At 30.6% G+C, this 69912-nt stretch overlaps 10 protein-coding genes and 1 long non-coding RNA gene across 17 annotated transcripts in view; 3 read left to right on the forward strand and 8 right to left on the reverse strand.

Annotated features, from left to right (window-relative positions):
* Window positions 1–1870: 1870 nt before the first annotated feature.
* Window positions 1871–3729, reverse strand: LOC110612792 (trihelix transcription factor ASIL2). The gene has a single exon (XM_021753594.2). The coding sequence runs from the start codon at window positions 3305–3307 to the stop codon at window positions 2222–2224; it is 1086 nt and encodes a 361-aa protein (XP_021609286.1). The 5' UTR covers window positions 3308–3729; the 3' UTR covers window positions 1871–2221.
* Window positions 3730–5596: 1867 nt separating this feature from the next.
* On the reverse strand, window positions 5597–7129 carry LOC110614033 (dormancy-associated protein homolog 4). The gene is made up of 3 exons (XM_021755483.2): window positions 6627–7129; window positions 6287–6367; window positions 5597–6170 (listed from the first exon to the last, which is right to left on the reverse strand). Exons 1-3 carry the CDS (start codon window positions 6886–6888, stop codon window positions 6163–6165), a joined length of 351 nt encoding a protein of 116 aa, XP_021611175.1. The 5' UTR covers window positions 6889–7129; the 3' UTR covers window positions 5597–6162.
* Window positions 7130–11894: 4765 nt separating this feature from the next.
* Window positions 11895–15702, reverse strand: LOC110613943 (dnaJ homolog subfamily B member 6). Of its 3 annotated transcripts, none has more exons than XM_021755369.2 (6): window positions 14955–15698; window positions 14535–14628; window positions 14211–14278; window positions 13745–13801; window positions 12605–12865; window positions 11895–12456 (listed from the first exon to the last, which is right to left on the reverse strand). In XM_021755369.2, exons 1-6 carry the CDS (start codon window positions 15063–15065, stop codon window positions 12379–12381), a joined length of 669 nt encoding a protein of 222 aa, XP_021611061.1. In that variant the 5' UTR covers window positions 15066–15698; the 3' UTR covers window positions 11895–12378. The 3 variants fall into 3 exon arrangements, with proteins under 3 accessions (XP_021611061.1, XP_021611060.1, XP_043812166.1); XM_021755368.2 differs by having other exon boundaries at window positions 11895–12452; window positions 14955–15693; XM_043956231.1 differs by lacking the exon at window positions 13745–13801 and having other exon boundaries at window positions 11895–12452; window positions 14955–15702.
* A 607-nt stretch (window positions 15703–16309) lies between these two features.
* LOC110612913 lies at window positions 16310–24687 on the reverse strand. 3 transcript variants are annotated; one of them, XR_002487535.2, is made up of 4 exons: window positions 24397–24687; window positions 24006–24074; window positions 23773–23874; window positions 16310–17888 (listed from the first exon to the last, which is right to left on the reverse strand). It is a non-coding gene; the product is annotated as an uncharacterized LOC110612913 (long non-coding RNA). The 3 variants fall into 3 exon arrangements; XR_002487534.2 differs by having other exon boundaries at window positions 16310–18370; XR_002487533.2 differs by lacking the exon at window positions 16310–17888 and having other exon boundaries at window positions 23566–23874; window positions 24397–24683.
* Window positions 24688–25160: 473 nt separating this feature from the next.
* LOC110613168 (auxin-responsive protein SAUR71) lies at window positions 25161–25819 on the forward strand. The gene has a single exon (XM_021754171.2). It carries the CDS (start codon window positions 25281–25283, stop codon window positions 25587–25589), a length of 309 nt encoding a protein of 102 aa, XP_021609863.1. The 5' UTR covers window positions 25161–25280; the 3' UTR covers window positions 25590–25819.
* A 3102-nt stretch (window positions 25820–28921) lies between these two features.
* Window positions 28922–29767, reverse strand: LOC110613984 (auxin-responsive protein SAUR78). The gene has a single exon (XM_021755427.2). It carries the CDS (start codon window positions 29687–29689, stop codon window positions 29312–29314), a length of 378 nt encoding a protein of 125 aa, XP_021611119.1. The 5' UTR covers window positions 29690–29767; the 3' UTR covers window positions 28922–29311.
* Window positions 29768–33812: 4045 nt separating this feature from the next.
* On the forward strand, window positions 33813–36433 carry LOC122721193 (40S ribosomal protein SA-like). Its single transcript, XM_021754671.2, has 5 exons — window positions 33813–34081; window positions 34839–35101; window positions 35218–35415; window positions 35615–35828; window positions 36055–36433. Exons 1-5 carry the CDS (start codon window positions 33934–33936, stop codon window positions 36177–36179), a joined length of 948 nt encoding a protein of 315 aa, XP_021610363.1. The 5' UTR covers window positions 33813–33933; the 3' UTR covers window positions 36180–36433.
* Window positions 36434–41344: 4911 nt separating this feature from the next.
* On the forward strand, window positions 41345–43956 carry LOC110613508 (40S ribosomal protein SA). The gene is made up of 5 exons (XM_021754672.2): window positions 41345–41625; window positions 42385–42647; window positions 42764–42961; window positions 43161–43374; window positions 43600–43956. The coding sequence occupies exons 1-5, from the start codon at window positions 41478–41480 to the stop codon at window positions 43713–43715; spliced, it is 939 nt and encodes a 312-aa protein (XP_021610364.1). The 5' UTR covers window positions 41345–41477; the 3' UTR covers window positions 43716–43956.
* Window positions 43957–46568: 2612 nt separating this feature from the next.
* Window positions 46569–54835, reverse strand: LOC110613527 (phosphoinositide phosphatase SAC2). Of its 2 annotated transcripts, none has more exons than XM_021754702.2 (16): window positions 54366–54835; window positions 53232–53436; window positions 52982–53147; window positions 52037–52256; window positions 51433–51509; window positions 51036–51223; window positions 50861–50958; window positions 50518–50651; window positions 50289–50411; window positions 49495–49852; window positions 48712–48833; window positions 48454–48567; window positions 47944–48120; window positions 47549–47725; window positions 47374–47458; window positions 46569–47024 (listed from the first exon to the last, which is right to left on the reverse strand). In XM_021754702.2, the coding sequence occupies exons 1-16, from the start codon at window positions 54450–54452 to the stop codon at window positions 46920–46922; spliced, it is 2436 nt and encodes an 811-aa protein (XP_021610394.1). In that variant the 5' UTR covers window positions 54453–54835; the 3' UTR covers window positions 46569–46919. The 2 variants fall into 2 exon arrangements, with proteins under 2 accessions (XP_021610394.1, XP_043811914.1); XM_043955979.1 differs by having other exon boundaries at window positions 52466–53147.
* Window positions 54836–64210: 9375 nt separating this feature from the next.
* Window positions 64211–65838, reverse strand: LOC110613947 (GDSL esterase/lipase 4). The gene is made up of 5 exons (XM_021755377.2): window positions 65579–65838; window positions 65343–65464; window positions 65013–65243; window positions 64673–64922; window positions 64211–64602 (listed from the first exon to the last, which is right to left on the reverse strand). Exons 1-5 carry the CDS (start codon window positions 65835–65837, stop codon window positions 64376–64378), a joined length of 1089 nt encoding a protein of 362 aa, XP_021611069.2. The 5' UTR covers window position 65838; the 3' UTR covers window positions 64211–64375.
* Window positions 65839–69739: 3901 nt separating this feature from the next.
* The window catches only part of LOC110613512 (putative pentatricopeptide repeat-containing protein At1g02420), a 3285-nt gene continuing 3112 nt past the window's right edge, over window positions 69740–69912 (reverse strand). For both annotated transcript variants that reach the window (XM_043956001.1, XM_043956000.1), the window contains one exon: window positions 69740–69893. The gene's annotated coding sequence lies outside the window, so the exon portion shown is untranslated. The remainder of the gene's footprint in view (window positions 69894–69912) is intronic.

The following is a 69912-nucleotide window of genomic DNA, read 5'->3' on the forward strand; positions in this document are numbered from 1 at the left end:
AGTAGTCTATATTAGTAATTCTACGAAACAAATAATTAAAGAATTAATACATCTCAAATATAAAATACAAAACATTGCAAATTGGCCTATGTACTATAACCTTACAACTAAAATATTCTAACATTTAGACTTAATTATTAATGATGTGAAGATAAAATCGATCGTATATAAGATATCCGACACATTAAAAACTCGTTACGTAATATTAGTTAAATTTTTGAAAATATCTTGTTATTATTATAGAATTTTTATAAAATAATATGAAGTATAAAAAAAATAAGTGATTTTTTAGGGAGAAGAAAAATAAAAGTGAAAAAAGAAAAAAATGTATTTATTTTTGAAAATTGAAGGGTGGAAAAAATTATTATATTTTTATAAACTAATCATTACGTTGTTTATTATTTTTTTTCTTATTTTGTTTATAAAAACATAAGTGTGATTTCAAAATAAAATAACATTTATTTATTTTTTTATAAATTAATGGGAAAATATCTAATAAAAAATAAAAATTATTTTTCTCGCTTTTTTTAATGAAAATAAAAAATAAAGTTAAAATCATATTAAGAAAAACTCATATTTTCCTTTTCTCACCGACATTCCGTATTCTTGTATTTTCTGACTACTGCAAGAAAATCTTGCATGATTTGATACTTTGGTCGCAAGACAAAATTTTGTGCAATATTAATTTTTATATATAATATTCGCAAGCAATTAAGTGAAGATAAAATAATTTACAATTTTCATTTTTTGTACAAACAATAACAAATAAAATATTTTTAAGTATTTAATTTAATATGTTCGGAGACAAAGCTTATATAAATTTGAATTAATCAATTACAAAGTTTATACATTAATTTCAAAAAAAAAATAAATTCGATATAAATTAATCAATTACATATAAAATAAAATTTTTATGATAACAGTTGTGAATTTCAAAGTTTTACATTTTAACTAAATAAAATTTAAATATTTTTTAAAACTATTAAATATATAAAACTGAGTTTAAAAACAATACAAAATAAGTTTAACTATTGAAATAATTAATCAAATTCAAATGAGACAGTTTCAGTAACGTCGTTCATCAAAAAAATAAGAAATATTATTTTATAAAAAGTTATTATTTAAATTTTATATTATAAAAAATTTATTAATTAATTTTTTTTTTTAAAAATATATTAAAACTTTTTAACATTTTAAAAATCTATTAATTAGTTTATTATTTAATTTTAATCATTAAATTTTAAAAAAATTTAAAATACTTTTAAAATGAAAGATAATTAATAGATTTCTTATAATTAATTAATAATTTTTTTTAAATCATGGAGCAAAATAGTAGAATATTTAACTTTTTAAATTAATAGAAAGATTAACTTAATACACTTTTAATATCATAACATTTTAATTTATTTTTTAAAATCTAAAAATTAATTAATAAATTTTTTATAATATATATAGACTAAATAGTAATTTTTTTCTAAAAGATATTATCCCAATTGTGAAATGAATTTTCTTCTAATCAAAGTGGAGAAGAACTAGTGATACACTTGATAATGATTAAATTTCGATTTCAAATTGAATTTTCAAATTCAATTATTAAACCAGTAATACTATGCAATTAACCAATTAATGATTTCTATCAGAAAATAGTTATTTCATAATTTGAACTTATTGAAAACCCAGCCTAAGTTTCCTGCGGCCATTGGAGACAATTAAGGAGATTTCTGCAAGATTTGACCAATCTCTTAGCTGCATACATCACTGGGCAAATCCCCAGTTTCAAAAGCATTGTACGAAGAATTCCATTGGCAATGACAGGACGTAGAACATAAAGGACAATATCCCTATTCACTACTCTACCAATAGCAAGCAATTCTGGAAACTCATTATAAGCAACTAATTAATATGCAGAGAACGCCATTCACTGTACAAAATAATCCACAATTGCCAATAATCACCAGCAGCAATATTTGGAAAGGAAGCAATTCTCTTGCAGATGCATGCTACACGTAAAAATATGCTCACTACTTACTGCATGACAGAACCAAATTTGACACTCGTCCTGAATAAGCTTCATGAGCACTACGCAGTAAGCAGTATGCAATCAACATTACTAATGTTCCCTATTCTCAATTTCCAAGTACAAGTTTTCCACAATCAAAGGGATAACACAGAGAAACCTACAAATCTACTGCTAAATTAATATAAAATCTAAATTCAACTCTTAATTATCACTATCACTATTGTTATTAGTATGAATGATATTGTTACCACTGATGTGATGGTTTTGATGACTAACATTTCCTCCCCTTCTACTGCACTTCAATTGCGAGATTTCCATCTGGGTCTTCATGAAAAATTGCATCCTCTGCAATTCCAGCTCTTTGGCAAATTTCATCCTTGTTTTCTCCATCTCCATCACCTGCTGCAACTTCATACTCTCTGCCTGCTCATAAACTTCCCCGAACTTTAATATTGCTTGTGTCAGCATTCTAATTGAATTTCCCCACCCCTTTCTTTCCTTCACTTCCTTTGTATTCACTCCTCTCTGCACCACCACCCTTGATTTCTTCTCCGGTGGCAAACTATCCTCCGAGTCTGGAAAATTCTCCTCCTCCTCCTCCGAAGATGACTCAGTTTCCACTTGTGAACGTTTTCGAAACTGTGGTTTCACATTATGATTCTTCGTTATCTGATTGCTCTTCATTTGAGCCTTCCCTTCATGAAACTGATATTGGTTCGACCCACTAGCTCCACCACTGTGGATCCCAACTGGGATTCCCATTGGAACTTTGCTAGACAAAGAAGCGGCAGTAACAGGGATCTTGGCGGTTGGACCAATTAACTGATCCAACCGTTCGAAAAACGGCCACTTGCTGGGTCCACCACCCGCAGCAATCTTCGCTTTCTCCAATTTATACTTCTTCTTCACTGTATCAATTCGGTTCTTGCACTGAATATCAGTCTTTGCAGCCTTCTTATAGTCCTCTCTGCTACTCACAATATCCGCAACTTCCTTCCAGTGCTTCTGCTTCAGATTCCCTCTGCTTAGCTCCAAATACCTCTCTCCCCAAGCGTCAATTAGCACCGCCGTCGCTCCTTCGCTCCAGCAATCCTCCCTTCCGCCGCCGTTGGTCTTCGGCTGATGGATCGGGACAGTTAATGCCAAGTTATTGATGTTCTGTTGTTGAGGAAGAGAAGACGGAGGCCCTGCGGCCACCGTCACCGTAATTCTCCCGTTGGGTGGAGAAAGCGACGGAGAGCCGATAGCCTCCGATGTGTGTGACTGGATCTCCTCATCATCGTCCATAGCTACAGAAATCAATGGCTTAGATCTGATGATTCCGATTACAAGTTAACAAGGAAGCGTGTGTATGTTTATATATTAGAAACCGTTGACGGGAAAAAATGGAGGCTGACGGAGAAGGAGAAGGTGGGTATGAAAAGGAGAGTGGAAGGGGACACGTGGAGAAAAGAGAAGTAGGGGAAGGGGCGAGATGGAGGAATATGATTGGGAATGCGTAGGAATTTCCGTCACCGGCGTGATGGGGAGAGTTGCCGGCTAGGTAGTTGAAGAGTGTTAACTTCATCCAAGGAAATGAATTGACGGAAAACACCATGGTGTTAATGGGAATTAACGGAAATGCCTTTGCAGCTGCCTGCCGGTTTCCGGTGTTGATTATTTGCCTAAACTACCCTCTTGTCGAACGAGAATGTGATGAGCCCTGGAGCTGTCATATTATTTGGGGGTTTTCTTAAAATATTAAAAAATAAAGGGTCTGGAATTTTTGAATCATTCATATCACTTGTTTTATGAAATAAACACTTCTGACTCATTTAATATTTACCATTTGATTATAATTACTTTAAATTAGTTTTAATATATTTCAATTATAAAAATTCTTTTATGAATTTAATTATATACACTCATTTAATATAATTTTGATAATAATTTAAAATTAAAATAAAACTTATTTTCAGTTTTTTTTTGAAATTCATATATTAATTTAAAAAATTTCTATTAATTGGATATATAAAGTATTGACATACTTTATTTTATTAAAATATTTTTTTTAGACGTGTGAGAGTATAATGATTGCACTTTTTTCCTCTTAAATATGAAGTAAACTATTTTTTAAAAATTTTTTGCTTCTTCATTTCCCTTAGTTTATTTTTCCTACACAATTAAATAAAAGAAAAAAAAAATATTTTTCTCAATTTTTTTATTTAAATATTAACTAAAGAAAAAAAATATGAAAAATGAGGAGATTACATTTGTTAATTACTTATATTTATTTGAAATATTTTTTTTTTAAAATTGGTAAATAAGCATACAAAATAATATTAGTTATATTAAAATATTTTTAAAAAACACGTTTTTGTTAAAAAGTTTTTTCAAAAGTAATAATTTTAATAATCTATTGAAACAATATAAAATAAGTCAAATATATTTTGTTTTCTTTATTTTCATTTTTTAATTTCTATCCACCTCTATAATTTTTATTCATTTTACTTTTTTCACACAAAATTTAAAATTATAATTTTTTATTAACTTTTAAATATATTCTTTTAAAAATATTAATTTTTATTAAATACTAAAAAATATTTTTACATGGTTATTTTTAAAATAAAATTAAATTAAATAAATAAAAAATAACAAAAATTATAAGATAAAAAGAATATTTAATTTCATAAACGATAAAGCATTCAAACTAACCCTAAAATCTTTGTACAAAAATTAGATTATCCCTTACTTCCTAAATCCTAATCCTCCATTATTTTCCACTTCTTTTATTAGCCTCAATAAACAAAAAGAGAATTTTTATTGGGTTAATGTTGGATTCAAGACTGGTTCTTCTTTGCACTTTGTTGTTTTCTATTTGAGCTTGTAGCTTTCATCCCCTTCGTTGGTTTGCGGGCTTCCCAACCAATACTTTTAGTTTTATTTTTATTAAGAATTTGAGTTACGAGCCACAGAGGAATTTTCATAAAAGAATGGAGACTATTTATGCTGTGTATTCTTCCTGTTTATCATCTTGTTCTTGGTCTTAGCCATTTGGGTTTTGGTTGGTGCAGTTACTGTCAATAAAAATTTGTAATTGATCAAATAGCAAATGAATGTATTTTGGGTGTGAGTAGCTTGGGCTTTCGGCGGTATGGTTATTAATTAATATTTTGCTGTTTGTGGTCGCAATTGCTTGTGGTGAGGAGTGAGGAAATAGATGTTTTGGAGTGAGTCTGAGAATTAGGAAGGGAAGTAGATTTAGAGGGATTTAGAAATTGATATCACCAACCCATCAAAAAGCTTCAGAACCCAAAAGAACGTAAGAAACCAAACCTCAATCATAAGCAGCTCAGGTCCTCCTTCCACCTTTCCCCTACGTTAGCCCATGCTCCCCTTTTAACCAATCCCTCCTATTTCACGCTCGCAAACGTTTTTCTGGTGTTTGATTATTTGCTTAAACTAATGGAATGATTAAATAATTATATTTTGAGAATATAAATAATATTTTAATTAACTCTAAAAATTAATTAATTAATTAATTTCATTAAAATTTAAGAATCTCATAATAATTTTCTCTGGACAGTGTTACAATATAAAATAAAAATTATATATAGAGCTCCAATAGGTTTCACTAAAAGAGGATTACACAAATACAAAGTACTGGATATATATAAATATATACATGTACAAGATCACAAACAAAACCAAATTACAAAGCCAAGAAGAAAAGATCCCATAGTTACAAGGACCAAAATTACAAAAAAGGAAAGAAAAAATAAATAAAAACAAACACCCCACAATATATGTATACGTATGCTGAAAACAGCTCTCAAAACCAAACAAAAGAGTTGGTTTTAATTTCCTAGTTGATTTTCCTCTCTCGTAAACTCCTACAAGCAGATAGCTAGCAGGCATTGGTTCCTTCTTTGCGATTGTTGAATCCATTAGAACCATGCACTCTTGTTTTAGCTATTAATATTTATTTATTTATTTATATATACATAATGGGTCCTCATATCTCTTCATTCATATGAAGAAGCACCCAACATATGATCAGAATTTTATCTACATACAACAGTAGTAGTGTTATATTTATATGTAGTTGCCGATTCTTCAACCAAAATCGTCACTTTCCTCTCTCAACGATCCAAAGCACTCAATCAAAATCCTGCAATCAACGCTCTATATAATTAATCATTTTCGTATTTATTTCTCTGCGACATTATTGTTTCTATGAAGAAAAAGTTAAAAGGAGAAATTAAAACCAATCGCAAGGAATCGTACTTCTGGGCTCAGCACGATATAGTGCATCAGCAGACGATTTTCTCCTCGTCAATCTCTTGAATTCCTCGCTTGGTGTCCCAGCTGCATGCAATAATTACAATTTCAAATGATAATAAATGTTTTTGGTTGGTGAGAAACCATAGGAAAATATATAGTTCCATTTTTTCGTTCAATTTGTGATGTTTGAAATATCATCATAATTCATCATTTTTCATAGACAAACAGATGAAAAGGCAGTTAAATCTTTCAAGATGGATTAAAATGAAAAGAACCCTAGTATTTTTGAACGGAAAATTAATCAAGAATAGAATAGAAAAGAAAAGAAGAATATAACACATACGTGACAATGGAGTCCCAGGAGTGGTAGGGGTAGCAGGAGAATCAGGAGCCGAACCAGGATCCACAGAAAGGTTCTTGAAATTGGAATGAGTTCTAAGAATAGTAATGCTTCGAGTGATAGCCATTTCCTGATGAGGAACAACAGCAGGAGCAGATCTTGTTGTGGAAGCAGAGAAAGAATCATACTTACGCAGTTTGCCGAGCCCTGAATCGGGGGCAGGCCCTGCAAGCGTTTCGTCCCAAAGCTTATGGAGAAATCCCATGGTTTTATCTCAAAGTAACAGCCGAAAACAAGCCTTGCCTTCGATCAAACAGTTTTCGTTCAGAGCGATCTCTGTTGTTGTCCCTTAAACGACTGTTACTAAGAGAGAACAAGGGGCGAAACGCAAAGAGAAGATAAGAGGGGAGGTTGAAAGAGGTGTTTATTTATTTTTAATTTAATTATTAATATTATTCTGGTGAAGAACGGAAGATTAGGGTTTTTTATAGAGGGAAAGTTCAGAGGGAGAAGATGATGGAAAAGTTGGTGGATGTTAATGGCTACAATGATACAACGGCTCCGGCTATTTTGGCTTTCTTTGCAGCCGTTGAATTTTGTTTTTGTAATTTTTTTAGGAAAAATATTTATTATGGTTTAAAAACTAAATATATAGATGTTTTATTTTAATTTCAGAATAAATTGAATTGAATTTAAATAATAAAATTTATGTGAAGAGGAAAGCCATTTTAGATTTTCAAATTTGAAGGCTATTTATTTGGAACAATTTAGGTATTTAAGTAAAATATGTAAAGAAAAATTTATTAAAAATGCAAATATATAATTTAAGGAAAATTTTTAAGTAAACTCCATTTATTATGGATTCATAAGATAATTTATTTATTTTTTATAATAGAATTTACTTATTTATATTTTAAAAATATTTTTATTATAATCCATGATAAATTGTGTTCAAATAAATATTTTTTATAATTTAATGCTAAATATATTTTTTGATATGGTATTTTTACTCTTGTTTTTGCTAAAAAGTGATCAAGAATATATCATATTGCCCTTGTTTGATATGTTTTCTTTTAAAAAAAATTAAATTTTATAATACAATATAATTTATTTCTATTCATAAAAAAATTTATTTATTTAGAATCAATTTAAATATAATAAAATTTAATTAAAAATTTTTTATATTAAACAAATTAATAATAAATTCAAATTGAATTAATTTACTCATCAGTCTTATTATTTTTAAATTAAACATATAAATATTCATTCTTATAAATGATAAATATTTTTATCACATTTATTAAAAAATTATTATTAATATTTTTATAACATTTAAAATTGAAAATTTACATAATTTTTTATCATTGAAAATATGAAAATTATTTTTTTAATTAACAAAATAACAGAATAAATTTATTAATATTAATTACAAATATATTAAATAGTAATAGTCAATATTAAATTAAAACAATTTTTATAAAGAACAATTATTAATTAAAAATTAAAAATAAATTTCAAATTTAAATAAAAAAAGAATAAAATAAAAAAAAAACTTCAAAGACTAATTACATAATTTTTGATGTAAAAATAATTTTTACAAAATTCTAATAATTTTGATAAAATTTAGTTTTAATTCAAAATCAACTCTCACAAAAATTCAAAAAATTAAATTATTACATCATTAGTTTTATCAGCAATTTATTATTGATTCATAATTTCATCTAATAATTTAAAAGGATTTTTTTCCCCTTTAAGCCTTAATAATTTGTGACAATTATTTTATAATTTTTTCCCGTAAATAGTGTTTATCTGTAATTGAAACTGCCTCAGCCTGAGGGGGGGAAAACTTGCAAGTAAGCCGAGTGGGATTTGGGAGGGATTGATGACTTGGTCAACGTCATTATTTTGTTTTTATTTTTATTATTATTTTAATTTCCAGTTTTTACGCGTCAACCGGATAAGACTGAACAACCACTAATATTTTTATTTTTTGACAACCAATGAAACTTCTTGTATATTAAAAGAACGATCTTTAATATAAAGATGGAGCAGGTTTCTAGGAATATTAGACAACCAATTACGTGGAAGAAAATTAGAAACAACTAACTTTGTTAAACAATTTGCTGTTTCGTTTTCAAATCTTCTAACATGGTTGAAAGCATAGTTTGAAAATCTGTGAATATTGTGCTTGATTGCCCATATAACAGTTTTAATATTTCAAGGGATCTCCCAGGATAAACCTGCTTTAATAACTTGAATAAGGATGGCATTCTGATATTGTCTTTCTACTGTTAAGAGTTACTGCTAACAAAATCGCACAACCTTCTCCTATCAGAGTATTATTGCAATGTCTGGTTTTAATCATCCCATCAACTATTTGGCCCTTGTCATCACGCACCAGTACAGCAACTGAGCAAAGGTTTTGAGGCTCTTTCCAAGCTGCATCACAATTAATTTTAACCCATCTTAGAGGAGGAGTCATCCATCTATCACTTGATGCTTGTCGACCATTGCTAAGGGTTGATTGATCTGAAATCTTTGAGTCTCTAATCCAGGTCGCCTCACTTTATTTTCTCCAGTGTTTGAACAGGATCTGGCATGATCTTGTAAAAAATGAATCTGTTCCTTGATTTTCAAATGTACTAAGCTGTATAAGCTATCACAGTCAGCCCTTTTCATGTATTCTTTGTTGCCTATACTCCTCAATAATATCTGTCCACCAACTAGATATAGATGGTATAACTCCAACTTGGGGTTTCTAGGCACAAGGGCTTGCAAACCGAGATGCTCTAGCATGGTCACACCAAAAGAGTGCATGCTCCACCGTTTCGGGCTCCTGTTGACAGATGGGGCACGTAATATGAACTTGCATTTACCTGCGATGTAAATTAGTTTGAACAGCAATAGCGCTTGCCATAAGAAAACTTTAAGATTAGGTTGAATCTTCCAAGCAAAGTTTGAAATAAGATTAGAAGTGGATAGAGAGTTATTCAGATTTTGCCAATCTGGTTTAGTGGATAACAAATAGCTTGATCTTCCAAGCTAAAATTCACATGTTTCAAAATCTATTTTGTTGATGGATTTATCGCAGCAGTGATTATTGTGAGAGTGATGGGGTAACCTACCTTTAATTAGATATTAATTCATTTCCTCTCATTTTCTGCAGCGTTGGATGTTTCTTTCATTTATTCCAAAGGAAAAGCCCTCCATCCATTTATTTTTATTTTTAAATTTCATCTTTTATAAGAATATGGATAATTTATGTGTTTTCTAAAGCAAAATATTCAAGCACGATTTAATCATATTTATAAATATATTATGTTATTTATAAAAATTTCCAAAAAATAAAAAGAAAAATCAATCAAGTTCAATAATTCTCATAAATATCCGTCATATTTGGTAAACGGCCCACAAGTATTTGATTATCTTTTCCTTTTTCCTTTTTAGTTCTTCAGCAAGACTTAATTTCCAACATATTTACAAGGAAAGGGCTATGGCCTTTACTTGATCCTGGTTGAATTCAATAATTATTATATTAAACAATGAAAGGAATTGGCTTTATATGACAACAAATTGGTCTTCATTCCTTAGAGGCTCAAAGCCCACACGGGATTTTCAAACTAATAGTTTCAGGTCGTCTCGTCTCGTGGGTTCTTATCTTAGTTTGCTATGCATTAAATATTAATGGTTTAATTTGGTTTAAAACAATTCAGCAGTGAAAATTTTATTTTAATTTATTAAAAAATTATCCAATTAAATCAGCGTTTGTGAAAGGAGATAATGTGCCGTAAACCATACACTAATTACTTTTTAAAACAGTGTTAGAGCTGAACTCTTTCACTAATTAATTATTATATATATAATAAAATAATAAGCAAAGAAAATTAATTATTAAGTCGATATATAACTTTTCGAGACTAAAAACATATTCTTTTCATGTAATGGGAAACCCAAAGTTAAATTGCTAGCATATGGCTCAACTTGGCCACTTGCTCCCAATTTTTGTTATTTCATTTGCCAAAAATAGATACACTACGCCCTTTCTTGGACTCTTAACGATCCCCTATTTCCATTCTTTTGATGAAGATTTAGGTTGGCAAATTTTGTTTTTAAATAATGCCAACACAAAACAACAATTCCATCAACTTGCCACCTTTTCTACGTATGCCTGCCCTTGTCTTTCAACTTTGCTTGCATAATCATCCCAGAGTATTTATGAATTGCTTTTGCTGTTTCATATCAGATCCTTACAATATTTTATAATAATTATTAATTCGTCAAATCACAGTTGTGTTTTCTTTACAACAATATTGATTGATCATTTTGAGATGTATGTATGTATACAAATTCAAACAGATTCAGCAAAAATATTAATTATTCCAAAGCTTTGAATTTCTTCTTCTTCTTATGTGGGGATCTATGGCCATCAATATTGATTTTTCTTTTGTCTCAACAACCTTCATTTTTCTCTTTACTTAGAATTATGAAGGGAGTGTGGAAAATGCCACAAGCTTGCAAGTGGACCATATAAAATGATCTTTTAGGAAATCATTAAGTATATAATTTTTGTATACATAATTTATTTATTTATTTATTTTGGTAATAAATTATCAAGAAATAAGTCTGAAATTTAAATTCATAATTGAATTGGGCCTTTAGCTCTTGAAAGCCGAAAGCGGGTGAGAAATGTTTCTCCGCCTCTCAATGTCAGACCCTAATGAAAAGCAAAAGGAGTGGACTTGTCTTATTACTTCTTTTTTCTTCTTCTCAAATCTCATGGGCAAACTCAACGCTACCTCTCACTGTCACTTTTGGAGTTGTGGGCCCCTCCTATCCACGTGGTGTGGGTCCTCCATGCATGTCCTAAATTTGAAATGTTGACCCCACCTCCATCTACCACATTTCCACAATCTCATATTAATTTATTTTTCTCCGATAATGAAATATTTTTCATGCTCATTTCTGAAGATTATTGCCACTCAAGACTACCATAGCTTAGCGGCAATGCCCAAACTTGCTCATTTTGAGAATTTTAAGGAGAAATTATTATATATTTCTTTTTTGTTTGAAACTGAATTGAGGTTTTGAGTAAGACTTGACTTGTTCCATAATTAACTCTTCAGAATTCCACATCAAGAACTATACATGAATATGCATATGGAATTATGATAAATTAAATTTAAAACTTCCATTTTTATAATTTTCTATATATTGAAATTTCTCCGCATATAAATTCAAACATTTCATGGAGTACTAAATTCCATAAATTCATGAATAAACAAGAAATTTTGCATAGTATTTAATTGACAAGAAACTAGAATCTCACTAAGACTATATATGAAACTTGTTCAAAGATGAAGAAACTAGGGGTACAAGTAAGAAAATTTTTATGACAATCAAACGTACAGTGAGGACCACTAAAAGAGCCAAGGGGCAAATACTGCCACCAAGCAAAGCTCAAACAGGACAGCCAGGAATTAATGGCAAAATTTTCACCATGACCCTTGTCCACCATGCTTGGTTTCCAGTGTTAATTCGTTGGTAGTGCCAATGGATTTGTATTTGCCAGGCAATGCCCCTTCTTAATTAATCTTCTCCTTCGCAGCCGTTTTGTTTCTGTATCAGCCGTGGGAATGAGTGGGTTGGTGGTGGTGGTGCAACCTGGTTTCATAAAGTAGAAATTCCATGGTCTTCAGAGGACACATCAAGCCCAGATGAAGGAATATTTTGTTTCCTGCCATGTTTCTTTCTGCTTCTACCTCCTGCTCCTCCTTGAATTCCTCTTCCTCTTGCTCCCTTCCCCTTCTTGAAATTTTGTTGGTGTTCCACCTGTCTACAATGAACCATCAAACATCTACATCACCCATCAACCAGCTTAAGCTAAGTAATATTGCAGTCCCCTTTAAAACCGTAAGCTTTTTTTAAGTTTTGAGTTCCAGCCAAAACCATGAACTCCATAGAAGGAATGTACATTTACTTACCCCTAAACAGAATTTCTGAAAATGAGACCCAAAGCCAAGAGAATCCTCCACATCATTGAACTCCCCGAAGTTCATAACTGAGGAAGTACTTGTGTAATTGAAACTGGAACTTTCACTGTAAGATGCATAGGAAGAAGAGGTAGAAGAAGACATAGTAGTAGTGCTAGCAGCAGCTTGACAGCTTCCTCCAAATGACCCAATATCCTCTTGAAAAATTTCTTCAAATAAGTCTTGTAAATCCTCAAGAGTTTTCCCATTTTCCTGTCAAATTTAGATATAATATACGCTATTAATCAATACTCCATATGGAGTGTAAGCTCAAACTCATATGAGAAAAAAAAAAAACTTAACAAGCCTTAGAACAAATATATACATATATATATACACATGAATCTATTATATACATATTCGACCATTAAAATTAATTTTATTTAGCTTGATTTTTGACTTTCAAGTTATCAGATAATCATTTAATGACATAGTTAAATGCACAATGAATATACTCTCATTGATCATATTTCAATGGTTGATCAAATGAGGACCACCATATGAAAATAGGCCAACTTTTGGAGTCCTTTTCAAGTATAGACAAGGTTATAAACAAGGGCCCATGCCCTAGAACTTAAAGCATACTCACAGAATTGAGTGGACACTAATCAATATTTAAGTTGGGCCCATTAAGATGTCATAGGATTCCAACATGTAGGACAATATCACTAATCTATAAAGGGTTTTGGCCCATATACTTGTATATGAATTATTATATAAGAGCACAGTACTTATTTTTAATATTCCTTAAAAACAGAAAGAGAGAGAAGAATCTCTAAAAGATGATCATATGAGTCTCCCATATGGCCATTCCTGTCTATAGCAATGTCTCAATTTTATTCAATAAGTCTTAAAGTACAAGGACTGATTGCCTAAAATTATTTTCATGATGGTTTAAGGATTTTAAATTAAAAATTAAAAGGCATATGAGAAAAGAATTTTCTGTTGTGCTTGTGAGTTTCCAATTGGCCTCTTTTATTTGTCAACTAAGCAAAAGGTTAGGTCCATTAGCAACTATAAATTACATAGGATTTCACAAAAAGCTAATCTCTAATTCCACTTCAAATATTCCAATTAAAGGGGAAGACTTACATTAGGCTTTGTTTGGCTTATCATGCTTGCCATTTCACTAAAAAAATCACCCATCCCCTGCACAAAATAGTATGAAAAATTATAGCTTATTAGTTTTTATACATTAATTGTTTTAAATTACACTCAATCGGACCTAAGAGTAATTTAAAAGATAATAACACTACAAATTTCATTGCTAAACTAAGTGTACGAGCAGTATTTAAAAAAAATTGCCTAAAAATAATGCATAAATAAAACCCACCTTTTAATCATTGGAATTTTTGAAAGTGTAAGGAGAACCAGTCCATTAAAAAAAAAAAATGCAAAAATGGATGACATGGCAGCCAATATAGCTTGAATAAATCCCACTAGCTGCAAGGAACTTGTTACAGGGAAAATAGACTTTTTTTTTTTAAAAAAAAATTATATATATAATTGGGAAAAAGAATATATATAAAATCCAAGAAAATAGAAAAAAGGGGCGTACATTATCGTCTTCATCATTGTCATAAGCACCTACATCGTACAGAAACCTCTTGTTGGAGTCAGAGAGAACTGTATACAAAACCAGGACACAATGGAGATCAAAAATTTTTCTGTTGTTCAATCATATTAAATTATATAACATAATAAATTTGTTTTTCCTTTCATAGTTTCTGGCTAATAATGCAACTTGGCAAGTTTTTTATTTTTATTTTTATTTTTTTTATGGAAGACTTGAAGGAAAGCCATCCAAACCAAATGGGAGAATATTATAGAGTAAAAGAAAAAAGGGAAAAAAAGATAAGAAAAAGGTTTTGAGAGAAATTACCAGAGTATGCTTGTTGTATTGCCTGAAAATTCTGTTTGGCTTCTTCCACAAACTTTGAATTCCCTGAAGCTGAACAGCGATCTGGGTGCCATCTCTATCCCAGAAAAACAAAAATCTCTTTCACTATAATGTTCAATTTTCCAGGAATATTTTACTTCTTTCCCAGAAAAGTCTATTTTTATTGACACACCAACTAAACCAACTTCAAAACAAAAACTTTCTGAGGATATCTTTTCAAGTCAAAGAAAAACATCATTTGAATGATTGAATCACCTTATTTTCCATGAAATCAATACAGGAACAATGACTCTATTTTTCGCAAAAATTCATTTCACAGTTGGGAGCTTTTTAATTTGGTTAAGACCCATATAATTTAAGGCGTGATATGAAGAAATAACGCAGGGAAAATTAAGGTCTAACCAGTGCCAGATTCTTATAAGCATTCTTGAGCTCTGATGTAGTGCATCCTTTATTCAACCCCAAAACTTCATAGAAGTCTTTGCTTTTGCTTTTATCTTCCCCATTTGCCATTATTCCTATCAGAAAACAATCCAAAAAAACCGGCACACCCAAGAACAAACTTCTTTCTTGTCGACAAATTACACTGACCCAAGCTAAAACACAGTACAGACACAAACCCACGTACAGAAATCACCAAAAATAAAAGAAACACAAAGATGCTGCATGGAAACTTGGCAGCAGTTTCTATTGGGGGGCAACTTTAAGGGGAGGAGAATAAAAAGAAATAAAAGAAAGAGCTCAGCTTATTTCCCTCTGCTTCATAAAATGTTGTGACTCAAGAAGTCTGCAGAAACGGGCATTTATATAGTTTCTTAATAATTTAAATGTTTATAAAAAAATAAAATAATAATGTGTTTTGGAAAAAATAAAAATATCTCAGAGATAAGGTCTTGGGGTTCATGTGGACGGTAGAGACTGAGGGGAGGAAGATATTTTGGTAGATTTAGTCGTCGAGAAGGTTCTGCGTTCTGCTATTGGTCCTTTTAGCCGGCACATGAAAAAACTATGGTCCCATTCTTCTCATCTTTTAAAACTAGGAGTTGGACTAGACGCGAATTTTATTTTATTTTTAATTACAATTTACTGTGATTAATTTCATTTTTATCAATACAAAATAAGTTACATTTAAAATTTCAATAACACTCCATCTTAATTAAGGATGACATCGAGTTAAGTGTTTTTGATATTTGATTTGATTTAATTTTAATAAAATTAATTTAAATGGTTATAATTAATTTTAAGATAAATTTGATTTAATTTTAATAAAATTAATTTAAATAATTATAATTAATTTTGTGATGAATTTAAATTTAAAAAATAATATTCATGAAAAATTTAAGTCGAATTTAAATTTTATTTATAGGTAACTATCACCTAAATATGTTTATATAAATAATTAATTTAATATAAAAATATATATTTTATAATAATATTTATAAAAGATTTTATATATTTTTATTTAAAATTTAAATATATTTTAGAAATATTAAAATTTTTTAAATAAAAATTATTATTAAAAATATTTTTTATATAAATTATTAATTAAAATATATAAAATTAAACATATTCAAAATTTATTTTAACAATAGTAATTAAATTTAGAATAAATTCAAATAATTTATATTAATTTTTAATTAAATTTAAAATATATTTAAATATTATTAATATGAATCAAGTTTAAATATTTTAATTTTTATGGATATCCATTTAATTTTTAATTTTAATCAAGACAACAAAATCTAAATCCCAACATAAATAAACATGGAAATCAATCCATAAAATTCAATCTAGTTTGAGAAAATCCAAACCCAGCTCAAATGCAGCCGAAGAACTAAACAGAATACTTTGGGATGTCCATCGGCCAAAATCACTGCGTTAACCAGACTAATCCTACCACCGATCAACAACAGCGAAGTGCATCAACTAAGCCAAAGCAAAACATGCCATTCGCCACATTGTCCACATGCGGAGCAATCAAGTTAAAAACAACAGAAAGCCAAACCACCAGCGAACGACAATCCAAAAGAAATAGCCATGCAAACACTAGAACAGCTCCCTTTAGGTGGCTATGTTTATTACTAATGATCGCCCAAAAGGAGATCAACCATAACATTTTTAGTCTAATATAAGGAGAAGTCACCTAAATGTTAGACATAGAGCTCCTATGCCAATTATGGCTGGCTCAAGTGATTAAAATTTAAATTTGAGATTTTACCATTTTAAAAACAACTTTAATACTATTAATTGAAGTCCATCATTTTTTGTAAGTTAAACATCCTCAACAGTCTAATGCCATTCATAATTTATTAATTAATCTTTCTTTATTAATAATATTTTTAAAAATCTAAAATATCGTCAATACTTAAAAGGATAATAAATTAGATATTTTTGCGGATAATAAATTAGATATTTTTAATTACCCGATCTTAATAAAATAAATTTTAATAGTTATAATCGAATTTAAAATATATTCAAAATTAAAAAATAATATTCATTAATAATTTAATTTATCCGTTAGTAATTTAATTTTTACAGTTACTCTATCCATTTATATTTTTAACTAGCAAACATATTTACTAAAGTGATAATTATTTTTTTATATTATAAAATTAAATAATAATTTTTTTGAATTTATACAAGTAACATCATATCGGTCTATATTGGTTGAGGAGATCAAAATTAATCACAATAGACTTGGGCTTTATTTAATATATATATAGTTTCGTTCCACAACTTTTTGATTTTGTTTTATATTCGTTAAATTTAATATTTCTTTCAATTTTTTAAATAAAAAATAATTTAACCAAAACAATTAATTCAAGTGCTTAGTAAATTCTAATTCCATTTAAATTCATCCCATTATAATCTCAATCCAACTCCTAACTTTCACTAACATGTCTTATTTGAATTTAATCCAACTCTATTTTTTTAATCAAATTAATAATTAAAATTCTTTTATTTTTTTAAATTTTATAAAAGAAAAAACCACCGATTTCTCATTAAAAATAAAAATGAAAATTTTTCAAAATTTTAAAAATCTTTAATTCTCTTTTGCATAATCACATATATATATATTTGAAAATGGGGAAATCAATGAAGAGTAGATAGAGAAATGATAAAGCAATCCCTGACAACGGAAGGGAAGGGAAGCAGTGCATGGTTCATAGAAACAGGTAGAAAATCCAAAGGCCAAGTGAATTAGAGCCACACTTTGTGTGTAGAATGAGCTCGAAAGCACGTGCCTCTTCTGCACTCCACTCTCTGTAGAACATGTCCGAAACTTCACTTCACGTTTTCCAATTTATTGCCTACCTCAATCAATCAATCACAACTCTACAGCGAGTAAGTACATTTTTATTATTTCAGCCAGTTCTATAAATTTTATCAAATTTATTGATTAAATATTTTTTTAAGAATAAATAAAATTATTATTAGGATGGAGAGTATTGGATACAGTGAGTATTGGATACAGTGAACAAGACGTGGTTTCAAAGCAAGAAAGATAAGGGCGGTGGCATTACAAAACAAGGCTGCAAAAATTGCTAGCTGAGATTCTCTAGAAACGGTGATGTTGGGGTTATCTGGTCAGCAATTGCAGGCAAGTCGCTTAACTTAGACATGAGACAGAGATGATGGGGATATATAAAGTGTGTGCTCGGAAACGTCAGCCATCAATTTCCCAGAAGTCAATTTCCCAGAAGTGCAAATTTCCCAGAAGTGAATTTCCCAGAAGTGCATTTCCCAGAAGTGCGTGGGTCCTCCTATTTATTCTAGTGAGCCCAACTCTCTCACCTTGTGGCAATCCATGGATTTAACTAAACAACAACAAAAGCAATAACGTCAGCTGTCAGATACCACCCAGTACTTGCTCCTGCATTCATTTTCACTTTTTGTGGTTTTTGACCTTCCTTGTATGCACTCTGTACATCGTACTTACTAGTTACTTCTCTTTTGACAGACTCAATCTGAAATAAACTGTTCAAGCTATGACTTGGCTGAATTGAAAAAGTCTCTTATCTACAGAGTACAACAACTGTTTCAAACAGTTCTTTCTTCAACTTCAACTTCCAACAGGCTCACTAACATCATTTTATGCAAGAATTATATTAACAGTAGAATCTAACATTGCAACTAGCAACAAACTGATCGGGAGAAGAGCACAAAAGGAGAACTTGGTGCAAGTGGTTCAAGATTAATAGCTTTTACAGTGTAAAGCTACAAAAGTTTAAAGCATAAAAGTTTTAAAAGCTATGACAGGAAAACAACGGATGTTGATTGTTGAGAATTGGCATCTCCAACCTTGCATGGTTGGATACTGAAATGTGCTATTCGGCGCAGCCATTTAGCAGCCTAGTGCAAAACACTTGGACGTGACAATCATCAATTGATTTGGTGTAATACACTGGATGTAAGGGGGAAAGAAAAGCAAGAAGGGGGATGGCACTTGCAAGCTAGTGACTTGTGATGGATATTAATTGTCATATGGTTGTAAACTAAAAGACAGATGATAAGGAAAGGATTTAATTGATTAACCGCACAACATGAAAGGTCCTTTTCATGTCACCCAAAATTATACTTCCAAAATTTTCTGAATTATAAAAAAACAGTCTTTGTTGGTCCAACCAGAAGCTGGTTGTTGCATGATAAACCCCACTTGGCGAAATCTTTTCAACCATGGCAATAATTGGGATTTTTTACTTGCTCACATTTTGTTCGTACAAGGGGAAGAAGCACATAATCAGAGTGGGTTGGGCCATTAACCCAAATCATTTACAGCAGAAAGAGTGAGTCATGGATATAAATCACTGTCCCAGTCGCGGTCACACGTAACAAAAGCAATGTAAGGGCTGTATTGTAACGGTAACGGCTTACCGGAACATAATTTATTTAAAAAATTTGCATAGTTTAGGAAATGAAAAAAATATTTAAAATTATGAATATAATTAAGATATCTAATTAAATAATAAACATTAATGCATTAAACAAAGATATTCAATCCATCATTATTAAATATCTTTAACAATAATTAATTTATAGCTAAATAACAATGTAGATAACATGAATAGTAAAAAATAATTCTTCATGCTCCAAATTTAACAAAAAGAATTTGGCATCCAATATTATTTTCTTTAATAAATAAGCAAAACAAAAATAAATAACTTACATTTTATAAGGTATGAACATATAGAATTAGAAGATAGTTGATGTCCTTAGTTTAAGAAAAAAGAAGTGAGACATTATAGAAAATAGTTAATTTTTTATAAAAATTTAAGAAAAGTGAGATACAACAATACAAAAACTTTTCAATCTAAGAAAAGGAAATTGAACGTTGCCCTATATGGCTTGAAAGAGAAAAGATATGGGTTGTTACCATTACTTAACGGTAATATAACGATATAATGGCCGTAATCATTATATAATGGCCGTAATTGACGTTATAGGAACAAATTTTTCTTGTACTTTAAATAACGGATGCAATAGTAACGAAATGGTCAAAAACCTATAAATAATGGCTTTTAGGTAATATAAAGGCCTTTATTTAAAACCACGGTGTGAGTAGGTTCAACATTATATCGCTGCCAATTGATAAAACTTCCCAAGCTCAAAAGTTTTAGGCTAGTTGAATATAATTTTTGAACTAAAATTTAAACCAAAGGGGCAACTGCCTGAGATTGGAAGTCCATGGAAGTTCTGATCAAGGCAAAAAAAATAGAACTATCTGAAAGGCAGAGGCATCTAAATGACACAATAGCATAGAAAATGACGTTTTTGCTAAAGCATGCAATACTAATGCATCATAATTCCCTGATGCAAGGACAAGGAATTTCACCTGATTAGTGTACTCTAATCTTTGTCGTTGGAGGGATATTTAAGAAACTCGTTTGTGAAGAATGAGGACGCTGCATGTTAATGCATCTGGGGTTCCAAACACAATTACAAACATTTTCCGAGGCATTTCATGATAACAGTGGCAAGGCCCCAAAAACAAACCTTACAGTTGCTTTAGGCAAACTGGCAAAGTAGTCTAAGGATTACTTCTCTACACTTTAGCCCTTTTTCATAAGAAAGAAGAGGGAGGAACTACAAAACGAAACAAGAACTACTACAAATCTTAAGGATCAGATGCATTACGAGGTTGAATGCTACTAACAACTAAGCATCTTTAGATAAATGAAAAGATCCTACATGTTTGAGCCTGCCCAATTATAATACCCTAATTATGGTGAGATTCGGAGAGGCGTCCAAATGAGGACACCTAAACAGAGGTCTGATTCGCCGGGTTGATCATTGTTCTGTGATCGGTCCGTTAAATGCCTCTATACTTGGTTTTAAGAAATGTGGCCTGTAAGATAAAGAATACGGTCAGGGGACCACCGCGGAAGTTTCCGGTGGAGACCCTTCAACGTTCAAGTCAGATTTAGAAACTTTATGGAGTTAAAGGAAGTAAAACAGAGAAGAGAAGAGAATAGAATAGTGGTTTTGGATTTTCCCTGTGTGACTCGAGAGAGAGATAGGTCCATTTTTAGAGAAAGAGAGCTCCCCTTTTTGGGTTAGTCAGGTATATACCTTTGGATAAAGTTGATGTCCCTGGTGCAATATCCCCTTCTGATGGAGGGGAGATACTTTTGTGCAAGTGTGTCAAGCAGTACATTAATGATATACTATAGGACAATAAATGCAGAGCTAACCGGTTTGTACCCTCTACATACGCACTTATGATCCCTGTGTTGAACTAAGGAGGCGACCAACTCATAGAAGGTCCGCCCGGTTTGTGACCCCTGTGCTGAACTAAGGACGCAATCAGCTTATAGGAGGTCGATATTTTTACCCTGACTTCATCAAGTCGTGCCGGGCTCATCCGACCTACATAGAAGTGAGCTCCTTCCGATTACTGAAGTCGGCTACATCGACTTTCAAAGCCTTGTTGTATAATAGGCTTTTGAGGAGGTCGGTCTGTCCGTTTCGGGCTTGGGTAAACTCAAAAGTGTTGCTCGTCTGGTTCTTTGTACTCAATAAGTTGGGCTTCTTATTGCCTGGTCCGACCAGATAGAAAGACTTTCGATTCACGTGTACATGCGTCACGATATTAGAGGGTCCTATTTTTTATACGTTATCAGTTGCCCTCACTTCTCTGACTGTTATTTATGACAGTCGGAGAAGAGAAGCCATCTTGCTAATTCGACACTACCTGCTCGTTTGGTTAACACTTATGAATTTCGAAAGGAAGTGCGATCAATGGAATTGGTCAACTTAACATAGACCAAACCGAGAGAGGAAATTTTAAATCTAGATAATCATCTCTTCGGGAGATCTGATCTTGGTGGTATTTTTCATGAAAAGTATGATCTTGGTAGTTTTTTCTTTTGGAAGGTCCGACTTGGGTGCTCTGCCCCTCTAGCCTTGCCTTTCCGACTTTACCTTAATGGTCTGCCTTTTAAGTCTTCTTCTAAGCATTTTACTCTGAGACGTCTTCCAAGTTTTAAGCCCCGGGTCTTTTAATAAGCATTTCATGCAGCCTTTTAAGAGAACTCTTTGGTTTTCCTTATCATTCTAGACTCTTTAGCCCTGACTATTTTTACGAGCATTTTATCTCTTTTCCGAACTCTTTAACCTTGATTTTTTGCCCGACTCCGACTTTTTAGCGCTAGTTCTTTCTTTGACCTCTTTGGCTCTTCGTAACTTTTGGACATTTTTGCCTTCAAGCGTTTTCTGGGCTATTTGCCTCAAGTTTATTCCGAGCATTTTTGCTCCTCCGAGCTATCTGCTCTTAAGCATTTTGGAGCTCAAAGCCTTGATTCTTCATTTCGAGTTCCTAGCTCTTTCTGTTCTTTATCTGAACCCTTTTTGCTCTTTCGAGTTCTTAACCTTGACTTCTTTCTTTGAGCCTTTCGCTCTTTTGCATTTTCTGGGTACTCAACCCTGAGTATGCTTCTGGACTTTTTTGCCCTTAGTCCACTTGTGAGCATTTCTGCCTTTTTGCATATTTCGTGCTTCTATCTTTGAATTTTCTGTTCAAACTCTTCTTGCTTTTGTCGCGTTTCAGGCTTTTCTAGTCCTGGACCATAGTAGTCTGAGCACTTTTGCTCTATGTTCACTTGTGAGCTTTCAGCCCGAGTCTTCATCCAAGCTATTTAGCTTTTTGTCCTTCCGAACTCTTTAGCCTCGACTTGTTATCTGAGCGCTTTTACTTTGTCATCTCTTGGGCTCTCTACCTTTAAACACTTTTTCGGCCAATTGCCCTCAAGCGTCTCCCGAGCATTTTGACTCTTTGCCAGACTCTTTTAACCCTGATTATTCATTCGAGCTCTAAGGAGGCAACCAACTCATAGAAGGTCAGCATCTTTACTTGACTTCATGTGCATAGAAATGAGCTCCTTCCGGCGTTTAAAGCCTTGTTGTAGTATGGGTTTTTGAGGAGGTCGGTCTGTCCTTCCCCTCCAGTCTTTGAGTAAGTCGGTGTGTCAGTTCCGGACTTGGATAAACTCAGGAACGTTGCTAGTTTGATTTTTTATACTCAATAGATCGGGTTTCTTACTACCCGGTCTGACCAGATGAAAAAATTTTCGATTCACATGTACACGTGTCACGATATCGGGTCCTATTTTTTTATACATTATCACACCCGAAACCTTTGTAATAAATTGCTACTACGTCACTATACCTCAAAAGTGGAAGAAAAGAAATACATAGAGATGCAACACAAACATTTTCAAAATTCTCAGAAAAGGTTTCCTTCACTCACTATGTCCTTATGGCTTGGATCCAATCAATTTAAACTCTGAAATCACCTGGTCCTGACCTAGCATCTTGGATACCACCTTCTCTATTAACAGATAGTGACATGCCAAGAACACGGGATTGATTCATTTCTAGCTCCGTATCTATTATAACCTTTCCTCTCCATGTTGGCAAACATCGAGGGAGAGGAATCTGAAAAAGTTATTTGAAATAAGGTGCCAAATAAAATGTTATTCTATTTTCGAAGAACCTACATAAATGCACAAGAAAATGGTGTCTTACCGCCATGTGGTTATAGCACTCTATTCTTAATCCACAGAATAAGAAAAACAAAGCAAAGGCAACTTGAGCAGAGTATTCTTTAGTTTAAACACATCCATTAAACAATCCAACTAATTAACTAATTTATTTGAAAAATAAAAATAAAAATTCAACCAACTAGCTTTAGCATATGATGTAACATCATGCTTAAACTGACCTTTCCAATATACCAGTTGTATTTGGGTACAAAAATAAGTTCTGTAAGGAGTTTTCCCATAGCAACTTGAGTTTTCGTCTCAGCAAAAGAATATTGCCATTGCTGTTATCTCGCATGAAAAAGAAAATAAAAACACAGGCACATCCATCAAAACTCAATATATTGCAATTACTATAATTCTTACATGCACAAGATACACCAGCTTAAAGCTTTCAAAACTAATCATATAGTACCTTTGTTGCATTTAAAGAAGCTTGCCAAACTGCTCTAAACCTGGACATTAGAATTCCACCTCAAACTTCCTACACAAAAACAAATAAACAAAAGCTATCAAACAGGATAACGGAGATCCTTCACATATCATCATCTGGAAGCGAAGCAAATGAGCATCCAGCACATCAACTTAAAGGCAAAATTTCCGAGAATAAATCTGAAATTTTGATGCTAAGCTTTTAAAATGCTAATTAAAGCAAAGGAATGATTCGATTTCAATTAACCGAAATGCTGAAGGATCCCGTGAGAATAACAATTCTATCTTATATATTTTATACATTACTAATTGATACAGCTTTCGGCTTGAAAAATTAAAAGCATCAACAGGAAACAGAGAAAGAGAGAGCTTACGCCAATGTTGATTAGCAGTAGTAGCGTCAGTCACCGATCACCGTAAACCATCACATCCGAGTAATAATAGAGGCGAATAAAATATGAGAATCGAGTCAAATAACCGAATAGCTAAAATACGAGGATCGAACAGAACAGAAGTTTTGAACAGAACCGAACTAGATCAAACCAATCCCTCTCCCTCTGAGATCGAGCTACACAACGCAAAAGACGAAAATGACCAAATCCGATGTTTTTATTTTGAAATGGATATTAGGGATTGGAAAATAGAAAACAACAGACACTGTAATAATTATTTTAAACAATATATATATATAATATTTAAACAATTATTTTTTAAAATATTTTTTATTTAAGTTTAACCCTAAAACCATTTCTCATACGGAGTGGTACAAAATGAGTACGTCGGTACAATATATTACGTTTAATTCGTACATCAAATATTGAGCATCTCAGGCCTTTAAACCAAACAAAAGCAAAATCACAAACCATCCATTTTCAATATAACTTTGAGGACGAAAACATCAACAATCTTAATAAATAAACAAACGTTTTGAATTCTAGAAGAGAGTTGGTGGCTTACGACGTGCACTTAACCCAATAACATTGTGCAGATCCTTCGTGGAAAAATTCATGATAAGTACATTATATCATAAACTAAATTATATTTTTGGAATTAATCAGCCTTCTCGACACGGCGAGTAGTCCATATTCAAGACAAATTTAGCTATATAATTATATAGTTGAAATTTCTGTTAATATACGTCACTATCACCTAAATTGGAAAAACATCTCTAATCAAACAAGAATTCGTGATATATATACAATACCCATTTGATGGTTATGCAATTAAAGCAGAACCCAAAAGAGTTTTTAGGTAGATAATGGGAGTGAAAGCCAGTAAGCTAGGGAAATTGATTGGAGCTAGAGGGGTTAAGAGACTAGGAGCTCCTCCATTGGCTCCTAGAGGCTATGTCCCAATTTGTGTAGGAGTTAATGATGATACTAGGAGATTTATTGTTCATAGAAAAGCTCTTGGTGATGCAGAATTCTTGGAGCTTCTCTGTAAATCAGCTGAAGAATATGGTTTCTGCAATGAAGGTGTTCTGAGAATTCAATATGAGGCAAAGGATTTTGAAGAATGGATCATCAGAAAGGCCAAGCTAAGGATTATTCGCGTTAACCCATTGTAAATAATCTTTGAAATATAACATGATGTTCTGCTTTTTCCCATTGTAAATAATCATTGAATGTATATGATTAATTTCTCCTTTGTTTGATTGATGTAGATAAATGTTAATGATCTATGGTTTGTGAATACCATCATTGGCAATTCAAAATACAGGAAACATGTGTTGAAGGTAATTTGCAAGAGGAGCTATCAGCTGGTTGAAATTAATAAAAAAACTTGCTTATAAAAAAAATATATTAGGAGCTATCAGCTGGTTGATCACTAGCTATCAGCTAACTTTCTTTATTTCTTTTTTGTATTTTTGTTTTATCATCAAAGCAATTTTCATTAAAATGAAGTCCTAAAATAAGGCCCAAATGAATAAACTCTGCTATAAAACCAAGTCAATCCAAGCCCAGTAGAAAATAAAACTCCAAAAGGAATCGGTAAAACTGAAATCTAGCTTTGCTACAACCGATAGCCTCACTCTTTCAAAATCGCCTCATACAAGTCACCATGAAGAGCTCCACTCGTACAAGCAAGGTAAAAGACTGAACCTTTCATGCCGAAAGCCATCCACACCAAGGAAAATATAATATTGCACACGTCGCCGAAGAGATTCAGACCAGTGCCGGTTGAAACAGGAATTTGGAGTTAGCACTCACTAAATAGATGCAAAAACTCAAGTCTACAACAATTAAAAAGCCCAAGACCTAAAGCTAAAATTATGAGCTTTAGAACCCAAAAAAAGAATAAATCAACCACCTAAACTCGATACACATTGAAGTGTAGCGATTAAGTTCAAGAGTATTAGTAAAACATGGGTACAGTAATATATGGTTAAAACTGAAATAATCAATTCAATTAAATTAATTTAAAATTTTGATTTTATTTTATGTTAATTTTAATTTGATTTGAAATTCAATTATTTCGATTTAGTTTAATTTTAAAAAATTTAAAATAAAATAAAATAAATTAATTAATAATATTATATATTTTAATAATATATAAATATTAAACTCTAACTAAAATTAAAATATTTTAAATAAATTTTAAACACATATAAAATCCATTAAAAATTTCAATCAGAATTTTAATTCAAATCAATTTCTTCTCTAATTTTAATTTAATTCAATTTTTATAAATATTTAAATTTCAATTTTCAAAGTGAATGCGCACCTTGTGTAAAGACCATAGTTAGAATAAATTGCTGCCCAAATTCTCAAAGCCTTGACAAATTTGTATTGTTTTGGTTGTCAACTAGAGGAGGCAGACAAGTGAACCTGTGGGCAAAGGCCCATAGTTACAATAGGATAACGACTTAGAGAGCCCTTGATTTCTATTACTGATACCCTCTTCACCAACTGAGACATAACATACCCCATCTCTATTGAGCTTTGTATTCATCTTAATCATTTCACAACTAGGAAATATATATATATTGGATCCACTATTTATTAATATATTAATAAATTTTGATTAAAAAAAAAATAAAATGGTTTATATATAGCTCGTGTGGATGACGTGCAAATTGACATAAAATTATTGTAGTATTAATAATTGAAAATCATGATATAAGAGTATGGAAGAACCACAATTGGGCATGCAAAATGAAGGCAGCCACTGCCTGGCATCAGAAAGCTGGAGACAAGCATCTCCCAGTTGTTAGCAATTGATTTCCACCAATTTGGCTTTTTATGGTTTTAACCCAAAAAAAGAAAAAAAAAAAAATCTCACCTTGTCCATCCGCTTAGGAGGCAATTCATTTTATATTATTCACTTGCTATTTTTTTTTTCCTTTTTCCATTTTTCTTTCCCCACCCCTTTTCTTTTTGTGTCTTTAACAAGTCTTTTTGGTTAGTCTTTGTCTGCAAGCCAAATAATATGATTTTTTTAAAAAATATATATATATAAAAATCACCAACCACATATGAAAGCATCTTCAAAGCTTATAATAATGTGTGTCAATGCTTGTATGCTAAAGAAGCATCTCTAACTACCCAATCATTTGGAATTTAATTATGTATTTCCCTAACTCTTTTTGTGAGGTATTTAGTAATATAATTAAGTCTAAGCTTTACTCAACAAATTAATTAATTACTCACCCAGTTAGTAGTTAACCCTTACCATTTATTTTATTTTTTTTTAATGAGCTTGTCCACTTTGCCTGGTGCATATAATTACAAATCTTATAGATACCAAACTGGTTTGTTGGTGGAACTAATTTAATTAACAATTAACTTAATGGCATTTCAGCTGAGATTTTCATACTTTGTGTTTTCACTTTAGGTTTTATCTCTTAGCATATGCGGTGTATACCAACAATATTTTTATTGAGATTTATTTACAATTGATTTTGCTAAGTTTTTTTTTTTTTTTTTGCAATTTTTATTATCAATAAATATTTTTTTATAAAAAATTGTTAAGTTAATGGAAAAAAATGCAAATAACTGAAAAAAAAGAAGAAAGTATTTGAAGTAGTGGAAGAATTTGCTAGCTACAGCTGTGATTGCTGCAGCAGTGATGAATTGTATTCAGTGAAGGCAAGTAAGGAGTCGTCATGTCTTCAAGACAAAAGTAAGTTTCCCATTATAACATATAATAGAACTGAAAATAATTGAATGAATCTAGAGAAGATTTTCTGTTTTTTTTTTTTTCTTTTTTTTTTTTTTTTTTGGTTTTACAATAAAACCAAATTAAATGAGGGGGGACCAATGAGGAATATCATTGTCATGTTGTAATGGATTTTTCTTCAAATTTTTTTTCATAAAAAATATAAGAAAATCAATTAATAGATATTGGGTTTGTTCTTTTAAATGATATTTAAATTAGTAATTTTTTTAATTAAGAGTTTGTTTAATACCATGGTTGACAATTAAATGTTCCCATCAATTAAAGAGTTAAAAATTAACAATTAAATTATAATTGTTATTAGTATGGTTATAAACCCCACATCAAAACTCTATAAAGATGGGGTAGAAATGGAAGTAGCTAGTTGAAAGGTTCTGCATTCTTTAGACTACGTTTTACAATAATTTTTAAAATAGTGTTTAGTATTTTAATAATATTTAATTAATTATTATTTAATTAATTATTTATTATTAAAATAGTTAACCATTGTTACAATTACTGGCATACACTTGTCCTAAAATTTAAATTAAAAAAATTAATAAGTGTTTGATGCAATAATAAAGACTATTATGTACAATAGTATAATTCAAATTTATAGTGAATAATTTTACGTGAAGTGTAGGTAGGAATGGATATTTGGTAAATTCAAAATTTGAATTTGAAACTTTATAATTTTTGTAATGATTTTATTTTTGGTGGTAAAAATAGTTAATAAATAGCAAATTTAACATAACTAACTTCTTTATTGAAAGTAGCTTGTATCTGAACTTTAAAGGACGACCATAATTGAATTCGTATTCAAAGCCAACCTGTAACATGTTGGCACTAAAGCTGTAATTTATTAACTCTACAACCTAGAAGAAACCAACAAAATCCAATAAAGGAAAACTCTTGCACTTATCAATATTTCCACTTAGGAGTTGATAATCCTAATAGCTAATTCAGAAAAAAAGAAGAGGAGGAAAAAACATGGAAAAATAAAAAAACTAAAAGCATCTATCATTCATTCAATATAATGGGGTTAATCCTCGCCATACAAGTAATTAGTACTCACATATTGCTTATTTTTCCTTAATTTTCTCGTCTATTCTTCATCTTCATCATTATTAATAATTAGCGAGTGTAGTAGAACTCAGCAAGCTCCTCCATGGACCCCAACTGAGAGCCATTGCTTTGAAGCATCCACAACAAGTGCTCAAACAACACCACCTCACAAGAAACCACTATTTCTCCACCATCATCGAATCCACCAGACCTCTCTATCAGCTCTTGGAAAAGAGGATGGCAAATGGTGTCAGAGCTAAGAAAATATGGTCGCCGAGACTTCCCTACATAAACAGCTTGGAAAACTTCCTCTGCAATAATAATATTATCGGAGCAATGATCATTGCTAGCTGCTGCAATGGAGCTGTGTGTGCGAGCTAACTTGGTAAAAGATGGCCATCTCTTTATAGCTGATTTGAGCTTCGTGAGCTTGCTAGTCTTTGCCATATTTTGAGATATTATAGGGTTTTGGAGAGAAAGAAAAGGATTGTTTGTTTGGAGGAAATTGGTTGGAACTTGGAAGGAATGAAGAAGAAAGGTTCCTATATAAGAGAACGGAGGAGAGAGAGAGTGATGTTCGTGCATGGCCCACTGTTTGATATATACCAGCTAAGAGAGAGACATCTTAAGGTGCAAAACCAGTTGCTACTTTGTTTGGCCTTTGGCTTTGGTGGGTGCTTTGGATCTTTTCTCTTTTCAATGTCTAATTCCATATAGACCCATCTATCCATTATTATTCTTTTTCCTTTAAATCAATTTCTAATTAAAGAAAAAATCCATATAAAATATTCATACATAATTCTTTAGAATTAATATCTTATTAAATTATATTTGATTAGGTATTTTTTTTCTGTAATTTCTTTTGGTGCATGAAATGTAATATAAGTAGCTATGAATGGCAATGGCTTGAGATATTTTTGAATAAATAATCTAATCGAACCGAATTTGAAAAATTGATTTTTATACGTAAATACTTATTATCTAAATTTATTTATATAAATAATTAATTTAATATAAAAAATAGGTTTTACAATAATATTTATAAAAATTTTTTATATATTTTCATTTAAAAATTAAAATTTAAATATTTTTAAAATATTAAACTTTTTTAATGAAAACTATTAATAAAAATATTTTTTACATAAATTATTAATTAAAATAAATGAAATTAAATAAATTTAAATTTTATTTGGATAATAATAATTAATTTTAAAATAAATTCAAATAACCTACTATTGATTTCTAATTGAATTTGAATAAATTTAAAAATTATTATTAATATAAATTGGATTCAAATAATCTAATTTTTATAAATAACCTATATATTTATAAATCCGTAAAAATGACCATATGAATTAGATATCAATCATTTTTAATGAGTCATACAAGCTGATTCAGCCATGTGAATAAATCTCACCTAGCTAGCCAGTACTTCAAAATCATCTGCATGATTGTCCTTTGATGCTACAACCTACAAATACATCTTTATTTTTCTTGATGATTTAAAAAAAAAAAAAAAAAAAAAAAAAAAACTTTAGTTTAATGGGTGTTGAAATTGGAAGCATAACGGTGAGGTATTAAGTTCAAATTTAATTAAAATTAAATCAAATGCAGAAGGGTAATTAGGTAAGAAAAATAGATGATTTGTTGCATGATTAGGCAGTGGCCCCATCTGAAACACCAACCGGGAGCCGTTTCAGTTTCAAAACATTACAGCAAACAAGGCTAAGCTAGCAACAACAAGAAGGTGGGCATTTTTTTTTTTTTTTTAAATTTCTTTGTGCGTTACAATTAGTACTGATATATTTTGTCCTCATATTCTATGTTTTCTATTACCAAACAAATTTCTCTTTTGGATTCTTAAATATACTTATCTGTACATGCAATATTTTTAATTAATTAATTCTATCAACTGTACAAAAAAAAACTATTGAATTCAAATAATTGTTTCACTTCTCACCATCTGGCATGCGTTAACTAAGCCAATGATGAAGTTTAAAATAAAATTATTATTCTAATAATTAATATAATTACAATTAGGTTTGTACCTATTTTTTATTGGTTTTATAAAATTTCAACAAGAATGATTGGACTTCAATGAATTAAAGAATAGTTTACCGTTGCTGGATGTTCAAGTAAGTTGGTCTGTAAATAAAAAGATAAAGATTATAAGATTATTACAGAAACAAATAGAGAGAAGGTTGAAGAGAGGTCAAATTTTTTCTTATTGAAATCTAAGAATGATGTGAAATAATACGTGTCATGGATTATGCGGTAGTCTTAATTAATAGAATTAATGATAAAAAGAGAAATTATTGTTCTAAAAATACGTAAAAAACATATATAGCATGCTCTGATGCTCAAATGATGGTGTTGTATCTCATAATTAAGCACATGCATGCACCAAGCCTTGTGGAGTAGGATTTGGTTAGGCTTCGAGACATGTGCTTTAAAGGAAGTAAGATGAGAGTGTGGTCATGTGATTTCATTATCTAACTAATCATAGCCATTCTCATGCTTAATCAGATTATTAGATTTCATTACTATATTAGATGCAATAAATACAAGATTTTACAAAACCAACACCATTAATTTGACTCTACAAGAAATGTAACTTAGACTCAATACAAGAGTCAATATAAGTTGATTTTGAATAGAGAGTTCTAATTTCAGGTTTAAAAAATTGAAATCGAATTGTATAGTCTCCCAAATCGAATCAATTTTAAGTTTGATCAAATTTAATGATGATTAAAAAAAACAGAATATTATGCTTCAATTCAAAAAGAATTTTAATAATATTTAATTTAGATAGATCAATCATCATTGCTTAATTTGCCTTATGGGCTGCAGAGGGAGCCCATCTAACTTGACTCGCTGCACGTCCCTGGAAAACCATTTGTGCACATATTTCTGACGGGTCAATATTGTGCAGTGTTTCCCGCGCCTAATGGCCCGCCCCAGCCCAAAAAAATTGTTGAGATCACAGTCACTTCAAGAAAGAGGTCGAATAAAAAAAATAATTTAAACATAAAATATTTTAAATATTAATTAAACTTAATTTTTTATCTATTTCAAATATTATAATTATTATTTTTTATTATTTAGACTTTCTATTCTCAACTATCTGATATCTCATTATTAATAAAATAATAATATTTATTAATATAATAATTAAATTTTATTTAATAAATATTTTATCTTTAAAAGGAATTATAACAATTCTATAAAGTTAATATCCGTTTTATAGAATTGTGCAAATAAAATTATAGTTCCATCTAATAGAGTACACTTATTTTCTAAATTACTGTTTTAAGATACTAGTTGAAAATATTTAATTTTACTTAAATTTAATTTAAAAGAAAAGGAAATTGAATCTACTCAAATAAAAAATAAAAGGAAAGAAATCACTTTTGATAAAAAGGTTGAAATGAAATTGAGGTTAAAGTTTTTAATAATTTTGAAATAAGACAGTATAAAAATTGCGGTCAAAATACAAAAGTTTTTGGAAACCTTCAGATTTCTTCTTTTACTTTCTAAAATTCCTTGCAATTCATCAAACTAAAAGTTTTGAATGAAATTATTTATTAAATTGAAATAAAGTTTTAAAATAAATAATTTAATTAACGATTCACTTTCAGATATGAATATTAAAATTTATTTTAAAACATCTAAATTTATTTAAAAACATCTTTTAAATTTTATTTTTAATCCAAATCAAATTAAAAAAAAACTTGATAGTAACAAAAATAATGGAAAACAGACCTAATTATTTTTAAGTTGTCAATTGTTTTTAAAACTAATTACATATACAAAATGTAGAGATTTATTTAATCAATAATTAATAAATCATTAAAATATAATAAAATATATTATAATATATAAAGAATTTCAAACTGCACTAATAAATTTATCCTTTTCGTACGTACGTTTCAGAAAATCTGAAAAATTTCAAATTTTACTTTCATAATTTTTAATTTTCAGTTCAAAATAAAAAAAAAACTAGAATTTCAAATTTTTGTGTACACTCAAATATATACACTCATTTAATATAATTTTTATATATAATTTAAAATTAAAATAAAATTTTATCTTACATATTAATGAAAATTTTAATTATTTATTAATTATATGTATAAATTAATTTCCACTTCCGATATAAAATATATTTTATATTTTTATATTTAAAATTTGATAAAAATTAACTAGAATATTCATCAGATTAAAGTAAATTGTAATAGTACGAATTTAAATAGTCACGATGAAATTTAAGGTGGATTAAAATTTAAAATAATAATATTAATCACGTATTTAAATTGAATTTAAATTTTATGTGTAAAATATTTATTATTTAAATTTATTTATATAAATAATTAATTTAATATAAAAAATATATTTTATAATAATATTTATAATTTTTTTATATATTTTTATTTAAAAAATTAAAATTTAAATTAATTTTTAATCAGATTTAAAAAGAATTTAAATATTCTTAATATAAATGAGAATCAGATTCTGATATTTTAATTTTGGTAGGTATTCAGCCTGATTACATCCTACCAAAAAACGGAGCTCACAACCGGCCCATTATTTCACGGGCACTTAAAAACCCTACACTAATTTAAAGAAAACCCTAACTCGTGGATTTTCCTTTCACCCCCTACGTCTCCCTCTAGCTCTTGCGCAGCGCAGGCATGGCCACGGGCACAGCAGCGGCACCAACACGGGCTCTGTCCCAGAAGGAGCTGGATATACAGATGATGTTGGCTGCTGAAGTTCACCTCGGCACTAAGAACTGTGACTTCCAGATGGAACGTTACGTCTTCAAGCGCCGCAATGATGGTATATATTCTGTTCTTCCCTTGGTATGCATGTACATGCCTGTATTTATGGATTTTTCCTGCCCAAATGTTCGTGTTTGGATGTTATAGCAAATGCACCCTGTTCTCGTTTTCTGTAATTCAGGTTTGTGGTTTGTTAATTAATTATTTATTTTTGGGATGGTTGGGAGGGTGCCATTGACATCGGATTAGCTTAATTAGGAGATGTCAGATCTGTGCTCTGAGGGTTATTTGGAAACTATTATGTCTCTGTTCAGTAACCTTAGGCTACAATTTTTATCTAAATGTTGAGCATTGTGTTTTAACTTTGGATGATGTGAATTTGTTGGTTACATGACTTAAAAGCATTTGATAGATATTTGTGAGCCTTGCTTTCAGTTTTCCTACTATGCTGACAGGATCTGAAAGAAAAAGCTACTAGTTGTATTCATAATTGGGTTATTTGAATTACTTACAAATGAGTTTGATTTAGTTAAGCAGTGATTACCAAGTTAAGTTGATATATGTGGAAATTTTGCTTTTATTTGGAATACTTAATATGCATTTATCTATATGTAGCACCCATATATTAGTTGTTTTTGTTCATTTAGAGATGCTTGTATATGAATGGAATGTGTACATTATGATTTTGCGTGCCATATCTTTAAATCCCAGAATTGTTTGCCATTGGCCTTCTTACACGAGTTCTAAAGTTTAAATATATTGGCAAGATGTTTTGGATGTTAGTTGAATTCAATTACTTGGTGTTTATCCCTCAGGAATTTATATCATCAATCTTGGGAAGACATGGGAAAAACTTCAACTGGCTGCTAGGGTTATTGTGGGCATTGAGAACCCACAGGACATCATTGTCCAGTCTGCAAGGCCTTATGGTCAAAGAGCTGTCCTCAAGTTTGCCCAATATACAGGTGCCCATGCTATTGCTGGAAGGCACACTCCTGGTACATTCACTAACCAGCTCCAAACATCTTTCAGTGAGCCCCGTCTTTTGATCCTCACTGATCCAAGGACAGACCACCAGGTAATCCTGCCTCATTGATGAGGTTAAGCTTAGTATGCATATCATTTTTAAGTCTACTGATTTTCTTTCCCAACTATGGACATTAAATTTTTCCTATTATCATATACAACTTGCAGCCTATTAAGGAATCTTCTCTTGGAAATATTCCAACCATTGCTTTTTGTGACACCGATTCTCCTATGCGGTATGTGGATATTGGCATTCCTGCAAATAACAAAGGGAAGCACAGTATTGGTTGTCTATTTTGGCTGTTGGCAAGAATGGTTCTGCAGATGCGAGGCACTATTCCTCAAGGGCACAAGTGGGATGTTATGGTACATACATATTATCAAATATCTGTTTTGTGTTTAATGGCTCCATCAATTGTTGCTCTCTTGATTGCTAGTATTTACTTATGCATAATTAATATGCATATTTTGTGAAGGAGTTTTTGCTAAAATGGTTGCATATGTCGCAACGGCTTTTTAGTTCTAAGGTTTATTACATTATCATTTATTTGTTTTCCTTGTACAGGTGGACTTATTCTTCTATAGGGAGCCTGAGGAAACCAAGGAACAGGAAGAGGAGGAAGCAGTACCAGTTGCCGATTATGCACTCCCTTCTACTGATTTTGGGCTTTCTGCTCCTGATTGGGGCGCACAAATTACTGAAGGCCAGTGGACTGCTGAAGCAGCTCCACCACCTATTTCTGCTGTTCCTGCTGCCAACTTTTATCCGGAGCAGAGTAGTAAGTTATTCAAACACTATTGAGCTTCCTTCATTTTCATTTGATCATGTTGTGCTTTAAGAACTATTTTGCCATACTAATTGGTTTTTGAAAAAATTTTTTATATTCATATTTTACTATTTTGAAGCAAAAATATGTTAACGGTTTTGTAGATGCATTTCTTGCACAGTAGTGGCCATTTCCCCCCTATTTTTCCTAACATCATTACTTTGATTATCAACTTTAGGTGGATTCTCTAATGAATGGGACGCTGCAGCCCCACCTCCGCAATTTGCTGGTGCAGTAGCTCCTGCTGCCTCTGCTGCTCCTGCTGCCTCTGCTGCTCCTACTGCCCCAACTGGCTGGGAGTAGTGTAGCAAGAGAAGCTCAATGCTGTGTTTTATGCTGTGTTTTATGGATGTTCAGAATTATTTGTGGTTGTTCGAGGGATTGCCAACACCAAATTGCAAAATTGGACTTGTTTTGTTTTATTTTATCACATCATTGTTGGCAATAGCTTAGTTCTAGACATTTGAATTTTAAAATTTTTGACATTGAACTCGATGTAGTGATGCAAAATTTTTTTTCTTATCTTTTATATTCAAGAAGCTTTTGCTAAAGCTCAATATTTGAATTGCCTCGAAATTTTAAGGTAGATGAAAAAACCATTTTGGTCTTTAAATTATTATGAATTACTTAGCAATTTTTTTTGCTTTAAATATATTTTGGTTGCGACTTTAATTTGACACTCTTGACTGCAACGTGAATTTGAGATTTAAAGGTTTTGAAGATGCTCTGCACTACTGTGTATAACTAATTATGATTAGTTAAATTATTGCTACTCATTTTCCAGCTTCTGTTATTTAAATTTACTATTATATTTTAAATAAATATATTCAATATTTATAATATTATTTAAAGTGTAAATAATGATAATTAAATTTCAAATAAATGTAAAATGATTTAAAATGAAGTTTATTGAATAATTTAAATTATAAAATTGTAATAATTATTTTTTTTAAATAGGAGGATAGAAGGAATGATAATCTAATTTGGGGCGCACAAATTACTGATGGCCAGTGCACTGCTGAAGTAGCTTCACCACCTATTTCTGCTGTTCCTGCTGTCAATTTTTATCCGGAGCAGTGTAGAAAGTTATTCAAAAACTATTTGGCTTCCTTCATTTTCATTTGATCTTGTTTTGTTTAAGAACTATTTTGCCATACTAAAATTATTTTGAAAAAATTGCTTGATTCGTATTATTATTTTCAAGTAAAAATAATGCAACATATTTTTGTATGCTATAGTTTTGTAGAGATATTTCTTGCATGTGGTTTTCCCTCCTATTTTTCCTAAACACCGTTTTTTTTACTATTAAAACTTAGGTGGATTCTCCTATGAATGGTGAATGGGACGTGGTAGCCCCACCACTGCTGCAGTAGCCCCTGCTGCCCCAACTGGCCGGGAGTAGTGAAGCAAGAGAAAGCTCAATCCCGTGTTTTAGTGGATGTTTAGAATTATTAGTAGTTCGTCAAATTGGGAAATGGACTTTTTTTTTTCTTTTATTTTGACATTATTTTGGGTAATAATTTAGTTGTAGAGGATTGAATTTTAAAATTTTTGCCATTTATCTTGATATAGTGATACAATTTTTTTTATTTATTTCTCATGTTCAAAATGATTTATTTAAGTTATAGAATTGAATTACAAAAAAATTTTAAAGTATGAAAAAAAAAACATTCGGAGTGTTTAAAATTATTATGAATTATTTAGTATTATTTAATTTTTTTTAAAATATATTTTAATTGTGGTTTTAATTTAACATTCTGATTAACTGTAACGTAAATCTTCTATTTTAAATGGTATCAAACTTGTATTAAAAATGGTTGGTAACAAATAACGATCGTAGTCATTAGCGAATTATAACTAGTTAAGTTTGCTTTTCATTTTCTAGTCTCGGTTATTTAAATTTACCATTATTTTTAAAATTTGTTTAATTATTCTTTATAATATTATTAAAATTTTAAAGTATAAACTATTAATATTTCTTTTATATAAAATTTCTATTATAATAAACCTGAATAATAATGATTATTAAATTTCAAGTAAATGTAAATTTAAAATAATTTTAATAAATTTAAAATAAATGAATGAAAACTATTTAAAATCAAATTTTAATGAATTTTCAATAATTTAAATATTAAAATTATTTTTTTAGTAAGAGGATTGAAGTAGTGATAACCTGATTTGGGTTTTAACCAAAAGAGATATCAAAACTAGCCCATGAAAAGCCTTATTCCTTTTTAGTATAACAAAGAAACCGGAATCCTAACTCATTGTCATCCTCTTCCTCTCACTCTCTCTGTTGCTCTAAAGCTATTGCACTGTGCAGCTATAGCGACCACCAAAACAATAACACATACACACGCTTTATTTTAGGAGTTGGATATACAGATGTTGGCTGCTAAAATTCTCTTAGCATTGAGAATTGTGATTTCGAGATGGAATATTACGTTTTCAAGGCCACAATGGTGGTATATACTCTCATATCTCTCATTCACATATTTTTAACTGTATATATGTCTGTTTGTGTAATAAAAGAACTGGTATATGTAGATATACAAGTTGTTTTTTATCATTTCAGAGATCTTTATAGAAGAACTGGTTATATTTATTATAATTTGGCGTGCCAAAGTTCTAAATCCTACTATTGTTTGCTATCGATTTGCCTCTTCATTTGAGTCCTATTGTTTAAAAATATGTTATGAATGATGATATGAACTACTTGATGTTTATCCACATGAATTTATAACATCAACCTTGGAAAGATATGGAAAAAAATCAACTGGTTGCCAAGGTTACTGTGGCCATTGAGAACCCACAAGACATTATTGTATGGTCTGCAAGGCCTTACATTCAAAGAACATTTTTCAGTTAGCCACGTCTCTTGATCATCACTAATCCAATAACTGCTCACTAGGTGAATATTGCCTTATTCATGACCTCAAGCCATTTTTACGATTCTTTTGTTTCTTATATAACCCTTCACACCAAATTTTAACTATGATTATAGATAACTTGCAATCTTTAAGAAATCTTTTCTTGAAAATATTCCAACCATTGCTTTCTGTAACACTGACGGATATTGGCATTTCAACTAATAAGAAAGGAAACCAGAGTATTGGATGTCTATTTTGATTGTTGGCAAGAACAGTTTTACATATGCATGGCACTATACCTCAAAGGAAAAAATAAACAGGATACTTTTGAAAAATTCCTTACCGACATTGTAGTGTATACGTTTAATGAATAATTAATAAATTGTTAAAATGATGGGGACATTTTTTTTAACCAATGTATATCCATCGCATTTTTGCAAGATGCAGTGGTATACAAATAAATCAAGCGCCATCCAAAATAAGATTAAAGTATATAAAAAAATAAAAATAAAAATTAAATAAATAAAAAATAACTATACAAATTGTGTCGAATCAAATTAAATTTATAATAAAAAATACATTCACAAATACAAAATTATTGACGTTGATATTAATAAATAAAAATTGAAGCATAGCAGACGAATAATTATCAAATGAAGTCCATACCTCACGAACTATAACGATCACACACAATGTCCATCACGTTAATATTAATAAATCGGATTGCATAGTCTCCCAACTCGAATCAATTTTAATTTTGATCAAATCAAACGATGATTAAAAAAAACAGAATATTATGTTTCAGCTCAAAAAGAATTTTAATAATATTTAATTTAGATAGTCAGATACATCATCGTTGCTTAGTTTGCCTTATAGGCTGCAAAGAGAGCTCATCTAACTTGACCCGCTGCACGTCCCTGGAAAACCATTTGTGCACATATTTCTGACGGGTCAATTTGTGCAGTGTTTCCCGAGCCTAATGGCCCGCCCAAGCCCAAAAAAATTGTTGAGATCACACTCACTTCAAGAAAGAGGTCGAATAAAAAAAATAATTTAAACATAAAATATTTTACATATTAATTAAACTTAATTTTTTATCTATTTCAAATATTATAATTATTATTTTTTATTATTTAGACTTTCTATTCTCAACTATCTGATATCTCATTATTAATAAAATAATAATATTTATTAATATAATAATTAAATTTTATTTAATAAATATTTTATATTTAAAAGGAATTATAACAATTCTATAAAGTTAATATCCGTTTTATAGAATTGTGCAAATAAAATTATAGTTCCATCTAATAGAGTTTACTTATTTTCTAAATTACTGTTTTAAGATATTAGTTTAAAATATTTAATTTTGCTTAAATTTAATTTAAAAAAAAAAGGAAATTGAATCTACTCAAATAAAAAATAAAAGGAAAGAAATCACTTTTGATAAAAAGATAGAAATGAAATTGAGGTTAAAGTTTTTAATAATTTTGAAATAAGACAGTATGAAAATTGCAGTCAAAATATAAAAGTTTTTGGAAACCTTCGAATTTCTTCTTTTACTTTCTAAAACTCCTTGCAATTCATCAAACTAAAAGTTTTGAATGAAATTATTTATTAAATTAAAATAAAATTTTGAAATAAATAATTTAATTAACGATTTACTTTCAGATATGAATATTAAAATTTATTTTAAAACATCTAAATTTATTTAAAAACATTTTTTAAATTTTATTTTTAATTCAAATTGAATTAAAAAAAAACTTGATAATAACAAAAATAATGGAAAACAGACCTAATTATTTTTAAGTTGTCAATTGTTTTCAAAACTAATTACATATACAAAATGTAGATATTTGTTTAATTAATAATTAATAAATCATTAAAATATAATAAAATATATTACAATATATAAAGAATTTCAAATTTTTTTATACACTCAAATATATACACTCATTTAATATAATCTATATATATAATTTAAAATTAAAATAAAATTTTACCTTACATGTTAATTAAAATTTTAATTATTTATTAATTATATATATAATTTATACCTTCCATATAAAATATATTTATATTTTTTATATTTAAAATTTGATAAAGTTTAAAATAGATATTTTCGAATATTCCATCCACCTAAAATCTAATAGTGCGAGTTACTTGTTTAAATAGTTATATGAAATTTAGGGCGGATTGAGATTTAAAAAAATAATTGGATTGAATTTAAATTTGATGTATAGAATATTTATTATTTAAATTTATTTATATAAATAATTAATTTGATATAAAAAATATATTTTATAATAATATTTATAATTTTTTATTTATTTTCATTTAAAAAATAAAAATTTAAATATTTTTTAGAAATATTGAATTTTTTAAATAAAAATTATTAATAAAAAGTATTTTTTATATAAATTATTAATTAAAATATATAAAATTAAATGAATTTAAATTTATTTGAATAATAATAATAATAATTAAATTTAAATAATTTAAATTAATTTTTAATTAAATTTGAATATTTCTGATATAAATGAGAATCGGATTCTGATATTTTAATTTTGGCAGGTATTCAACCCGTTTACATCCTACCAAAAAAAGAGCTCACAACCTGACTATTATTTAATCGGGACTTAAAAACCCTACACTAATTTAAAGAAAACCCTAACTCGCGGATCTTCCTTTCACCCTCTACATCTCCCTGGAGCTCTTGCGCAGCGCAGGCATGGCCACGGGTACAGCAGCGGCACCAACACGGGCTCTGTCCCAGAAGGAGCTGGATATACAGATGATGTTGGCTGCTGAAGTTCACCTCGGCACTAAGAACTGTAACTTCCAGATGGAACGTTACGTCTTCAAGCGCCGGAATGATGGTATATATTCCGTACTTCCCTTGGTATGCATGTACATGCCTGTATTTATGGATTTTTCCTGCCCAAATGTTCGTGTTTGGATGTTATTAGCAAATGTATCCTGTTCTCATTTTCTGTAATTCAGGTTTGTGGTTTGTTAATTATTTATTTATTTTTGGGATGGTTGGGAGGGTGTCATTGACATTGGATCCATCTTAATTAGGAGATGTCAGATCTGTGCTCTGAGTTTTATTTGGAAACTATTATGTCTCTGTTCAGTAACCTTAGGCTACAATTTTTATCTAAATGTTGAGCATTGTGTTTTAACTTTGGATGATGTGAATTTGTTGGTTACATGACTTAAAAGCATTTGATAGATATTTGTGAGCCTTGCTTTCAGTTTTCCTACTATGCTGACAGTGTCTGAAAGAAAAAGCTACTAGTTGTATTCATAATTGGGTTATTTGAATTACTTACAAATGAATTTGATTTAGTTAAGCAGTGATTACCAAGTTAAGTTGATATCTGTGGAAATTTTGCTTTTATTTGGAATACTTAATATGCATTTATTTATATGTAGCACCCATATATTAGTTGTTTTTGTTCATTTAGAGATGCTTGTAGATGAATGGAATGTGTACATTATGATTTTGCGTGCCATATCTTTAAATTCCAGAATTGTTTGCCATTGGCCTTCTTACATGAGTTCTAAAGTTTAAATATATTGACAAGATGTTTTGGATGTTAGTTGAATTCAATTACTTGGTGTTTATCCCTCAGGAATTTATATCATCAATCTTGGAAAGACATGGGAAAAACTTCAACTGGCTGCTAGGGTTATTGTGGGCATTGAGAACCCACAGGACATGATTGTCCAGTCTGCAAGGCCTTATGGTCAAAGAGCTGTCCTCAAGTTTGCCCAATATACAGGTGCCCATGCTATTGCTGGAAGGCACACTCCTGGTACATTCACTAACCAGCTCCAAACATCTTTTAGTGAGCCCTGTCTTTTGATCCTCACCGATCCAAGGACAGACCACCAGGTAATCCTGCCTTATCGATGAGGTTAAGCTTAGTATGCATGTCATTTTTAAGTCTGCTGATTTTCTTTTCCAATCATGGACATTAAAATTTTCCTATTATTATATACAACTTGCAGCCTATTAAGGAATCTTCTCTTGGAAATATTCCAACCATTGCTTTCTGTGACACCGATTCTCCTATGCGGTATGTGGATATTGGCATTCCTGCAAATAACAAAGGGAAGCACAGTATTGGTTGTCTGTTTTGGCTGTTAGCAAGAATGGTTCTGCAGATGCGAGGCACTATTCCTCAAGGGCACAAGTGGGATGTTATGGTACATACATATTATCAGATATCTGTTTTGTGTTTAATGGCTCCATCAATTTTTGTTCTTTTGATTGCTAGTATTTACTTATGCATAATTAATATGCATATTTTGTGAAGGAGTTCTTGCTAAAATGGTTGCATATGTTGCAACGACTTTTTAGTTCTAAGGTTTATTACATTATCATTTATTTGTTTTCCTTGTACAGGTGGACTTATTCTTTTATAGGGAGCCTGAGGAAACCAAGGAACAGGAAGAGGAGGAAGCAGTACCAGTTGCCGATTATGCACTCCCTTCTACTGATTTTGGGCTTTCTGCTCCTGATTGGGGCGCACAAATTACTGAAGGCCAATGGACTGCTGAAGCAGCTCCACCACCTATTTCTGCTGTTCCTGCTGCCAACTTTTATCCGGAGCAGAGTAGTAAGTTATTCAAATGCTATTGAGCTTCCTTCATTTTCATTTGATCATGTTGTGCTTTAAGAACTATTTTGGCATACTAATTGGTTTTTGAAAAAATTTTTATATTCATATTTTACTGTTTTGAAGCAAAAGCATGTTAACGGTTTTGTAGATGCATTTCTTGCACAGTAGTGGCGTTTTCCCCCCTATATTTCCTAACATCATTACTTTTATTATCAACTTTAGGTGGATTCTCTAATGAATGGGACGCGGCAGCCCCACCTCCACAATTTGCTGGTGCAGTAGCTCCTGCTGCTCCTGCTGCCCCTGCAGCTCCTGCTGCCCCAACTGGCTGGGAGTAGTGGAGCAAGAGAAGCTCAATGCTGTGTTTTATGGATGTTCAGAATTATTACTGGTTGTTTGAGGGATTGCCAACACCAAATTGCAAAATGGATTTGTTTTGTTTTATTTTATCACATCATTTTCGGCAATAGCTTAGTTGTAGACATTTGAATTTTAAAATTTTTGACATTTATCTCCATGTAGTCATGCAGATTTTTTTTTCTTATCTTTTATATTCAAGAAGCCTTTGCTAATGCTCAAGATTTGAGTTGCGTCGAAATTTTAAGGGAGAGGAAAAAAACCATTTTGGTGTTTAAATTATTATGAATTATTTAGCAATTTTTTTCCCTTTACATATATTTTGGTTGTGACTTTAATTTAACACAGACTGCAACGTGAATTTGAGATTTAAAGTTTTTGAAGATGCTCTGCGCTACTATGTATAACTAATTATGATTAGTTAAATTATTGCTACTCATTTTCTAGCTTCTGTTATTTAAATTTATTATTATATTTTAAATAAATCTATTCAATATTTATAATATTATTGAAAGTGTAAATAATAAATTATTAATAGTTCTTCTATATAAATCTTTTGTTGTAATATATACCTGAATAATAATGATAATTAAATTTCAAATAAATGTAAACTGATTTAAAATGAAGTTTATTGAATAATTTAAATAATAAAATTGTGATGATTATTATTTTTAAATAGGAGGATAGAAGGAATGCTAATCTAATCTGGGTTGCCAATAAATTCCTTGGGCCATAAAAAGCCCTATTCATCTTCACCAGATTGTAGCAACCGGAATCCTTGCTCATCTGTCTTCTCCCTCTCGCTTCCTTAGTCCTCATTCGCTCTGAAGCTGTTGATCTGTGTAGCCATGGCAACGGCCATAGCAGCGGCACCTACATGGATTCTGTCCCAGAAGGAGTTGGATATACAGATCATGTTGCTGCTGAAGTTCACCTTGGCACTAAGAACTGTAACTTCCAGACGGAATGTTACGTTTTCAAGCGCCTCAATGATGTTATATACTCTCATCTCCTTCATATGTATTTGGCTTGATATACGTCTATTAAATGTGAAATGTAAAGGAATTATATGGTTTGATCGTCTTAGATTGGTAGTTTTATCCATTAGAGTGAAAGGGAGTTGTAGTTTCAAATTGGTGTTCTCATGGACTTGCAAATAATTTTGAGTAGTGACTATAAAGTTAAATTTATATCTTTGGAAATATTGCTTTTATTTACAATACATGGGTCCCGTTTGGCATTGAGTTTGAGAAAAAAAACCACCTCCTGAAAAAAGGAAAAAAAAAAGTCATTTTAGATGTTATTACAAAAAGCCATTTGGAAAAATCTACTTTATTATTTTAGTGTTTGTCTCACTAAAATATAATTTTAAAATCAATTTTAATATTTTTTACTAATATATTTGAGATTTTTTGTTCTTTCAATAAGAGTTTTACTAACAATCATAAACAGACTTTTAATATGCACTTATTTATATTTAACACCCATATATAAGCTGTTTTTGGTCATTTCGGCAATTCTTGTAAATGATCTGGGTATGTTCATTAACACGGCATGCCAAAGCTCTAAATCCCAGTCTTGCTTGCAATTGATTGGCCTCCTTTACGAGTCCAGTTGTTTAAAAATATGTTATTGATGTGGTATGAATTACTTGGTCTTTATTCCACAGGAATTTATATCATCAACCTTGGAAAGACATTGGAAAAACTTCAACTGGGTGGCCATTGAGAACCCACAGGGCATGGCCTTATGGTCAAAGAATTGTCCTCAAGTTTGCCCAATACACTCCAATGCTATAGTTGGAAGGCACACTTCTGTACTAATCACTAACCAGGTCCAAACGTCTTTCAGTGAGCCACGTCTCTTGATCCTTACTGATCCAAGGACTGATCACCAGGCGAATCTCCTATAATATCAGGACTCTTTGCCCTTATTTTACAAATCCATTGCATGAATGCTCTTTGTCCGACTCGTGTAGTTTGTTTGCCAGTAGTAGAAGCAGGCATTCCATAAATGTATGTATATGAAGAAATTTAACAATATCCCTTCTATCATTCAATTTTATACTCTGTATTTTACAGTTTGTGTTGAAGGGTTTGCATATGTTGGCATAAATTGTTTTTGTATTTTGGTTTATCACCTTCCTGTTTATTTCCACGTGGAGGTGGACTTATTCTTCAACAGGGAACCTGAGGAAACCGAGGAACAGGAAGAGGAGGAGGCAGCACCTGTTGCTGATTATGCACTCCCTTCTTCTGATTATGGGGCGCCCAAATTATGGATGGTAGTGGACTGCTGAAACTGCTCCACCACATATTTTTATATAAAAAGAGCATCCTGATAGCTTTTGTTTATTAATCCTTACGTTTGTTCTACTGATCCACTTCTTTTTGGGTTCAATATTAGTTGGATCCTCTGCAAAGTGGGATGCTGCAGCTCCACAACCTCAATTTTGCAGGTGCATCAACCAGTTGACCTCTCATACACCTGCTCCTACTGGCTGGGATGAGTGAAGCAAGAGAAATTTTTTCTTACCATTTGCAAAATTATTAGTGTTAGCGAAAGCTTTGAAATTTACCTTGATGCAGTAATGCTACTCTTATTGGCAATAATTTTGAGTTTTTTTGGCCCTTTGTTGAAATTTGAAAAAAGCAGTGAAAAGAAGAATGGAATTAATGAATTTACTGATCACACAAACAAAAGGGTGCATGAGAGGTCAACTGGTTCTCGAAACTGTAAAATTAGCTGTATGTGCTGAGTGCGCATGGTGGTCATATATTTGAAGAGATTCTTTTAATGTTCGTATCCCACAATTATTTATGGAGTCTCTGATCTCGACTTTGAGAAGCTGTTAATTATTGGCCCATTCATAAATGTGAGAGTTCTATAACGCATTTACAAAGGTTAATCCAGTGCTTAGATCCTACAGGGATTGGAGGACATAAGAGCTCCAAATGAATTAGCTATGTTCTTGTGCTTCCTCAACCATATTCTGCCGAACTCAGGTGGTAAGACAGTTGAGCAAATGCCGCAAATTCTTCTCAAGAAATTCTCCGCCTGTGTTAATCTTTGAGCATGTTCTCTTGCTGTGTATTCTCTGTTTTGTAATCCGCATCCTTCGGATGGGATCAAAGAAAGTGTGACTTGAATAATTACACTATCATTGCGAGCCCAAGGCTAACTTATCATACAAAAAGCGTCTCTCCATGCGTTACCCAGTGCTGAAAGCGCTCTGAAAATCCACCCATGAGCTCTTCGGAAGAGAGTTCGTTTGCAGTTTGATTTCTTCCCTGGAGGTAAAGAACATGCTAAAATTAATATTTGAAACTAAAAATTCAAGAAACTAACCTACAAGCTGTAGGCTAAGTGCAAAACTAGCGAACTGGGGTTAAATTATGGGGTTTTTATGAAAAAAGAGGGAAAAAAAATATTTGTGGGAAAGGGGTTAGAGAAAAAGTATTTATAGAATAGGGGTGACTATGAAGAGAGAAAGTGACCTGCCGCGCTTTAAAGGTGCAGCAGATTTTTTTTTTTTTTTAAATTACCTCTCTGCCAGACATGAGGCGCCTGTCAGAGAGGATCAATGAAGCAAAACGCATGAACCTCCATGGCAGAAGTAACCAAGATATTAATACTGACCTTCACGCTAGATCCAGATTCGCTGACAGATGTTTCGCTTTTCAGTTCATTCATAAGATATTCAGATGACAGGCCAGCAGTTGACCTGCAACCATTAGACCATCAGTGGATGATGCACTGATTACTATTTGTAAGCAACTGTATTGAAAAACATAATAGAACCATAAAGGAGCACCTATCAAAAAGATCTTCTTCACATGAATTCCCTGACGATGAAAGCCAGTCCAAATCAAGAAAATTCGAGCAGCTACATGCATCCCCGTGTTCCTCATAGCAAATGTGATCACTTTCCATGTATTCATCTTCTCCAACATCTTTAAAAAGCTGCCCAGGAGGCAGTGAGGGAATATATCTAAAATCACAGCAACAACAATTAAATCAACACTAATGCAGTTTGGATACCCTCTAAGAGTTCATCTACATCAAATACCATGTATGAACACTGTATTTGAAAAGCTGTTGATCAGAGTTCATACCATGCTTCATGGTAATAGCCTATATAAATGCTTATTTTACCATGTGTTGTACTATTTCATGATGATGTAAAATGAAGTCGTAATATCAACAGACCTAGAGTATGATATGTCACTGTCACAGGTGGAGATCTCTGGGGTTGAATCTGAGAGACCCTTGTTAACTCCTTGCTCCTTGGAAAAAGGCTTATTATGTCCCACCTTGCTAACTGCTACAAGCGAGTCACTTTCACAAAGAAGATTGCCGTCTGATAGTGATCTTTTGATGAATGACCTGACGAGAAAAGAAATTAATATTGAGATATTACACAAAAGGAACTGTAGGTTTGGAAATTGGTGGGTAATCGCCAATTCATCTCAAGGTTAGAATAACAACCAATTTATGTATCCTTGAACAAAAGCACAGAAAATATACTGAATGATTTCAAAAGATGAAAAGAACAACGAAGAAATTGAACAATTTGAAAAAAGAAAGACCTGAAAGAGACTGCTTCTACAGAAAACAATTAGCTTTTAAGCAGACAAGTTTCAAAGAAATTGTTTACCATTGAACACAAAATTTCTCCAAAGAAAAGAGAATATTTGCAATCATGAAGAAATATAGTACCTAGCATCCTCATCAACTAAATCAGGACCACGCCCTCCAACCTTGTGATGTTGATCTGAATCCAACTCCCATAATGCTGGCTTTCCCTCTTGTGGCTGGAAATGGCCTAAGAATCTGCTTAAAAATAAAGATATGCTAAACGAGTCACCTTTCCCATGCCAATGCACCACATAAAAATTGCAAGTTGAAAAAACCTCGAAACTTTTATTCCAGAAACAAACACTGATGCTTTTGAAAAATAGGGCCTATTTAACTTACACGTTGATGGCATCTTGTTTCTCAGCATCCATGTATGCATTGCTGTAATAACGCTGTAGAGTTCTAAAGAATTCTTGGGACTGAGTTGCCGCTTTCCACTGGCCTCTCCTTTCAGAAAATATCTGTTTAACATCATTTTAAAACACTGATAAATGAGGATTCTTCAACAAGGAAAAAAAAAACAAATGAGGACCCACAAATTCTGGTCTAGATAGATGAAAGCATCCAAGCAAGAAAAGATCAAATGAGGGTCATCCATCCAAAGAATATCAACCGGTCTAAAATATAGAGCCTACATGAAGGGGTTCAAATGTTAACGTATAGATTTTCAACTCCATAACTGTTACAAGAAGTGTACAAATCAAATATTTCAAGAGGAAAATTGGAGACATTATGATGCCGTAAGTTGCACTTCTTGTATATTCCTTTGAATGTTTTACACAGCATGCAGGTGATGAATGCTTGAATTGCGCCATGATATAAGCTAGTTGATATATATTGTTTAGACTAAATTGAGCTTTTGAATCACTTTAAAACATACTTATTGAAAACTACAGGACACCATACCCGGCTGTTTCTAAAATTCTAAGCTTCTTTATTATTCACTAAAGAGTAACAGCTCACCAATGATAATCTAGGAGAAAATAAATTATTTAAATTTCGTCAAACAAAAGTTCAATGGCAATAGGCATTCCTACTGGCACAAAGCCAAGATCTTTTTTTCCAAGTTGCTTTTTGTCATATCTACAAATTGTAAATTCAACCTTGTTCAGAAAGGATTACCTTATTGTGTGCAGCAGAGCCACCATATTGCTGTGCCAGTGTGTCACCCATTGTCTCATAAATTCCCATTAAATCCTCAGCCAATGGATTATCTAAATCAATAATTGGTGACTCTATAAATCCAAGGGCATGCAGTTGACGACCAAGAGCCACCAAACCGTAGGCATATTGGGCAACATTTGTGCGATCTAAACAGTCTATGCAATTAGTCCTTAGAACCCCATTCTGAAACATAGGGGCCTTGATACTCTGGTTTTCATTTGCTTGACAATCCACGTTGCCAATTCCTAGGTCCAAATCCCTTCCCAATTCATTTTCATTGGAAGTATTTTTGAGAGGGCATTCATCATCATTTTTCCTGGAATATATTAAGCATAAGTAGCTAGCGAGAATTAAACACAAATGACAGTGAGATCATAGCAATTAGGCTAAAACGAGAAGTTGCTAACAGTGTACAATTTTCGATATATGCTCTCAATAGAATTATAGACTCCTAGTTTCCTTTTCTTAGTTTCTTTTCCCTCTCTTCTAAAGAGAACTATCTAAGAGCATTCCATAAGCTGCAGAAAACCAAATTTGAATAATAAATCAACTGTTGAGGAAGAATCCTGACCATTAGAATTCAACAAAGCTTTAAATAGACACCTCAAACTACATGTAGAAATCATGAGTGGGCTCAAAAGCAATGCCAAAAGATAGTTCAGAAGTCCAATGTATTCTCAGAAAAATGCATGTCATGGGAGGAAATTTAAAAAAATGCAGTAGAACAGTCAGAAGCCAAAGTGTTAACTTACTGCGAGTAGGATGAATATAACCCCATTGGGCTTAAATTTGGAGTAACTTGACAATAAAAGATGCCAGTCAAGTTCAATGCATAAGCTGCCACTTTCCCAAGAAGTGACAACACATTGGTAGCTCTGTTAAAAAAAAAAAAAAACAAATTACAATTATATTAATAACACTAAAAATAACTGCAGAAGAGAGGGAGCATAAAAAAAAGAAGAGCCAATGCAAGCTTAGTACTTTCTAAAATTTCTATGCAAATCCCAGTGGAGGAACTTTAGGCGTTTATCCTCAGGCAGGCCTTTATTTAAATATCTGATTGCATTAGCAAACTCTGAACGGAGTATACTTTCTCGAGGCTTCCTTTCATGTGTCTGCCAATCATCAAAATAGTTGCCAAAAGATTATGAGACGACAAAGACACAATAATTACACTTTCATGCCAAGGAAATTAAAGAAATATGGACATGTAAACATGCATGCATGCATGCATGTATGTATACACAAACACATGCACAATATGTAATGTACATGCATACAAGTTTTATAAACAAAGATTCCTGTAATAGTTGCAGGAGCCCACCTTTATTAAATTCAATATAATTATCGGGTTTCCATATCTCTTTACAAGATTTTCAAAATGAAGCCTTGTAGCTTCATAATTTTGGTCCTTCTTCAATACTGTAAACAGAATAAGAAATCAGCATACTTATGGAAAACCACTGAGAAAATTACAATTTAGTGTGCCAAAATCATACATCTAATGTCAGGTTTAATATTCAATCGTGAAGTTTCTTGTGACCAGAAAAGTGGGATTGAACCCCGATGCTGCACAACAGAACTTATTTGCACTGGATATCCCTCAGGAACATCTTCAAACACAATTTGTTCTGTCTCAACATCATTAGCCACTCTACCCTTCTCATTCACTCCACGTTTTAAATATCTATACAAGAAAGATAAGAAGAGAGAATGAATTTCATCATAAGAGCAGCAAGAATGCTTGGGGAAAAAAGAAAATAGATTACAGATTCAATTCATCCAAATCTTGAAAGTGATGTTGAGGAGCAGAATAAATCTGAGGTAGCAAAAAAAATCACCAATTCAAATAATCCAGTAGGCAAGTTGTTCAGAAGTTAAAAAGACTATTCATACCTTGTGCCAGCATAATGCCGTGAACGTCTAGCAATTAGAGTCAACTTAAAGTCCCTACCAGAAGCCGAAAGTTTCACCTGGACACCAAATCAGAAAATCACAGAAAACAGATAAAAAACTTGCAAAAGTTTTACTTTATAATTGCTTAGAATTTACCAAAAAATAAGCAACAAGCATGAGACTCCGTAAATTATTGTCAAGTTGAGGTGGGTATGCTGGCTCAGCTTACAAGAGGACCATGTACTTAATTTGGTTATTTTTACTAAAGTAACTCCACTGGGTCCCAACTCAAAATGGGATGTAACATACAACGTTGATAGTTTCAAAGACAGGCTATATAATGACTAGAAAGTGAAGAAATGAAACACAGAAGATGCACATTGAAAAAAAAATCATATTGCTGCAATACGTAACAGATTTTGAAGACAAGTACCCTTTGCAATTTCCCACTCAAGAAAAGTACAGAGGCACTAATCTTTTCAAGCATATATTATTTATAAGCATTCTTTGGGATTTCCAACTTAAAGTACAGAGGCACTGCTCTTTTATGCATATACTATTTATAAGCATTTAGACACTTGGAGCGCGTTGAAATAAAATGCACCTGTTTAAAGAAGCCATATACTAATGCCACTGTCCATAGAGTATTCTTGAGGTTATTCCGGATTCCTTGAGTTAAGAAATCATTCCAAACAAACATTGTTTCATAGTGAGCTTTCCCTATCTCATTATATAAATTCTTTTGAAGACAATGCATGACATTATATGAGTAGCTGAAAAAGAAGTCCCTTGTAAGGTCCACCGTGCATAAGAGCTTCTTGTATCTACATCATCATTACAAATGAAAAAAGGCAAGAAAAGTTAATGCATGTAATGACATTTCAATGGAGAACGAATATCAAAGTGCTGGCAAATTCAAAAATTTAACCAAGAAGCTAAAAAAGAAAAGGAAAGAATGGATGAGAAAAAAAAAGGAAAAAGAAAAGGAAAGAAAGTAAGAAAGTGAATTCTTCCTGTGAAACCCTGGTGATACCTTCTCTCATTCAACTTCAACAAGTTATATTAACATCATCACAACAGCAATGAAGACTGCCCCTGTACATATGCAATAAATGAACTGGCAATAGCCACTACACAGAATTATCAACTAAGGAGGACGCAACAGTAATATTTAAAATTGCATATTGAAAATATATCCTCAACTAGTTCCATCTAGAAAAGGGATAAAAGAAAAAGAATAAAACTATATCACCAGAAGAACTCAAATGAGTTTGAATTAGAGAAGCCCACATCATTAATTAACACTGAAGGGTCTGTTGACAAAAAAGTACAAAGATTACCTCCACAGTGTTGTACATGTCTACTTCTAATAGATGATGCCAACTCAGACTATTTGTCCAAGTAATTAATGAGGAACAAAACAACTACCATGAAAAAAATCTTCATCTAAGTACAACTCAAAGATTGCACAATTTAGATAACTAATCTCATAGGTCTCTTTTAAAAGTATTGGTACATGTTACATTTACATGCAGAATGGACAAAAGACCTGTTCTCGTTCTTAGAATTAGTCATACTGGACAGCACAGAAGAATTTGGAATAGGAATCATCTCGCTCTTGGTGATGGCATATACTGCATGGCTGCAAATTGAGCCAATTTTCCTTCTTTTTGTAATCAGCAACATGTAATAAGGTCCCAAAAATTTAATGAAACCTAGTTTCACAAAGTAATAAGAAAAGAGTGAGCCCTATATGAAATGGAAGAAAGAGCTTAGACAGAACAATATAAAAGACATACCAACTATTCCATAGCAAGTAGTAACAAATCTAAGTCCACCGCTTGATTTATTCCCTTCATGTATTCGCCTTAGCAGGTCACAGCATTCACTTTCTGAGTATATTGTAGAATCTTCGAGAATGTACAGCTCAGATGGTTCTAAGCGGTCAATCTTCAAGACCCTCCAAAAGGTTCTGTTCTTGTCTCTTCCTATCATATAAAAATTCTGTTGCACAGGAAATGAAATGAATGTCGGATCAACATTGGATCAGAATATATGACTCTGTAATCCCAGGCATTTTGCACAAATAAAAACGAAAAATATAATGTATTTAGTGAATCAAATGTGAAAGAAGAGGCACCATAATTTCTTGCTTTTTACACCTCAATATTTGAGTGTAGCAAAGGTAAATAAACAGTAAAACCATGGAAGGTGTCATACAGAAAAATAGCAGTACTTGAGAAGAAATCACAATAGATATCAAGATATCACTTTCAGACTGATGCAGGGGAAAGAGTAACTAAAATAAAAATGAATATCATAACAATAAAGGCAAACAATGTAGGTCAATTTCTCAAACATTTTCCAACTAAAATCTAATTAGATGACAATTACGTAAAGAACTGTTTTTTGTGAAAGTTATGGAAAAAGAAGAATATTGTCAAAGAGATAAGTCATCTACAAATCACTGAGATAACCCACAAGGGAATCAACAGTTGCAGTAGAGGAAGAATCCTTCCCTTTCTCATACTTTACAAAGAAAGGAAAAGAAATACAAGATCAAAGAAAAGGAAAAACAATAGCGAAAGTCCAGAAACATAAGCTCAAAAATTTCACTTCATAACATAAATTCTACGGTATATATTTGAATAGATGAATTAATAAAGCAAAAGAATAAATAATTCCTCAAATCTAATCAGCCCAGTACACTATTTATCAATTACACACACAAAAACAGCAACTACATCAATTAGAATATTCCTTCCTCTGATCAGTGATCTGCCTATCAATGCTGAAGCTACGAGTTCGTTATCTTATGCAAGAAAACACGTAATAATTCAAAAGAAAATTTATACAACGTTCCAAAACTCAGCAATCAAAACTAACAAATCCGAAACCAAAAACAGTAACACAGCGAGAATATAAGATTATACCGAACGAGTTTCGTATAGTCGGAATTTCTGCAAGTAGCTAGAATTCGGGTCGGGTTTGCCAACGGAACAATAAGTTTCCATGTTCATACGGATCTAACCTTCCTCCCCGAGCACTCGTCGAGCCCGGGTCAACTCTCCACAGAAACCAAAACCTCTACTTCTCAAATCTATACACACATATCCCTATACATATCTCTAGTTCTGTTCAATCATGTTCAAGTACAAAAAACAAAAAAACAAACAAAAAAATGGCAGTTTACACAGAAAGGCTGAGAAAGGAAAACGAAATATAAAAACTGAGAGCTGTGATCTTGGAGAAGGAAGAGGTTAGTGGAGAGCGAAGCAAATCAGAGAATGAGCACAAACGAAGAGTTTTAGAAGGAAGAGAGCAGATCGATGACGATGAGATACGCAGAGGCCACAACGAGGCTGCAGATACCACAAGCAGAAAAAAATAAAAATAAAAAGAGAAATTAGGTATAATTTACATATATGTATATATAATTGAATAGAATTCCTTTTTTAGTAGAATTCTAATTCCAATAAATTAATGTATATTAATATAATATTTGATTTAATCTCGCAGGGGAACTTTAATTTCTGTTTTTATTAGCCGTAATTCTTATCCCGTTTTTATCTCTTTCATATTATTTAACGTTGCTTTGCATTGCAGCTGTACTAACGACTTTAGTTCGTTAGTTCTCACTTAGCAGTTAGCATGTTCTTTTTCTTTTCTTTTCTTTTCTTTTTTTTTAACTTTTTTATTTATATTTTTTCAAAAAATATGAAAATTGTAATTATTTTATGCCTCATTCATTAATCAATAAAATAATAATAATCTAAACATGTTGTGATTTTATTTTATTTTATTTTTTTAATAATATCCATCTTTCATATAAATGACATGTAACTCATTAATTAATTTAGTATTATGTATACACAAATTGATTTTTAACATAATTATAAAGATTCGACTGCTATAATTTGTGGAAATAGAAATGAGTTAAATATTTTTTAAATCACAATTTTATTTATGAGATTGGTGGATATTTCAATTTTCATGATAAAGAAAATGGATCCAATTTCAATAATTCACTCCTTTATAGAATATGCTGAAATTCTTTATTATCAACTTGCTTGCGAGCTGCATGCATATAATAATATCATGGGGGAATATTGTTAGGTTTCCAAATTTTTTTAAAAATTATTGAATAAATTAATAAATTTTTAAAAATTTAGAATTATCTCTAACATCATTTCATATTACATATTTATTCCATTGAATTGTGGAATTAATATTAATTAATTTATAAATTTTAATTTTATTTGGAGTAGTTATACACTTTGTTTTTTCTTTACATGATTTAATGTTAACCTTTTGTATAAATTTTCCATTTTTGTAGATTGGTCTCAGAAATACAAATTTAAATTTATTAAACGAGAGAGTTTATTATCTTTCAATATTTATTAGCAATAATTTCACCTAAAACATGAAAAAATAAACACAAATTTCACTTTCAAATAGATCTAACTTGTTGTTGGGGTAGTATTAAAAAATATATAAAATTATGAAAATTCTGGTGGTAGCAATTTCTTGCAAATATGAGAAAAGTAGATGTTCACACATCTCTGGGTAGCCAGGTTTGTTGTCGAAAATAAAGAGGTAAAATCCGATCGGATTCGCCACGATGTCCACGTCATTAAAGTTACATTCACATATAGCATGACACATGTGCATTTATTTCTTTTAGTTTTATTTGTCATCATATGTATATATTTATTTAATTTATAATTAATAAAATATTTACAATAATTAGTTAAATAAATACTAATTTGTTTTTTTCTTTATATTTTATATAATTTAAAGAGTTATGAATATGATTTGAGATGGAGAAGAAAACCCACATGGAAAGTGATTGCAAATTCGCAACCATACAATTATGTGGGTGGAGAAAGTGGTAATGGAGATGAAGACACTTGTTCGATTTTTCATCTAATAATGCAACCTAAAATTTGATTGGTGGTGGTAGGGACACAATGTTACATGTGAATAAGGACTTTTTACAAAAACCAAAACTTTATTTTTCAGATCTGAAAACTGCAAAAGAAAGTATACCAATAAAAAATTAAAGACACATATTTTATTTTCCATAAAATAAGAAGTCTATCTATTATTTCAAGAATAAATTAATTAAAGTACAATAAATTTATAAATTTAAACATAAATATTTAATTTAATAATTATAAAATATATATTTCATATATTTAATAGAACCATGCAAGCAACACATGGGCATTATTTAAAACAACATAGAAAAATTTAAAAGATAATAATCATAATAAAAAGAGTACAGACTAAGCAACAATAAGTTGCTTGTTAAACAACACAAATTTCATGTGGTGTATGGATTTCAGCTACGTACAATATCTTTAAATGATTATCTTTATTTTTTATTTAAAATTAAATATTACGATGAAGATATTTTTATTTTTCAGCTGAATTAAAAAACATACTCTAAAATAATAAATATAAAGAAACACAATTATCACTTAGCTACAATTTACACATGTGATTAATTAGCCTTTTTTTTCAGGTTGAGAAATTATGGGTTAAATTTCAAACTTTTAGATTTCAAATCATTAATTAAAAAATTGATAAATATAATTTAAATCATTTTTGTAAAAATTAATAACTATTTATTCTAATCATACTATTTTCAATATAAAATAAATAAGTAGCTCTAGACGTGACTCCGAGGTCTGATTTTTTATAATTTAAAATAAAATACATACAATTAAGAAGAAAAAAAAGCCTAATTTATAATAAGTTTCTGAAATTTAGTTAAATTTATAATTTTAATTTTTATTATTTTAACATTAAATAATTTAATCTTTAAAATTTTTTCTATTAATAAAATAATTATTCTATTAAAATTTACTATTAAATCAAATAATTTAATGTTTCAAATTTTACTTTTTATAACATTTTAATTTTAATAATTTATAATAATTTAATTTTTATAATTTTAATATTTATAATAATTTAATCATTTCAAGTTGAATTAATTTTTTATTAATCATTAACTAAAATTAATAATAAAATAAAATTCATAAATAAAATTATTTATTATTAAATAAAAAATATTAATTTATGAATTTTACTAAATTTCAGATACTAATATAAATTACCAAAAAAAAATTAGACCCAGTAAAATTTTAGCCAATTAAGAATGAAGTGAAAATCTGATGTATCGAGTGTAGAGTAGTAAAATTAGAACAGGGATTCGACGTGGCCAGATCCCAGATATCAGGGCGTGGGTTTGACTGGAGGAAGCTAGCAGGCCGACGTTGCAAAGGAGACGCTTCATTTCCACAACCACGTGAAACGTGCAATTACTTGAGGGGACAGAGACACCAAGTGTCGTGTCTCTAATGGCTTAAAAAAATTGCAGTAGAGTATCCTAGAAAGCAGATAGTTGCTGAACTTATCATTTGTTGAAGTAGGCACTTTCGATTCTACTTGCTGGTAAGAAATTGGATTGCGAAGAAAATTGCAGGTGAATAAAAAAAAAAAAAAAAACTAGCATATACATATATTATTGTATAATATTAATTATTATTAAATATATTCTCTTTAATATAAATAATAAGTGCTTTTCGTCAGCATGAGATGTCATGCAATTTTCTTTTTGTCTTTTAATAAAAAGTAAATTTGACTTTATATTAAATAGTTATTTAGTATACATTTATGTGTTAATTATATAGAGTTTATTTATTATAAATATTAGTTATAGTGGACCTCAATTTTAAAATTAATCATATTAAATACACCTATAAAAAAAAAACATTTGTCTTCTTATTCTTGAAATTTAAAAAAAAAAAATCTTACAATAATCAAGATTAACAAGAAACAAAGGATAAACATATCATGAACTGGACCCATAATTAGACTTTTGATTTTTTTAAATTATCATCTTAAACTTAAGCATTAAGAAAATTAATGTATTTCATACTGTTATTAATGTTTTCTTTTATTTAATTTTCTTAATAATGAGATATGGTAATATATTTTATTTAAACTCTAGTTATTTATGAAAAATAATTTATTTAAAAATATTATTTTTGAAAAATATTTTCAAAAAATAATTTATATTCTAGTATTTTATTTTAATTTTAAAAATAAAACATACTAATAGATTTTAATATAATTTTTAAAATAAAAAGTAATTTTCTCTTTTTAAAAAAATATTTTCTTTACAATAATTTAATTTTTCTTTAATTAAAAAATAATTTTTATTAACTAATTTTTTAATATCATAAATATTAAAAATTTAAAAATATTTCCTTGTGAAAATAAATAAAAACTTACTTATTATATTAAAAAAACAAACTATAAAAAAAATATTTTGTGATTTTATATTTTTTAATGTTAGGATATGTGATTTATTTTAAAATTTATAATTTAATTTTTATATTAAAATAATACTTTTTATAATATGAGTTTTACGGTATGAATTTAAAAATTATTATTATTTATAAATAATACGGTATTATAAAATATTATTTATACATAAAATTATTTTAAATTAAATCACACAGATTTTAAAATAAAAAATTAATAAAATCAGATATTTTTTTTAATTTAAAAAAAAATCAGATAATTTTTTATATTTTTTCAATTAAAAATTAAAAGATGTTATCTAAAAAAATCTTTTATTAATTAAGTTTTCTAAATGCTTCAAACTATCGAAAATGTAAACAATATTTTTACGTAAAAGAATTTTTTTCGTGAAACAGATAAAACTTGAAGTATACTGGGAAAACTCCAACGAGTGCCATCCAGTCCCATGTTATACATATAAACCATACGTTTTAATTTTATTAAAATCAATTTTAATTAAATTAACTTTAAATCAATTTTAATTAGCCTTTTTTCCCAACTGTATTCAAGAAAGAATATTGTATTTGATTTTTTTTTTCAAAAAAGTTGTATGACATTCCTCTTTTTCCACATTCATGTGTTTGCAATTGTTTATTCATTTCTTATTTGCTTTATATATTTGATTTGAATATAAATTAATTGGGTAAGTGAATTTCTCATAATAAATTATATATATAATTTATTATGAGAAATTCACTTACCCAATTAATTTATATTCAAATCAAATAGATCCATAAAAGGCTGAGGTAAAATATTTTCTTTTAAATTTTAAAAATACTTTATATTTAAAATTTAAATTTAAAGTTTTTAACTAAAAATAAAATCGTATCATTTCATTTTACATATCAAAATTCTTAGCTTTATTTTAATAGGGTGTCTTATCTTTTTGTACCCATTCAAATGGTATAATGCCAACGTGTACACAAGTCAACAAACTTGGTCTTTTTAACTGTAGAATTTTACATCAATTTAAGAAAAAGGCCTTTATGAATTATCTCAATGATTGGTGCTAATTATTTGTGTCATTTTGTCAAACATCTTTCCTTCGTTGTTTATCTACTTTTTAACCTTTTTTGTGGTTTGCATTTTTTGCTTTAAAAACTTGCCAACCACAATTCAATATTTGTTTGCTCATACGCTACTTTCAATGATATTGTTGTTTTCACTCCACCTATTTCATGACTTTCTTCTTTTGTTTTGCTCATTAACAAATATAGAATGGTGAAACTCAAATCCATTAATTACCTTAATATTATCAAATTTTTATTTCACCAAATTGAAATTTTATTAACATAACCGGTATTTGAAACAAATCTAAAATTCGAACCCCAATAAAGTTAATTATATATATATATAAAATCTTATAATAAAACCTCTTGTATGTGTATACCCAAACTAACCCCAGAAGATAGATTTGTTTTTGCCCTAATTCTTAATAATTTTGGATCCAAGCTAGGGCTTAGTCTCTTGAAATGTTTATTAAATTAATTGGGGATGAGGTGTCAAAAGGTTGATGAAATGACAGTCAAATTGGGAAATATTTCACTATAATATTCTTAATGTGTTTGGGTACATTCTGTCATGGCATGCAACTGGGAATTTTCATCTCAAAAAAAGAGATGATATTTTTGTAGGAGGAAAGATTATGGATATATATACATTAAGTCGGAAAAATGATTTGTATATAAATATTTTTTTATTAAATTATCGTAAAATGATTTAAATGTTTTTATGAAAATAATTTTCGGATAAAATATATTTTTTTCTTATCAGTTATGATATTAAAAAATAAAGAATATTAACAAATTTTTATATAAGAATGTTAAGATTCTTGAAAAATAATTTTTTAAAAAGGAAATTTTATTTTTTGAAATTATTAAAACTTTTATTTCATCAATAAAATATTTAAATGTAATACTTTCTAATTGGTTTATATGTTGATGGTCAATTCTTAAACAATAAGACACGTAAAGAAAATTAATTTAATGTAAAGACCTTATTTTTGGGTCTTTGAAATGTTTAGCAAAATTAAATAAAAAAATATTTTTTTGTTTTTAAGAAAAATTAATTATTATCTAATAAAAATTTTATTTTTCTAAAAAAAATTATTTGATTTAAAAAAAAATAGTGACGTTTTTTAAGTTGTTATTCCTTTCTCAATTGCGTCAGTTTGATTTAGAATCAAATTAAAATAAATAAATTAAAAATTAAATTTTTAATATTTATAAAACTTTGATTTAGAATAAATTAAAATAAATAAATTAAAAATTAAATTTTTAATATTTATAAAACTCAAATCAAATTGATTTTGGTTAAAAATTAAATCGAATTGAAATGATTCGATTTGATTTGATTCGGTTCAATTTTATCGATTTAAATTTTTAATAAATTTTTTATTTTTTATACTTTATTTATAGTATTTTAAAATTTAATTAAAATATTTTAACCTTAATATGATCTAATCTCTCTAAATTATTGAAAATAATATATTATTATTACTAATCGGTTTGGTTTGATTTTTTTAATTTTTTTCAGATCAAAATCAAATCAAACTGAACCGAAATAATTGAAAATTTTAAAATTAAAAATCAAACCGAACCGAAATAAATAAAAAACCGAATTGAATTTTCAAATTAATTTGATTCGGTCGATTTTTTTAGTTTGAACCGAATACTGCCCACCCTACCTTTCCCCCACCAAGAAGGAATGATTTTCTCAGGTTTATACTCATAGGAGAGAATTGCTTCTTTCTGATAGGTATTTGGGGCTATAAGTGATTTTAGGATGTTCTCTTCAGCAAGCTTTGGCTCGGAAGATAGGATCCGTTCAAAAATTTAGGCTTGGAAACATAAATTGTTATCTTAAGTTGGTCATTCTACAATGATTCAATGAGTTTTATTTGCTATCCCTATTTATTCTATGGCAATTTTTCAATATCCTAAGCAATTTTCAACTAAGTTTAATAGCCTATTATCGAACTTCTTCTAGGGTGGTACTAGGAGTCCAAAAAGATTTATTGGGTTAGTTGGCAACGTTCCTGTTGCTCTAAGTTTTGGGGTGGTTTAGATTTTAGAGATTTTGAAACTTCAATCTAGCAAAATAATATTGGAGGCTTCTTCATAATCAAACTCACTTATGGGTTCGGGTTTTGAAAGGAGTATATTTTCCACGATCTTCCTTTTAGTAGGCTACCCATAAGCGACGTAGTTTGTGGATATGGCAAAGTTTGTTAGCTCATAGAAAAGTTCTTTAGAAGAGAGCGTGTATGAATATCGGAGATGGTAAAAACACTAGAATTTGATTAGATCCTTAGGTGCCTCAGCTGAATAGTTTTAAATTGGCTAATCCAACTAATTATCCGGTTGGTATTACCATGGTAGCAGACTTAATTGATTATAGTGCCTTGGATTGGAACCATCAACGGGTATAACACTTATTTCCTCATCAACAAGCAACATCTATTCTCTTTGTTCCAGTGGCTCCTTTTGGTACACCGAATTCTCTTATATGGCATTATGCGTGTAATGACCAGCATAGTGTATGGTTATAGGTTCTTAATGTGTTGTTCACAAATTAGCTTAGTGGGCTTCAACCTTCTTATTCTACTGCTATCAATCCAGACATTTGGAAGGGTATATGGTTCCTCCAAGTCTCTCCTAAATTAAAAACTTTCCTGTGGTGACTTCTTCATAATGCTCTGCCAGTCTCTGTCAATTTGGTAAGACGTGGTGTCCTGCATAATCCTTTATGTCCCATTTGTTGATCTTAGCCTGAAACGTTAGAACATATTTTCTTTTGGTGTCCACATGTTCAAGCAGTTTAGTTTGTTAGTCCTTATAGTTATAAACTGAATCCTGTTAGTTTTTCTAGTTTTATGTTATGGTGGGCAACTCTGTGGGAGACGTTTCGATTGGAGATGGACGGTCCTTTACTTTTGACCCTGGTTACACTCACTTTATGGCATATATGGAGAGGCATATATGGAGAGTTAGAAATAGAGGTCTCTTCGATTCCGTATAACCGAACCCTATTGCTATATCACAATATGTCTCTGTTGATTTTAGATAGCTATAAGTGGTGTTTTTGCTGATTTTTCTCACTTTCAACATTGTAGATCCTCTCATGTTGCTTGGAGTTCTCTCTCACAAGGGAGTATCAGGCTCAATTGCGATATTAGTTTTCACCCACTCCTACTGTTGTGGTTGCTTTTAATAGTGTAAGGATCATTGTGCCTGGTATTGCTATAAGAGTTTGGTGTTTATTTGCTATAGCAAGAGAGGTTAGCGCTGTACTAGCAACGATCAAATTGGCATATGAAACTAACTTTACATCAATTGAGTGTGTAATAAATTTTGCAGTTATGTATGATATTTTGTATTGTATGATATCTGATTTACCATGGGATATTAAGGTCACGATAACAAGCATTTTAAAAATATCATCTCATTTTTATTAGGTCTCTTTTTATCGAATTGCATGTCAGTTTAATATCTTTATAAACACAATTACTAAATTTTATTTTCGATATTTACTTTTTCTAGATTGACAGTTATATCAATTAAAAAATTTAATAATTTTATTTTAATTATGTTTTGCTGGTAGTAGCAATATGTAATATTATTTTACAGATTAATATATATATATATATATATATATTGATCATCTGGAAGTTTCTATTCCGACATTTTCATTGGGTCTCAATTAACTCTCTATCTTTCATCACTAATTAATTTCAATTCAATATGATAATAAATGTCAAATGATTAATTGGATGGTATTATATTTAGACTTAACGAATTGAATAAAATTTAATTTTTATCATTTTTTTTTATAAACCCCAATAATCATTTAATATATATATAGATGAATGAATTTGAACTTGACATCTCGCTTCTTACAGTGAAGGTAAATGATTTGCAATTAATTTTTTTTTTTTTTTTGGTATTTTATATGGATTAGATTTAGGCAAAAAATAATTTGCATGTATAAATTATTATATAATGACTTAAAAAAAAAAAGAAATTTTTTGGTTGGGGGATTGGGTTTGGTGAGATTGAACTTTGTTTTGTACAGATGTGTGAATGGCACTTGAACTCTCGTTGGGCTTTGGCGCCCTTCTAGGCCATGAGGCTGGACCTGATGCAGAGCTAAGCATAATGCTTAACAGAATGCAAGTGCCCTAATTTTCTATATGTATAAAATGTTGTACCAATGGGCTAAATGTTCAATTTCACGTCAGTACTTATTGGAAATACTGCTAGCTGAGCTGACACGCTTAATTAATTGATTAATATGCATTCAACTTAGTGAATAGCAGCTTAGACAACAAGTTAATTCCCCAATAATTTCAAGTGACTCTGATAATAAGGGTAAGATAAGCAAACGATTCATTGTATGGTATTATGTCTAGAAACGAAAATTCTAATCTTTTCTACCAGAAGCTGAGGAATCCCATAAATACCAGATGGAAAGTGAAGCAATTTAAAGTTTAAACACATGGAATATTAAAACTCAATAATTAATAGGCTACAGCTAGTAATACAAAAGTTGTATATTTGCTGCTGCCTTATTAAGCCATAAGTAGCGTGTTGAGATTGCAGGGGCTTGTAACATCAGTACTTCCACTCCACATGAGCTTAGCCAGTTGATTGTGGGCCTTGTCAGTGAGATGAGCAGAATCAAAGAACACATGTTCAGTAGTGTCATCGCACAATTCATACTCATTTCTTTGTCCACATTTTAGAATTCCTCTAAATGGTCCAGACCCACAACATGCCACTTTCCCCACTTTAAAACCTTCACAGATATATCACTACATGTAAGTCTATTTAAATGAAAATTTTATCAAGGCTTGAAGTAGACGTACCATATTTTGAAGGTTGATCCATTCTTTTGCTTAATGCAGTGTAGAAATCAAGAACTGAATAATCAAACCCTTTGAGCTCTCCTTTGAGATCTTCAAGGACCTTTGGCAGTGCTTTGTTGTGTAGTTTTATTAGAGCTGTGGCTTGTTCCAGGCAGCCACCACTGCCATTCAGTACTCTACCGGCCGGTGCACAACCATAAGGCCCTACCTTTGTAAATCCAAATCTCCTTCCCCCTTTCTTGTAAATTTCCTAATTAAACAACAAAACTTGAACTTAATTAATTATAAAATTTGAATTCCAGATCAGATATTTCAAAAGAAAAAAGAAAGAAAGTATTACTTTGATTACAGTTGTGAGGTTGCCGATAACAATCCCAACAAAATCCTCCTTGGAAAATGACAGAAACACAGTGGAATTTGAGGTGAGCATTGCAAAGTAATCATTGCCTCCAACGCTAAGCAAATAAAGAGCTTTGGATATTAATTTGTACGTCGCTTCATTACCCAATTGTTGCCTCAGCTTTTTCTCCACATCTTTGAAATAAATAAGCTGAGTATTCAGGTCTATCACCTACCATGCAAATAATAATAATAATAATAATAAAATAGAAATCAAAATAACGTTATCTGAAGCTGCAAAAATCGTAAACACAAGTTGACAGTCACAGACCAATCCTTGACGAGTTTCAGCAAGAACACCAGCTCCAGCAGATGCAAAGTTCACTCCATGTGTATAGTTCTGATTACCAGGTTGAAGATAAGGTGGAAGCAGTGGTAACTTCAAATACTCAGCTACAATGAATCGATTATATGCAATCAAATTAGAAGCTCAGAACCCCATTTTATAACAAAGAAAGCTATCCAATAAGCCAGAATGAGCAAGAAAAGGAAAGGAAATTATCATACCAATGAAATCTGAAATTAGGCGACCATCGGAAAATCTGCCTGTGGGATGCTTGAAGAATGTTTGGCCATAGGGAAAAAAATTTGATCTGAAAGCAGCATGCTTGAGGTAATTGTTGTTTCCTGCATCGAACAGTGAATCTCCAAAGATGAATAAGGAAACGTGGTCCTTTGGCGACCGAATGTCAGTTTGGCAGTTATTTGGGATGAGAAGAGTTGCGCAGAAAACCAATATAATGTGGGACCTTAACATTATTTCCATGTTTTATATTAATCGAAGATTTGATTAGTGATGCTCATATTTAAAATGCACGAGACGGTCGACATTTTTTTTTAAATTTTATTTTTGATGAGATTTGAAGACAAGTCATATCCTAACGAGAGGTGCAAAACCCACCAAACCCTTCTTAAAGCGAACCAGCATGTCAGGCCGTGCAAACCTCACACGCGAGCCCTTCTTAAGGAAGTCCAACATGATGACGTGACTGGAGGAAGGAAAGTAGATTTGGTCACTTCGCAGCCCTACTTACATGTGTCTGGGAGTAATTAAATGGTCGCTGGAAATAAAGAGGGGTTCTGATATATCCATATGTACGAGTCTGAGTGGCAGAGACAAATGACACTGTAGAGAGACAATTATACATAATTAGCGAACAAAAGAAAAAGGATAAAAAGAAAGAAAATCTTTCTCTTTATCTAAAATTACACAACCAACCATAATAAATCCAATTTTCTGAATTTTAGAGCATTATTAATTATTGATGCTTGAGTTGTGGTTTAAAAAACTTTCAATTGTAATTGAAACACCAAATCCAACTTTTTTTTTTAAAGAAAAAAAGAAAATTAGTACTTATTTTAGGGGGAAAAATGATTGTACAGTTAATTTAGTTTGAAAAAAAAAGAGGAAAAGATTAAGTTCATTACTTGCCTCTATATTAGTGGCAAATTTTTAATTACACAATTAAACCGAATAATGTAGTTCTAGCCCTTCAAACGTTAGAACTTCCATTCAGAATTAGCAATAAATCGAATTTTTTTTATTATCCCATGAAATCATGAATCCCATTAATGTGGGTTTTAAATGTATAGTCTATAGTCGAATTTTAGATAGTTTTAAATTTAGAAATTTATACTGATTCATGTAGGATTCACATTTTATATATTGGATATTCATTACCAAAGCTGGTTTATATATTCTATTCTAAAAAATAATAATTAAAAGGGTTCAAATGTTATTCACATACCAAATTTATTAGGTTTGTATTGTTAATTTAAAATATAAAATTTAAATTGAATTCGAATATTAAAAATAATAAATTGGAGTAGAGACCCAAGCTTTAAGTTCTAGTCAAACCCAACATACATACTAAGTGTAAAATAGAGATAATATAAAGAAGTACAAACTACTAATAGTAAACCCTAGGGCTAGCAATCGGGTCTAACCGACCCGAGGAAGAACACTCTCAACGTAAAAAATTTATGAGTTGTAGCGCCACATGCTTCGAAAGACCGCTGCTCCAAGCAATAGGAGCATCAGAGAAAGCGCCATAAACAACCATGGAGGCCTCAACTAGGAGATAGGTAAAACACAAACTCACAAGTATAAGATCAAAGGAGATGACAGAGCTCTAGACAATTTTATTCTCTTATAGTCCTTGGGGGACTAGATTTTTCAAAGGCATTGGTACATCCTAGGATAACCGTCTCCAACAGAACCTTCAAACACAATTTACAAAGGAAAAAGAAAAAACCACATGCAATAAAGAGATCACTGCAGGTCACAGAATTCTTCATCATTCGACCACAACTTGCATTCAAGCAAAAACAATTCAAAAAATATTTACACAACTTCACCCCAAAAGAAGGAAAAAAAATCCTCATCCGGGCAGGCATGGAGGGCATCCCCTCCTAAAAGTGAAGGGTCAAGGCAGGGATGGAGATCTCGAGTCTCATAAAGGGAAAAAAACTCAATCTCTCTATTCACTAGAGAGAGGCTGTGATTGATTGAATTCAAATTTAAATTTGGTGATTTTCGGAAGTGCGTAGTTGCTATCCCTACTTCCATCCACATCAATTTATGAAAGATGGGACAAGTTTCCACGTCATTGTTTGTAGGTTCTTTATAATTGTTGATTAAGGACAAATCACAAATAAAAGTTTGCCTTCTAGGTTCCTTGTAGTTGTTTATCAAGAACACATTAGTATTGCTTCCGTCATTCGAGGCTTGAGCATGGCGAGTATTCTCTTGATGGCTCCATGACTGTGAGTAACTGAAATTGTCATAGTCGTCTTTTTCTGTTTACCTCTATTCTCGATCTATTCTGATTTGATGGCTTCTTTGATACGCCTTTTTCTGACCTCTCATTTGTTCAATGGTCAGTTTTTATTTGTCTCACTCGCAATTGTACATGCACTAGATTTAATCAGTTGTTTAGACTTGTCCGTTATACTTGTAATCTTTTAATGTAATTTATTGTTGCAGGTTAAAAACGGAAAAAAACAACTGTGCATGCACGTGATGAAATTGTATCCCTTATGCATTTATTTTTTTGCTTTAAAAGAAAAGAAATTGATTTCGCTAGTGATAGAGAATGGCCCAAGGATTTTATATATATTATATATAAAGAGGTGAAAAAGTAGAGGCTTGAGAAAAAATAGAATTTATGTTTATTTGATCGTATTCATGTCCTTTTCATGCGAAAAAAGAGCTTTTTTCTTTAAAATCATTTACAAATTAAAAAATAAATAAAATTTATGTTTATTTTAAAAATATTTTCGAATTCATCACAATTCAACAGTAAAATTATAAAAATTAACATATTCAACACAATTCAACACTAAAACTATCAAAATTAGCATATTCGAGACTTAAATATAGCCACTTGTATGCATAAAGACTCCGGCATGCAAGATATTATATATAAAAAAATTAAAAATAAATTTTTTTAAAGTATATAAAAAATAAAAAATAATTAAAATTATTAATTATAAAAAACTTATATCTTATATGATATTTAATATATTTTTATTATCATTGATATTCTAAATTCTTTTAACTCACCGTTTAATAAAATAATTAATAAAAATTTTAAAAATATATAATTTCATTGTAGTAATTTTATGTAATTTTTAAAAATAATTATTTATTTAAATATTTTGTTTATTTATATTTGTCTAAAAATTAAAATTAAAATAATAAATTTACATATTTTTATAATAATTTTAATTAATAATTATTTGCATATATTTTTTAAAAAACTAATTTTGAGCTAAGGCTTGTTCCATGCAAAGAGCTATTCCCATTCCTGATTTTAGAAATGAAAACATGAGTACCAGGTCACCTCAGATCTCCACAGATGTGGATCTTTACACAAACATCAAGTGCTACAATGCTTCAGCCAATGAGCTTTAGCTTAATACAGGAGTCATTTCCTAGGTTTTAGTAGGAACCAAATGAATAAGCAAAAACAGAATTGCTGTGATGCTTTTGCAGGGGGAAAAGAAATTGTTTTTTTACCAACTTCAACTCGGAAACTTTTTTTTTTGGCAAGTTTGGAAAGCTTGCTTACCATCAGGATGAGGGTCAGTCATGTGATAAGCATCACAAGTGAAGCTTCCACCTAGGAATTCTGAGTAAATCTTTGCTCCTCTTCTCTGTTATCTCAGCATTTGACCATATATGAGGGAAGCAAACCCCTCATAGAAAACAAATAGAAAAAGCTGACCTAAAGCAGGTATACCTTAGCATGTTCTAGCTCTTCTAAGAGCAAAACCCAGCTCCTTCTCCAAGAACAAACCCGTCCCTATCCTGTTCAATCAATAAAATTTTAAGGATCATAAATCACCGGAAGTAGCTTTTGTATTAGAAGAAAGTAGAGAGCTCTATGCCCTACGGTAACCCAGGGGCATGATGCTTTGGTTGGATCATCATTCCTTTGTGATAGAGTTCTGCAAGCCACAAAACCTCCCAAGCCTGAAACTCCAACATTAGAATAACATTTTTAGTTATGGCTTACATTTGTCAGAGAAAAATTTATGGTTCACTGAAGCTCCAAGCGGAAAACTATCCATGGATGTAGGCACACTTGCTAAACTATATACAATCATGTTCATCTTTTTCATCTCTATGTTGAAATTCTCAAGTGTGTTCGAGGGTTTTTTTTGGCTATCAGTTAGTTCATAGACTTAAAAAATTCTCATTCTTGAAACCAACAACATTACCTAATGGAATAATGGCTGCATCAGAACCACCACAAAGCATCAAGTCCTGCAAATTCCACAGTTAAAAAGAGCACAGCTTTAAAATTTTGAGATCTACCTACCGAAAAGCAAACGTT

The sequence above is a fragment of the Manihot esculenta genome, chromosome 4, assembly GCF_001659605.2.
Source record: "Manihot esculenta cultivar AM560-2 chromosome 4, M.esculenta_v8, whole genome shotgun sequence".
NCBI classification, from domain to species: domain Eukaryota; kingdom Viridiplantae; phylum Streptophyta; class Magnoliopsida; order Malpighiales; family Euphorbiaceae; genus Manihot; species Manihot esculenta.

Excerpts from the sequence above, each read along its gene's own strand:
- LOC110613984 (XM_021755427.2), bottom strand. The coding sequence starts at position 29,689 with ATGGCAAAGACTAGCAAGCTCACGAAGCTCAAATCAGCTATAAAGAGA.
- LOC110613947 (XM_021755377.2), bottom strand. The coding sequence starts at position 65,837 with ATGGAAATAATGTTAAGGTCCCACATTATATTGGTTTTCTGCGCAACT. Across the intron at positions 65,465-65,578 it reads CCTAATTTCAGATTTCATTG|CTGAGTATTTGAAGTTACCA; the intron begins GTATGATAATTT and ends GATTCATTGTAG. Across the intron at positions 65,244-65,342 it reads CTGAAACTCGTCAAGGATTG|GTGATAGACCTGAATACTCA; the intron begins GTCTGTGACTGT and ends TTTGCATGGTAG.
- LOC110613943 (XM_021755368.2), bottom strand. The coding sequence starts at position 15,065 with ATGGCAAATGGGGAAGATAAAAGCAAAAGCAAAGACTTCTATGAAGTT. Across the intron at positions 12,866-13,744 it reads TAAGCCAAACAAAGCCTAAT|GAAAATGGGAAAACTCTTGA; the intron begins GTAAGTCTTCCC and ends TAAATTTGACAG. Across the intron at positions 12,453-12,604 it reads TTCAGAAATTCTGTTTAGGG|GTGGAACACCAACAAAATTT; the intron begins GTAAGTAAATGT and ends CATTGTAGACAG.
- LOC110613168 (XM_021754171.2), top strand. The coding sequence starts at position 25,281 with ATGGGAGTGAAAGCCAGTAAGCTAGGGAAATTGATTGGAGCTAGAGGG.
- LOC110613527 (XM_021754702.2), bottom strand. The coding sequence starts at position 54,452 with ATGAACATGGAAACTTATTGTTCCGTTGGCAAACCCGACCCGAATTCT. Across the intron at positions 50,412-50,517 it reads TTGCATAGAAATTTTAGAAA|AGCTACCAATGTGTTGTCAC; the intron begins GTACTAAGCTTG and ends TTTTTTTAACAG. Across the intron at positions 47,025-47,373 it reads AATCTGGATCTAGCGTGAAG|GGAAGAAATCAAACTGCAAA; the intron begins GTCAGTATTAAT and ends CTTTACCTCCAG.
- LOC110613508 (XM_021754672.2), top strand. The coding sequence starts at position 41,478 with ATGGCCACGGGTACAGCAGCGGCACCAACACGGGCTCTGTCCCAGAAG. Across the intron at positions 41,626-42,384 it reads CTTCAAGCGCCGGAATGATG|GAATTTATATCATCAATCTT; the intron begins GTATATATTCCG and ends TTTATCCCTCAG. Across the intron at positions 43,375-43,599 it reads CTTTTATCCGGAGCAGAGTA|GTGGATTCTCTAATGAATGG; the intron begins GTAAGTTATTCA and ends TATCAACTTTAG.
- LOC110614033 (XM_021755483.2), bottom strand. The coding sequence starts at position 6,888 with ATGGGATTTCTCCATAAGCTTTGGGACGAAACGCTTGCAGGGCCTGCC. Across the intron at positions 6,368-6,626 it reads TCCTGGGACTCCATTGTCAC|CTGGGACACCAAGCGAGGAA; the intron begins GTATGTGTTATA and ends TATTGCATGCAG.
- LOC110612792 (XM_021753594.2), bottom strand. The coding sequence starts at position 3,307 with ATGGACGATGATGAGGAGATCCAGTCACACACATCGGAGGCTATCGGC.
- LOC122721193 (XM_021754671.2), top strand. The coding sequence starts at position 33,934 with ATGGCCACGGGCACAGCAGCGGCACCAACACGGGCTCTGTCCCAGAAG. Across the intron at positions 34,082-34,838 it reads CTTCAAGCGCCGCAATGATG|GAATTTATATCATCAATCTT; the intron begins GTATATATTCTG and ends TTTATCCCTCAG. Across the intron at positions 35,102-35,217 it reads ATCCAAGGACAGACCACCAG|CCTATTAAGGAATCTTCTCT; the intron begins GTAATCCTGCCT and ends TACAACTTGCAG.